Raw genomic sequence first — 72,089 nt, forward strand, 5'->3', positions numbered from 1 at the left:
AAATGATTAATGTGTGATGTTGAACTCAACATGATAACCTGCGATCATCTGGTGGAATATTGGTTTAGCATTGCTAAATACCGACTGCATCAATTGTTATCATTGTTATCATCCTCTTCCATCATCATCCATCATTCATCATCATTGTCATCATCTTCATTTTTATCTTCACCTTCATCTCTATTGTTCTTCATATGTGACACGATTTGATCCATTCATTGTTTTTATTGTTATTATTATTGCCATTGCCAATCATGATTTTTAATGAACAGGGTCAGAATTTCGGCGAGAATCCGAGAATCAGTTCTATAGCAAAGATCAAATTTGATTCTGGCAAACTTTTGTAGTTTACACTGAAGTTGATTTTCAAGAATCAAATGATTCCTGCAAATTTATTTTGCAAGAATCAATCTCGCACTCTGAAACGAAATTCTGACCCTGGTGAATTGTGATAAAACTCAACCAATTTTGTACATTTTACCAGGTAACGTTTCAGAAAACTCATTGGACAGCGCATACATGTCCAGTTACACATGTATCAATGTAGATGATGCACAATATTACTTCCCAAATAAACTACAAGTGGTGCTAACTTTGCAGTGGTAAGTAAATGTTTCACTCAGATAATGATATGTGACATGATCAAGGGGAATGAGTCACATGTTGACCGTGGTTGAAAATGAGTTTTACATTTGTGACTAAAGAGGACATTTAGAGCTTTCCGAAACTGAAAACCACATTTTGATATAGCTTTTCTTTGTGAAGTTACGTCAGTTTATCAATCGCTGAAAACAATATATAAAACAAAAGAATTTTAACACTTTCTTTGCCAATATCTCAAAATCAATATTAGCAACATCCGACTCATTTCCCTTGATCGTGTCACATATATGGAGACTGAAGGTGATATGTAGTGAGCAGGACCTGAGTAGTCTTTAAAATGTAATAAATATATATTATATTAAATAATAGTTAATATGTACAAGTAAACTTACACCAAGTCTTGCTACTCATCATATTGCTATATCATGTAAGTCAGATTGTACTTTTATTCTGTTGAAGGTTGACATCAAACTATGAGCCAGTGGAGGGGGTGTCTATTCCTCGATGTAGCATCTACAAACACTATACAGAGTTTTGTAAGAAGCAAGATTTCCAACCAGTTAATGCTGCCAGCTTTGGAAAGGTATAAAATAAGAAGTTGCTATAGTTTCTGCTCATTTTTTTTCATAACAAAAACACTAAAAATATGGATTGAAAGTTGTTTCAATTGCATCAGAACCACCAAATAACTGTTAAATTTTCCAGTCATACTAGTTGCAACTCTATGAGTTTAGATTTTGTTGTCATTGAATTCTGTTACCAATGTGACATTTGAATCGTTGCAACAATGTTGTTTGTATGCTCATGAGATTCTGTTGCTTAGCTTGTCAAAACACCAAACATTTGTACATAATTTTGTTATTATTTATGGAAAATATTTATTCAAATGTCTATAACATATTTCCTTTCCTGCTGAGAGTGAGAATACTAATATTTTGATAATATCCATTTTCTGCTATAACTTGCTATCTACTGAAGATAGCATGATAAGCTGTAATCCAAGACACTGGTATTGCAGAGCAAGTAGCTATGTTAATGATTGGTTTAAAAAAATGGCAGTATGATTTATTTGTAATTCAGTGGCTCTTGCATCATTCCTTCTTCTGGAGACTGCCCTTTTATTTCTTCAACGTGATACCACTGGTAACTGCATGGTTACCAAAGAGGTATTATCCTGGGTCTTTATTATTGTTGTAGAATCGAGATCCTGCCACTCCCTTAATTTTTGTTCCCCCTGCAAGCAAAATACAACTGTCTGTGTGTTTCCACAGGTTATCAAGCAACTATACCCAGAACTGAAGCCACGTCGTCTTGGCACTCGTGGGCAATCTAAGTATCACTACCATGGTATTCGCGTCAAGGCATCTTCACCATACTACAAAGAACTGTCAGCTTCTCAACGTGAATCGACACCATTCATGCCTTTGTCACCATTCAAATCTCCTGGTGGTGCAGGTGCTGCGGCTTCCTATACTATGTATGATAGAGCAGCTAGCACACCTAACAGCAAACAAACCCAGGTAAATTGTGGTAATTTATTGTAACTTCTCATAAACAGGTTATTGAGCTAATGCTGACTTGAATAGTTTGTTTTTCCATTCTCACATTCATCTCCAGAAGGATTTTGGAAAGCAGTCTTTGATGTAGATTTTTTTTATAATGTCCTTGCAGTTTTACTATACAAGCTGTATCAAAATGATGGTACTCATCAATTGAAAAGCCTGCATCTACCAAATGCAACATTGGATACTCTCAAAATATCCATAATATATGATTTATGACTTGTTAATGTTATACAATTAATCTGCAAATTATTTGAATTTTGATATGTCAGACTCATCCAATATCAATGAAAACTAATGGGTACCAATCATTTTGATACAGCTTGTATATTGACATACCATCTTGGAAGAGTATTCATAACCTCATTAATATACGCGAAGCCTGTAATCCAATCAAAAGAAATTGATTGCCTGACCGCGCACTAATTGCGAGGTCATTAATAACTCACAATGACTCGGACGCGCAACAATGACTTCCTGCGGCGCCGGCGTATGTATAAGCTACAGCGTTATGGCAACGCACTGCGCCACGTGATGCCGTCGGCGCTTCTGTGATTGGTAGCTCTTGTTGTCGGCGCAAATGTTATATTCGCCTGGTTGATTTTTTTGTAGGGTAGGTTACAACAATGATTAAAACTGGTTATATTTAACAGCGTTTTATGGCATAAAATAACATAAAATGCCATTTTGATTTGTTCAAAATATTAGATACGAATGTAATGAATGACAATAATAACTTTGCACCATCTATTTTGAGGTCATTGTGAGAAATTGTCGGGTTTTGTTTTTTGGCCTCGGTATTTTTCCTCGGGAGCTACCGCTCCCTCGGAAAAAAATCTCAAAAAAAAAACAAAACCCTCCGATTTCACACAATGACCTCAAAATAGATGGTGCGCAGTTATTATTGTCTAATTAAGAACTCAAATTAATTGTACATGTGCAATTAAAAAACAAACATGCCAATAAATTTGCTATGTGTTCAAAGAACTTTGCACATAACAGTGCCTGACTCTAATTAACATAGATACATAATACTGTTTTTATTGTCTTCTAATACGTTCAAGGCTAAAATTACCAAGCCGCAACTTCCAGAAGATCGGGTCAGTGATTTTTTGTTGCCTGAATTTCCAGATGCAGAAAAGATTCAGCTCGGTGACAGCACTCTCATTGGCAAGGTTTGTGTCATCATTTTGATCTTCATATTTGCCATATGCTGACAAATCACTTCACTATTATAAATGTGTTGATCAGGCAGTAATGTGAAAGAGTGCCCTCTTTCTGTCTTTTTTTACCAGATTTATTCAGATTTATAGGAACCGTTGGGGGCCTAAGCTACATTTAGGCATGATATGCCTCCTTGGTTTGTGAAGAGTAAATAAAATGGAGAAAGAAAGAGAAAAACATGTTATACAGACCTGCTGACACCAATGAAAAAATTGTGATTTTTCAAAAGCCCCAGTTGATTTTTTCTTATACCACAATCTTTTGATTATAGATATTTGACATGTTGAAACATTGTCACTAGTGGGCATGCATTGTTTTAAATAACTGATCTCAAAATTGTTAGCACCTGGGGTCTGTAAGGACATTCATTTTTAATTTTGTTTAGGATGTATTACAGATTTTAGCAATGTATGTTCTATGGGAATTGGTCACAAAATGCTTTGGACCAAGAATTGGCTCAGATAAGGGAATGAACCAAAAGTCATCCTATAAATGAAAGTGCTTTCAATAGGAGGCTGACCCCTTCCTGTATTGTAAGCGTGAAATATTGAAAATTCCAACCCCAAAAGATCAATTTTTTTAGATATTTTAATTAGTGTTTTACAAATGTAATCAGATTTTTTGACCCCTCCTCCCACCTAACAAAAGGAATTTCATTTGTAGGATGTCAGACTTTTGGTTTGTTACTTTGTTCCCTAATTGAATCATGGGAGAATAATAATAAATTAAAGGCACATTTTGTGAACAATAAGTCTTACAAAACTGGAGCATGCTGAACAGGGAGGGGCATGCCAATTTTCCCTGAGTTAATGTAATTAATTTCATTTGATCTTTATTGTTAAGGTTGACTCATTCCTTGAAACCTATCGAACCCATTGCCAAAAACTGCTAAACACTGTCTTGAATAGCAAGCTGGAAGAGGTGAGTATAATTATTATGCATATATATGATATGTACTTTGCTATCTGCTCATTTGAAACGTAAACATAATGATGCTCTTAGTTACACTGATCAGTTTTGGTTTAACACATAGTTAGGCAATAACTCCTCCGGTTTTATATTCCAAAAGTCAAAGTTGCTCCTGCCCATGTATTTTGGGGACTGAGCCATCGACCTGTTGTTGTTGTTATTGTGCATTATAAATTGTTTGTACAGGGAGAGTCACATTTTAAATTTAGTGGGCATTTCTAAAACCATCGGTGATCCAATCAGATACGCATACTCAAACGTAAGAACAGTGTAGGGTGATATTGGATTATTATATTAGTTATTTACATTTGAGGACAAAGTCAAAATATTTGATGTCATGCAGAAGGCTGTGTAATCTACTTCTGCATTACTTTCCCTGAGTACACTAATGTGATTATAGTCCGCAGTACTCCGCACCAAATAGGCATGTGATGGATTCTTTTCCCGGGTTCTTTTCATGCTCATTACCTGTGCAGAAACAGCTTTGAGCACATGAAATAGGGAAATGTTTTAGCAAAGAACAAGCCCCAAAATCTCAGTGTAAAAGTGTAAACTGTCTCCTTTGCACAACAAGGAATAATTTTAATAAGAGCCAATGCCCTTTATATCAGTTTAGTTGATACTTGGTTTCTCATGGTGTAGTAATGTGTCTCTAATTTCAAATAGAAGGGATCTATAGGAATTTGTAAAGAGAGGCAAATATTCCTGTAGAGAGACATATTTCTGAGGTGCTCTTATACCTCTTTACTCACATACTCTGCTTTTTAGAATTTACAAGTAGGTTTCATTATAATCTGCAACAGCATCCTGAAATAATTTTAGATCTAATATAAAGCTGTGATTACTTGCAGACAATCTGCATATAAATTTTCTATACCATGGCTACAATTTGTGTGAAGTATCACCATCATAGACATGTTTTCTACAATTTATATTCCTTTGTCATGTTTTGCTATGAAACATGCAGCACATTCTTATTTTTTATTGAAACTGATTTATATGAGTTACTGAGTTATAATGGATAATTTGCGCATAAAAGTAGCCATCCTCAACCACTTTGTAAAATTATTCTTGTTTTTCTAGGTTCACTTCCACATTGAGAGATTTTGGCATGAGTTATCTGGTACATCCCAACAGCTCCTTGAAATTGAGAGTGTTGCATTGACAATTGCTGTATGTGATAAACTGTTATACCAAACCATAATCAGCATTCTGATGCCAGGTATCATACAGCATCTTTTACCAAGGTACAATAGTGCACACATACAAGCTATTTCTTGTACAACTCTAAAAGCTGCTTGCTCAATAAGGCTAATGAAAATTGATATTAAGTTTCTTGTCATATATTTTTTGTTGAGCGATCCGTTCATTTTCATTATTACCTATATTGTTAATGTAAGACTGTGTCAAAACAGAGATTAATGCTTAGATCATCTTTACAGACATTTTGCAACATGTTAAGAAAAGACTTGAGTTTGTTTTATTAAAATGAAAAGAAATTTGCAATTTCTGTAATCAGCAGGAACATGATGAGGGAATCCTTAAATTGTCATTGTTGATTACATCATACCTTTTTTTCTTGAATTGAATTTGTGAAACTTTTGCTGTGAAAAGCTAATGTTTGCTTTTCGTTTAAGGATTTTGACATTAATATTTATTTGCTGGCAAAATGAACCCGTACGATATATTTTTATTGAAAAGTTAATACAGTAATATTATAGCTATTGATTTTGGGAATTTGAAAGGGATTTTACCTGAGAGCAATGTTTTAAGGTTTATCCAAGAAGAAGCCCTCAATTTTGTTCTTCAAAATTCTGATTTTGACTCTATTGTAATGTACTTTGATGAACTATAATAACTGAGAAAATCAGGCTTAAGGTGATGTATTTGTGACACAATCTGGGCTTTCGAACAAAGCCCAGGATTTCATCAGCCAATCAGATTTGCTGATACACATCTAGGTGCTGTAATGAAGAAGCTGCTTTCTTTCATATTACCTCATTTGTCCGGCTCAAAATGAAATTGAACATATCTAGTAATGAATACTAATATTATTTGTGAAGAAAAAACTAAATTTAGAAATTTTGCAATATTGAATGTGGAAAATAAATTGGAAAAAGCTCCAAAATCGTATCAATTTGGGATATATCCTGTCATGAGCCAAGAATCTTATCTTCTTTTCATAATTGAAATTTTGACATGATTACATGATTAGTGTCTGTTGGTGTCAAAGGTATTATTGTCTTATTGTCTCTAGTTCGCCATCCATCTCCATTCTTGAGACAAGTTGTTTTGACTGTTTGTTGCTATATTTTATATCTATGTTGTTGTTTTCTAGTCTGCCATACATCTCCATTCATGAGCCAAGAATCTTATCTTCTTTTCATAATGCAGTTTAATTTGTACATATCAAATGAAACACAAAATTATCCCTGCAGCTGAAATGGGATCGCCCTCGTGAGGTCACAATTGGGTGCCTTGTTTGGTCGGTGGCCATTTTGTTTGCTAATGCCATTCTCTGTCAGTTTTTCAGCAAGAACGGACGAGAAAATTTTTTATTCAACTATAAGACAATGAATAGGCCGTCACAGCTTACAAAAAAGTGGGTAGTGGTGAATCCAACGGATGTGGATACCAAACACATCAAGGATACCTCGAATATGAACAACTGGAAAGAAAAAAAGCAAGTAAGCTTACAGGTTACAGCACATCACACCACATGAAATGAATTGTGACGGTACAATGAACAGTCCGGAGTTGTTTGTATAACTCGATAAAACTTTCGTGGTCGATTGTCTAAACAGTGATCCGAGGAAGTCAGGCATGTATGAGTACTATTGATTGGGATTGCGGACTGGTGGTATGGAATAATTCTAATGTGTTGAAATGTTGGAGGCGAGATCTTAGCGCTATTACATTTGTCAGAAGAGAGACTACATTTATCCTATGCTTGTAAGCGGTGGCAACAGCCGATGGCCAAATAGAGTATTTGTATTTTGCGTCAACAGTGAATAAACACGGTGAGAAATTTGCTTTCAAAATTGTCAAGCGTGGTCGTCTACATGTATACATGTATGTACATTATTAATGGTAACATAGACCACTGAATCACGGTAGTATATAGCCGGGGGTCACTGGGTTATCAGGGGTTTTGAACTCATAAATATTTATAAATCATGCAGGTAGTGGAATGGAAAATGCGTGAAATTAAGGGAAAGCAAAGTTTTGAACCATTTCTATGTTCATCATAATTATATTAGGCAGTCTGAAGGAACACAATCTGTTTCTGTTCTGGTTTGAAATTGAAAGTGGTTCAAAATTTTTGTTCTGAATTGGAAAATCTCTCTTGGTATTTAATAGCCATATGAGTGAAGTTAGCACATGTTATCATCATGGGGTGGACACGTGATGCTTTGTCTTGGTAAAATTATAATAGGCCTAGTCATATGAGGGAATTTAATCGTCATTTTCAAAATTTGCATCGCAATCATCATGGCATTGGACACGTGATGCTCACTCTTGGTATATAAAAGCCATAATTTATGAGTGAATTTAATTGTCAATTTCAATCTTTTGGCAACATGGTTCAAACATTTTGTTCTGAATTGGAAAATCTGTCTTTGTATATAATAACCATATGAGTGATTTTAATTTCAATCCGTTTAAGCGCTTAATCATGATGGGCGTGAGACACGTGATGCTCTCTCTGGGTAAAGTTATAATAATAGTCATAATATGAGTGAATTTCATGGTCAATTTATCGCAATCATCATCATGGCCGAAAACGCGTGCTTCTCTCTCTTGGTATATAAAACCATATGAGTGAATTTAATTGTCAAATTCAATTTTTTTTTTTTTTTTAATTATCATTACGTTGACACAGTATTTTCTATTTTTGGAAGCCATCCGGGTTTCCATTAAAACGAATCACAAAAAAAAAAGAAGTAACTTCAACGCTGTCGTCTATGTAGTCTATGAAAAACAAAACGGCCTTTAAAAATAAATAGATAAATAAATAAATTTTTAAAAAAAAAAAAAAAAATGGATTTAATTATGTGTTTTTTACATTTATTACAAGTTCAATCCAAGGTTGTCGGAGTTCAAATAGATTAATAAAGGAGTTGAATTGTCGAATATATTGGATGTCATTTATAGACAGGCATGAATTATACACAAAGTAAAATGGCTTTGCTGGCAGAATTTGCTTCTCTTTTTTCTGTCTTTTAATTCACTGCAGGTCATGTGGTTACTTGAGACAGGTGGTAGAAGGAGGACATCTTGCGGGATCTGCAACAGAAAGTCGTAATTACCATGCCTATGACAGTGGATGGAGTATATTTTGAATCGTAACCTGGCTCTATGGGGAGGAACGATATTTGTTAGAGCACAAGTATGATGGAAACGGTAACTTCTCTAATGGTGAAATTTTATTGTGTATAACAGCTAACTACATTTAGAGCATGTACAGATAACGAAGAATCTTCATCTGCATTAGATACAGTGTATCCTTGAAAGAGAGTATTGTTGCACCTTAATATGGCGAGGAAGCGAACCAAAATGCAAGTGGTGAACGGGAAGATTATATATTATACAGTTCTTCATGCGAGTAAAAATAGCATAAGCAAAGCTCTGTATGCTAACAAGTCCATGTCAAAAATGCTTCTACGAATGGAGCTGCAATAAAGGATAGAGGAAGATCATTCCATAGTTTGATGGAAATGCTAAAATTTATTTTGTACCACTGATTGGGCTTATATTATTCTTGGGCAATATGTCCATGTCAAATAATACAAGAAACAGATGAAGGAAGCGGTGGATGTCAAAAATGCTTCTCTGAATGGAGCTGCAATAAAGGATAGAGGAAGATCATTCCATAGCTTGATGGAAATGCCAAAATTTATTTTGTACCACTGATTGGGCTTATATTATTCTTGGGCAATATGTCCATGTCAAATAATACAAGAAACAGATGAAGGAAGCGGTGGATGTCAAAAATGCTTCTACGAATGGAGCTGCAATAAAGGATAGAGGAAGATCATTCCATAGCTTGATGGAAATGCCAAAATTTATTTTGTACCACTGATTGGGCTTATATTATTCTTGGGCAATATGTCCATGTCAAATAATACAAGAAACATATGAAGGAAGCGGTTGCAGGAAACTGCAGAATTATCTTGGTGTCATCAATGGATCATTTTAGTGATAAAATGTCATACATTAAATGCTGAAGCGATCTGAAGGCAATTGAAGTAAGTGGATTTATCTCGGAGTAGCTAATTAACCAAACTCGTTGCTGCATGAATTATCTTTTAGGTGTCATAGCACATCAGACAACTTGACTTTTGCTAGTTGGAGAAATAACGGCAAACTTTTGCTAGTTGGAAAAAGAACCCCAAATTCTATGGGGTAGAATTCAAATTGAAGTGAAATATTGCTCATCATATCAAACTTTTATAGATGTTCATATTAATAAAACAAGGGAAATGTGTGTATTTGCAGATAGGGTGCGCAGGTGCAGAGTCCGAATAAAACTTATTTACTAGGGAAAAATTATTCATCAAGTAAATTATTGCAAATTGGCAATGCTTTCAATCAAATTACCTTTTACACTATACTTTTTGTCACCTAACTATTCTCCGCCACAGGTTGGGGGTAGTCTGTTAACATAGGCAGAAGGAAATGCATATAATATATTACCTATTGTTAATGGCTAGTCGAGCGGTTATTACCAAATTTTTCTGTATCTATCAAACAAAGACTGGATCTTCATTATCATCAAGTTAAGCATGTGTGTGATTAAATGTGGTAATAATTGTATCAAACAAAGAGAATAATTTGTCATTAATTGAATTACAGTTTCATCTATTATGGCATACTTATAATTTCACCGCCTCGTAAGTTTCGCTTATAGACTGTAGGTAGTTACTATCAGAGGCATAAGGATATGCATATAACATATTACATATAGTTAATGGCTACATTGAGTAGAGGATTATTATGAAATTATCAAAACAAATTCATGGTAAATGATTTCTTATTCAGTATCTATCAAACGAAGTCCAGAACTCTTGTACATTATTATTATGTTTTCATGGTTTTAGTATAGTAAGGTGTGTATATGAGTTCTATCATGCGTAATTTTTATGTATACTATTTTGTTCAGCATGTAGGCCCTATTTTTTATTTTTTATTTAGTGGGTGTATTTTAATATTCTGTGCAGCGCTTGGCGCTTTGAGGATGTTTTTTACATGGGTAGGCGCTTTATAAATCCCATGTATTATTATTAAATTGCAGTTAAATTAATTCACGGATAGACCAGGGTAGTCATTTAAAGAAGCAAAAAGAATTTCATATAACATAATTAATGTACATTGCTATAAGAGTGTTATCAAGTTTGGTAAAACAAATGGTTTTCTTTTTGTACCTATCAAACAGAGAACAATTCTTCATTATTATTAACTTTGGTAAATCAGAGTTATGATTTTAAAAGCGTACTGTAGGACAGATTAGTTCACCATGTATGGCAAATTGACCTTATAGTTTCATTTATCGGTAAATTGGTCGCTAAAACATTTGTCCTAGTTGGTATGTACAAATAGGCTATGTGTAGTCCGAAACAGACGGAAATTCATAGATTATAGTAATGTTTTTCGGTATGTCAGTGTTTTAAATAGGTTATCACCTAGTTGTTACTCCTGAAGCAGAAGGAAATTCACAATTTTTACAATGGTAACTCGTTAATAAGTAATAGTAGGCCTATTAAGCTACTATAACACTCATTCATGATAATTGACAGTGGTCAAAAGATGAGAAGTAGACACTCACTCGACAGTAGCATAATTATCTCATCGCACATGTTCAGAAGGAAGGAAATTCAAATAATTCAAAACAATCCTTGTGAAGTTATAATAGTCAGTGGGTTTTGTTGTTTTCTTTTCGGGGTTTTCACAAATGCGTGGATGTACCAGATGGCCAAAACAAAGCATTGGCAGGCATTCTTTTCCACTAGTACTGCATAAGAATGCTCACTAGGTAGCACTGTTGATCCAATCAGTCAAGTTAAATCCTAAACTTTTTAGCACCAGCATTCGTCACCACCAACAATGGCAGGTTTATAAGTTGGGACAAACTATTTTAAGAACACTATAAGGGAGATCATAAACAAGGAAGGGAAAGACAGCCAAGAGCTCGCCTTATTGGTAAAGCATAAAAATCTCGGGGGGGTGGTTTGGCAATTTCCTTGCATGTGATGACAAGGAACTTGGGTGGCAGTTTTTGGATCATTTTTCTAAAATGATCGATTTAATGTACAGAATTATACATGTACTACATTAATAAATTCGATTTAGTAGTTCCAATATCCGGAGGTATCTATCTACTGGGTATTTGGCATGGGTATATTTACCGATGTCCACTATGTAATCTGAATATGAATATAATAGGAAAATGAGAAAGGGATCAGCCATTTAATTTCTTCTGACGCGCTAGATGACTGCCTAGCGAATTCATGTAAGTCCCCGGCATTTTACATTCTGTCCATTGGTATTATGGAGCTTTTTATTTCCTCCTCCGAGGAGATGATCGTGTAGAGGATTGCCTAGCGAAATATTTGTCCATTGGTATATGGAGCTTTTCCTCCTCGATAAGGAGTTGATCGCTAGATGAGTGCCTAGCAAAATAGTTCCCAGTGTGTTAAGGGGAACTCTTGGGTTATAGGCGCAACAAGCTTCCCAGTAATTGTTGGGAGGCTCGGTCGGGTATTTACTCCGTTCGAAAAAGTTGTCCAGAAATCATTATTATTTGGCTGATTCAGGGAATTTTCTAAAAACATTGCTTGAATAAATTATGCGTTCTTTCTGAATGGCTGACCAGAGGCCCAAATTTTGGTGTAAGTGTTTTCGTCATTTCAGTGTCTGGGGATAATGCAGTTTAATTTGTACATATCAAATGAAACACAAAATTATCCCTGCAGCTGAAATGGGATCGCCCTCGTGAGGTCACAATTGGGTGCCTTGTTTGGTCGGTGGCCATTTTGTTTGCTAATGCCATTCTCTGTCAGTTTTTCAGCAAGAACGGACGCAGAAATTTTTTATCCCACCCACCACTCCCCATATGTAATATTTGATATCTGTTTAAAATTGATTTCAAGAGTTTGATAGTGGGTCATAAAATTTGAGTCTCGCAGTAGTGAGACAAGTACATATAAAGTGTCGGTCTTCAAATTAAAAGGTAATTAGGAATGAGATGAAATACGAAGGAGAAATGTAAATATATTAGATTGATAGTTCTCCGAATTTGAATAATATTCTAATTACATTGAGGTTTGTTGAGTTACATAGTATTACGACTATTGTATACGGTGTGAGAGTGTGCGTGAGTATATCACTTTAGGTTCAGTTTCTATCTCAGCACTCAGCAACACATTCTATTCTGTTGCGCAGTTGTATTTTTTTTTAAATTCTATTTTGTATAATGGGTTCACTCTAATGTGTCTTCAGAAGCATTAACAAAATCGATACAATTGGTACCACTTTCAGTCTTAGGTGGTAATACACTTCAGTCTTAGGTCGAGTAATTTTAATTATAGCAGGACGGGAGGAATGAACACCAGGTTGGCATGGGATAGCTAGACAGGGGCCAAGTACTATGCCCTCAGATTTTCTTGTTCATCAAAGTATAAATAAAAAATGAAATATTGGGTTCAAGTTTTTATGAGGTTGCGCAGCTCGGCTGGTTATCGTGTTAATTTCTGTTAAAGGCTGCCTTTTGTGTTAGACATGGTATCCTAGTTATGTATTCGAAAAAAAAATCATAAATGTGCAGAGCATGGCACTGTGTTTGCTTGGCGTTGGCAGCGAAAAATAACGGGTTTTGCAATTAACTCCTTCAACATGTTCAAATCGGGTTAATGGTCCACTGTGGTGAAGAGGCCTCAATCGTAAAATTCAGAGGCTCTTCAAATAATCATAAGTGTGGATCTTTGCGGTATTTACTAGCAAAGGGAATGAGGGGATCAGAAATAGCTTATTCCATGGTACAGGTACGGATGTTAACAAGTAGTCCTTGTGGCAGTTTTTGGATCATTTTTCTAAAATGATCGATTTAATGTACAGAATTATACATGTACTACATTAATAAATTCGATTTAGTAGTTCCAATATCCGGAGGTATCTATCTACTGGGTATTTGGCATGGGTATATTTACCGATGTCCACTATGTAATCTGAATATGAATATAATAGGAAAATGAGAAAGGTATCAGCCATTTAATTTCTTTTGACGCGCTAGATGACTGCCTAGCGAATTCATGTAAGTCCATGACATTTATATTCTCTCCATTGGTATTATGGAGCTTTTTATTTCCTCCTCCGAGGAGATGATCGTGTAGAGGATTGCCTAGCGAAATATTTGTCCATTGGTATATGGAGCTTTTCCTCCTCGATAAGGAGTTGATCGCTAGATGAGTGCCTAGCAAAATAGTTCCCAGTGTGTTAAGGGGAACTCTTGGGTTATAGGCGCAACAAGCTTCCCAGTAATTGTTGGGAGGCTCGGTCGGGTATTTACTCCGTTCGAAAAAGTTGTCCAGAAATCATTATTATTTGGCTGATTCCAGGGAATTTTCTAAAAACATTGCTTGAATAAATTATCGTTCTTTCTGAATGGCTGACCAGAGGCCCAAATTTTGGTGTAAGTGTTTTCGTCATTTCAGTGTCTGGGGATAATTGAAATTTTGACATGATTACATGATTAGTGTCTGTTGGTGTCAAAGGTATTATTGTCTTATTGTCTCTAGTCTGCCATAAATCTCCATTCTTGAGACAAGTTGTTTAACTGTGTGCTGCTATATTTTATATCTAGTCTAAATGTAAAGTTAAAGTTCCCCTTTCTCTCATATTCAAAATGCTATCTTATTTTAATATCTCTTAATATGTCTTTCTTTGAACAAGTTCATTAGGAATGTTGATTTCAACTGTGAATTTTGTTCATTTTGAACAATTCCAACTAAAAACGAAGGTGATTTACTCATTAGTGACGTTTCACCACTACACTAGTGGTTTCTTCAGACTGGCAACTCATCACATCTGACTGCTTCCTTTTATAGGCAACAGGATCTCTTAATATGACCCGAAATGAGGAGACTATGATAACTGTCTTAGAAGAATTTGAAAAAATTAAAGAAAATAATAACATAAGTTTACATGTTTTTCAATAATTTGGTCCCTGTGCCAAAATCCTCTTGACATTGCACAATTGGCCCACATACAAACTCCTTACAAAGAATACTGCTTCAAACTCAAGTAATTGTAGGAATAAGTTTCTACTTTTGTTATGATTAATTTGTTTTTATTTTCAGTTTGTTACATGCAATACGTCACTTTTGCTGCAGTTTTCTGAAACACCTGGAAGGAGCTTTACTTCACCAACCCCAAATTCTGGTAGATAAGAAGCTTGAAGGTATTGAGTGGCATTTATTTGTTTCTTTCATTTGTTTATCTTTTTGCATTTATTTTGCCAAAATAATATTTTTGGACAAATTTCATTAAATTCATTTTAAACTAACCAAGCTTTCAACAAACTGTCACAAGTTTTTGCTTCAAAATGTAATTTTTTCTGGATGTAGCAAATAAAAAAACACACCTAAAATGCAGTACATATTGTTCCCAAAGATGAAATGAATGTGGCCTACTCTTTGTTTTTAGCCATAAGCAGGAGTGTATATTATTGCAATGTTTTCAAACTTGAGATTGGTTTACTTTTTATTGGTGACACATTGTTTTCTTTCAGTTGCCAAAGATTTTGCTAACTTGCTGAAGAGAAAGACCTCTCTCTCACATCTTGCTCAGGTGGGTTTCAGGTTGATATTTTGTTTCTCTTGTTTGTTTCTAATGTCCAAAGTATGCAATAAATGATTTGATTTTCATTTGATTTATTGTTAATCAGGTAAGTACACATACAAAAAGCCGGAAAAACATTGGTCAACTGTGTCCCTGGCAGATTCCCTAGTAATAGTGAACTAAATCACATTAAAAAAAGAAAAATCACAGAAGCTCATACGCAACAATTATTGATAAAGGTACTTGTACATGCATCTATACAATTTGTGCAAAAAAAAACTAAAGAAAGGTGGATTATAACCTAGGGAATGTGACAAAAAGGGAATATCAATTATGGATTTAAAATTTGAAGGCACCAGTTCTACTGCGATTGGAAAGGCGGAAATCTATGTTGACTGCTTGCCTGGAGAAGTACTAAGCTTGATATAATCAGTCCAGCCAGGCACGTCGCAAGGTGACAAAAATGCCCAAAGGAGCGAAACACATGACAATTGGTAAGATTTAAGCTAAAAATTCAAAAAATGGGGTTAATTTGCCCCATTAGCCTGAGCCCTGCTGATGTAGTATTTACTCCACAGACACCCAACTGCAAAATGTTGTGGCTGAAAAAATGTTTTCAGCATTACCAAGTTACCAAAGGTCGATTTCCAAAACCCATTATAAGTGCCAAACCCATTATAATTCTTCCATAGGACATATCGCCAGGTGAATGTAATATAATCATATCAACCATTTTATTTTGTGTTTGAATTAGTGTACTTATTTATTGTTTTTTAATTAAAATTTTAATTAATTGCTTCTAAGACATGTAAAAAAGCTTAAGAGATATGCATTTATCTATATTTACCTACACTCACCCCTCAAAATGTGTTACAGTTGGGATGTGTCCTAACTTATATCATTCTAATCTAAATCTAAATCTAAATAAAAATTCCCTTTAAAAGGGAAGGCCAGCCTCAATGCAGAAGAGATCTTGTAAATAGTTTGGGTCACCGTGAAAGGCATTTTTAGGATCACGCTTACATCCATGTTACATGACAGTCCACCAAACCATGAATGGTGAGAACATGCACACTGAAACAGCAAAAACATTAACTCCTATAACTCCTGTCAACTCTTTAATTCATTACTCCAAATTGTTCTGTATTTTTGTCTTTACTGCTTTTTACCCATGCTTATTATTAAAATCAATTAAAAGATAGCAATAATATCATCAATAACATTTTGAGTCATTTTTTATCCATAAAACGATACAGGATTTGACTTCAATGTGGTCCATATAATGAAGATTTTGATTCTACAACATTATTAGATCTGTTATCAACATACGGTATCAATTATGCACTCACAGGCAACCAAACATCATGCTATGCTCAGTAGTCCACTGATATGACCTCGTTCAGTGATCATTCCCGCTAATTACTAATTGTTGATCATGTCATTTTTTGATATGCTGATTGCTGAACAAGTTTATGTTTATATGTGTAGGCCTAACCTATGATAACTTTTTAAGTCATAATTAATTCAAACATAACTTTGGCAATACTCAATCGTTTTAGTTCGTTGAAACGGCAAAACATACTTTCTTTTCCTTGCAAATCGAATTAGCAGACATCAAAAACATTTCCACCACAAAAAATAAAAAAAAATAATTCATACCAATAGAAGAAGGCTATAATCTTAGCTAATCTTTAGTGTACACAAATCCCATCTAAGAATTAGATACCAGCCCTATGGGCTGGCGACAAATACTCAATAAAATCACAAAAGCGACATCTAATTGAGAAGAAAATGGCTTACGATGAAAACACAAATATTTATACGTGATTATAGAGGCGCCCTATAATTTAGCTAAAGCTATTTGATTATTTTATTTATTTCCCCCCCCTGACTTTCCCATGTGAAAATCCAATTAAATATCTGAAGCTAATATTAAATTAAATAGGGCGCCTCCCCCTAATGTTTATGGCACTGGGTGCAATGCACACAGGCAATCTTCTATGGCAATTACATTGTTGTAAGAATGGGCATATTATACTGGGTACCCTGCACCCTGTGTTTTAGGGTTATAGTTTAGTAATGTGAGGGTATCTATAGTTATTGTGCTGGATGACTTTGTAATTTCAAAGTCAGTCATTCAAACAGGATGATGAAACAATTTGTGTAAGTATGGACCATTAATACAGAAAGGGTTTGTGTTGAATAAAAGATCAATTTAACATTCTTGGAAAACTTTGTTTTGTAAGTGTAATATTAGTTACTGTAGGATACAACAGACCTGGCTCTTATAATTGACCTCTGTAATCATTTAGCAAGTACCATATTAAGGTTCCATTTCAACAAATTGTTTTTACTCTGGTTCAGAGAAATTTCAATCTTGAAATTAGAATCTCTCATCTGTAGTGAAGTCAATATTTATCCTTTCAACAAGTTGTTTTCTCCTGGTTAAATCTTGAAAGCAAAGGAAACAACAAAGGAAATTAGAATATCTTATCCACAGTTGAAGTGTTCCCATTTGTCATTTCAACAAGTTGTTTTTATTCTGATTCAGAGAAATTGAAATTGTGAAAGCAAAGAAAACAGTAAATTAGAATCTCTCATCCGCAGTTGAAGTCAATTTGCAGAGACAGATCAAAAACAAACTTCAATATTGTATTGAATAAAAATGAGTGTCAGGGAAATGGGAATAGAATTATTGCAAAACATGATATGAGAGTGTTTTTTTTGGGACAGAGGGAGTTGTTTGTTCTATTGATCACACTTACAAGCGATATGTAGGCTATCACAAATTTCGTATAATGCTATGGGTTTGGAGCACTTACAAGCGATATGTAGGCTATCACAAATTTCGTATAATGCTATGGGTTTGGAGCACTTACAAGCGATATGTAGGCTATCACAAATTTCGTATAATGCTATGGGTTTGGAGCAGTTACACCACTTCAAAAATTTAAGTCCATACTTTTATCCTACTTTCATGTTGAGTGTCAAATCTTGTCTTTATTTGATTGCTTTCTTCACATTTTTCATTTGTCAAGTTATTTGCACATGTATGCATCTTCCAAAATTTAAAATATTTGATTTTGGATAAGTTTGTGTTTTAGGTTTAGCAAACAGCAGCAACTTTTCCAACTTATCAGTTAGGACTTTTTGAAGAAGCAGGAAATATCATTTTAAAATCTCATTGCTTTTTTCATTTTGTGAGTGATGCAAGTCACTGCCCTTGCAAATTTCTTCACTTGGGACTATGCTCTTCTTTATTAGCTAGAGCCGTGAATGCAGTAATATAATCAATCACACAAGCTGGCAGACTTAGAGAATCACATTGTGACGGTAGAAATGTGACTGCAATCACTATAAGTATATCAGCTTCCATGATCAAATCTTTTACTAAGTCATAAATTATTCTGGATAAGGTTTCAGGCAAAATTTAATGAAAGTTGAAAAACAAGGTCTTATCTCTACTCATTCATTGTTATCACCTTTTACATAATTCACATTTCACAAAATTAGCTCTAATCTTGCTCATCAATTTGAGATGAAATAGTGTTTGCGTCAACCAAGTGTAATCATCTCGCTGCTGAGTCGTCACGCACGATGCAAGAAGCCTGTGTTGATTCCCTAAGCAATAAGACAGCTTATTGAGGAAGTCTGACTTGGTAATTAGGGAAACATACTCAAAACATGTCCACTGATTTAAAGGTCATTTGTCACCTGGGAAATTTTGCATCAGTAAACTTTGTTGACAATGTACACTTTGATATTGTATGTTTCATTCTCTTGAATATTTTATTCAATTTTATTTCCAGGAATGTGTTTTGTAACTATTCAAAAATGAAAGTTTTGATTATTTATTACACTTTGTAAACTTGATTGTACCTCGGATACATCTCGGAATTGGCTCAGTTTGTAATGCCCCTCAAATATCGCCAGCGAGCTCTGTTTTAGCAGCTCAGAGGGCACCAGTAGCATTGAGTCAGCGCTAACCAACATCTGACATGTAATCGGGACAATGAACAGTCCAGTGATATACCTGCAGGCTATGATGTGTTTTTGCCTAGTGATCAACCAGATATATCAAATTGGATTGGAAACTTGATCTACCATCATGATGATCATGACCATGGCATAGTGTTGTTCTTGTATACATCTTTGTACTTGGAATGTGGAATATCATAAACATTCATCTTGTCGAGTAGAATATGAATTTATTAAAGTTTTATTCTGATTTCCTTTGACAGCTTTACCATTGCATATACGTGCGCGACGTCAAGCGTGTGCATTGGACCTTGTGCAAATAATACGCGCTGGATTGCTAGCAGTACGCTTAATTTGTAAAAGGATATCTGAATATTACTTCAGAGATTGATACCATTGCCTATTCAATCTCATGGGGCAAAATTGACCAATTCATACAATATATTCCCTGAAGGATTATAACATTGCAAAATAGTAAGAACCCACTCCCGGGCCCACTCCGTATTATGAAAAAAAAAGAGAAAAAAAAGCATACCACTTTGCTATTTTGCAAAATGTTTGTGAGACAAACTTTTTTGTTGACCTAAGCACAACACAGCAACAACGTTAATTTTTCAGTTACTAGAAAACATTTTACAGGCTTTTTTTTAGTTATCAGGAAAAAAATGGCACATCGCTATTTTGCAAAATGTTTGAGAGACAAAGCCTTTATTTTTTTTCTTAGCCTAAGCAAAACATTGAAACATAGTAAATTTTTCAGTTACTAGAAAACCTGATACTTTATTTAAGTATGTTAAAATTTCAGATTTGACAGGTGGTTTAATAATACAATAGGTCAATGTTATTTATCAAAATTTTACCTACAAATTGCACTTGTTGCATATATGGAAGCAGACAAAATGCTTTTACTGATGTGATTGAGCTTTCAAGGCACGTTGAAAATTTTATGGGAGAATGTGCTGTAAGAAAGAATGATTTTAAATTTAAATTGGAAGCTAGAAAATACAGAAATGAAGAGAAAAAGGAAGAAAATGTGGAGGATATAATTATGTAAAAAGCTTTAACTGATGATGGCTACCCCTTTGAGACATTGATGGAAGAATGCTCTGTAAGAGAAAATGCTCCCTGTCAAATTAGACTACCTACTTGACAGCTAGAAACAGCCAGAAACATGTTTGAAAAAAAAAAAGTGGATCAAGAAACTGAACTACATGAAAATCTTTTTGGTGAAATATATTGAAAGTAGCGGGTCGTTGAAGAGAAATGGCACCTGTTCAAATATTTTAAACCTGAAAAATGAAATTATATGGATATGATGATTGTGGATCAGCCTGGAAAATAGATGAATACAGACATGGTTTAGTAGCCTAAACAAAACTGATACTTTATGAAATCTATAGTAATAGCTGTTATATAAAGACTAAACTGTGCACTAGTTTGCTGCTGTCTAAACTCTCTACTGCTTGAGGACTGACACCCAGGACTGACATTTGTTGATATACGAGGGTCAGTCAGTATGTAATAAGAGTTGACTTGTGACGTCATATGTGGATTGTTTTCATGGCATTTCTCAATGATTACATAAACACTGTACCTTTGTCTTTCAAACAACACATGTAAAAATTATATCACACACATGATTACGTAACATCATTAGCATAAAATCAATAGACTAGGGACACTGCCAAATCACGCAAAAAGGCAGGCCTTTTAAATTACAGCAAAGACACATGTATAAAATGTCCGAGAACAGCTCCTCAGTTTGCTTTTGGTAAAATATGAGACTTGCCATTAAACTTGGGTGGAAATGGGACGTCTGGAAACTGCAACAACTTTAGGGCTTGAATGGAAGCAAAATTATTCTGCAAAAATGGCGAAAATGAAAAAGCAGTTATTACAAATGACATTAATTATCTCCAAAATGAAACAGATTAAAATATAATGACTGGTCACGTGTGAGAGCTGGTACTCAGTGGGATGATAACTGGTGCAAATCAAACAACAATCTGCGCATGTGTAGGTAGGATGACCGATACAACAGGCTGGAATTGCACGAAAATGGCAAAATTCCATGTAAATAGGGCCTAAAATATTACAAAATGCTATGAAAATTTTAATTTTAATATTCATATGAATTTTTATGGATGATCTCAACCTGAAATGAACAGAAAAGTTTTGAAAATAAATTTTTCATTCAAACGATGGCCTCTCTCTCTGTTCCACTACTTTTTGTATTTATAAATGTAACAATAGTAGAATAACAGTTATATTTTAATCATGGATTCAAATATTTTCTAGGGAGTTTGGAGATTAGTCAACAGAACTGGCAAAAAAACTTAAATTTCCATGTTTGCTATTTTTGGCAATATCAAGATTTTTATAGAAAGAAAAGCCTTGTTTTTGTCAAAAATAAGACATATTTGACCACACATTTTAAATAAACTAAAACCTTTACAGCCCAACAAACATGGTTTAATGAATTTGTAGTTTGTGTTCTATTACTGTTCCAAAAGGCAGCATTCTCCATACTTTAATACCTGAGAAAATATAAAAAATACAACAATACCTCATTTCAGCCTCTTATTTCCCTTAACAAAAATGACTCAATTTCAGCAGGTGGCTCGAGACCATTGATTTTATGCTAATGCTGTTACGTAATCATGTGTGTGATATGATTTTTACGTGTGTGTTGTTTGAAAGACAAAGGTATAGTGTTTATGTAATCATTGAGAACTGCCATGAAAACAATCCACATATGACGTCACAAGTCAACTCTTATTACATACTGACTGCCCCTCGTACTTCACCATCAAGCCTCATCAAAGGCTTAACTTTGATATAATATGGACAAATCTAGTTGGAAAGTACTGTAAATAGTGTAAGGTAAAGCAAACATGAGAAGCAAGCATGGGGAATTACTCCTATTCATAACACTTGCCTCATATTTAGACTGAGTAAAGTCCAGAGGCATAAGAGATTTGTCACCATCTTGATGCACCCAATTTGTCAATATAACTAGAGTATAGCAAATTGATAATAATATGACCAGGCTCTATAAGACTCACTCCAATATAAAGTGAAACAAGTGAAAGACCTGTAAAAACATGATAATTGCGGGACAAAAAGTCAATTTAGAAGTCAAATTTCCCAGTTAAGATATACTCCCAGCAGCTGACAGGGAGTCTGAAAATTTGCCCGAAGTAGCAATTTTTGGACCCAAAGTGGACATTTCCCCCCAATTCTTCTTTTTTTCTGAATATTGCTGTGAGGAATAGGTGGGTTTGGCACCCGGTCCCCGCACTCCGTGCATCCGCGGGTATTCATGCTTGTCGGTGAACTTTAAAAACACCCCCTTTTGCATCTCATTTCGCGAAGTTTTTAGTGGAAAAACACCCTTTTTATAGCGATTTCGCGAATTATTTGCCCTTCGACAATACCCTATTTTCGCTAAAACGCGACGATATTTCTAATAGGCCTATACCCTTTTCTGGCAGAAAGCGCGTATAGGCTGCTCGATGAAAATACCCTTTTTTTTCAATTTCGCGAACACGTGGTTTGAAAAAACACCCCTTTTTTGTGTGTTTCGCGAATCGCGTTTCTTCATCTGAAAACACCCCTTATTTCGCGAAATTTTCGACGAGCATGAATACCAGCGGATGCACGGAGTGCGGGGACCGGGGTTTGGCATGGTCAGGCCAGCATTTGGGCATGAAATGTGCTGGACCGCATGGAAAACATTGCGTAGCCTTGAACATCAAATCATGTCATGCATCTAGTCTTTGTTGATATTAATCATGTTGTTAATAAATGTTGCAAAACATTAGCTGTCTGAAGATGAAATATTTAATAGCTTTGACAGACTCTGGTCTAATGGCCCTAAAAGACCTGAGTCTGTAACACCCATAAATTGTATGCACAGGAACAATGACAATATAGAGGCCCTGCATGCCTTTATCGATTGGCTCCAAACAAAGGATTTGAACCGTAATCATGGCGCAGTGCAGTCCATTAAATCAATTACAATATGGATGCTTTTGGCAGCCATGTTGCAAAAGAGGGTCATCGGTTCCTTGTATAGTTTTTTAATTTGCTTAGTTGTATTTCTCATGCAAGAAAACATATAATTAGCCACCAAAATCACCAAAATCGGACGTTGTTTACTATGGTCAGAATTCAAAAAGGGTTGTTGACCTATGAACATTTTTTCGTCATAGCGCCCTCTTGAAAGGTCTGACACATAACAAACTATGCATTTTGGAATCCTCATGACCACACAAGTAATTTGATATATTACTTGACATAATTGGAGCATTCTAAAAATTTGACCCCCATGTAACCTTGATTGACCCCTCCCCGGAATGCCCGGAAGTTTCAGGAGGTGAGCCCAAGCTAAATTGATTCAGAATCAATCAAAGATCCCAAAATAACTTTCAAATCTTTGTTCTATGAGTTGGTCACAAACTCTACAGGCTGGTCTTCTACTAAATGCATTTGAGAAGTCTGTCATATTTACGGGATGATACGTCATATGCACAACCTCTTCTCAGATGACAGTTCCCGGAATGCTTTACAGATATGAGGGTCGGTCAGTATGTAATGAGAGTTGACTTGTAACCCCATGGATTATTTTTATGGCATTTCTCTATGATCATATAAAACACTGAATGTTAGTCTTTCAGAGAACACATGTAAACATTATATCACCTGCTGAGGTAGTTTTTGTTGTAATAATAATGATTCTTGAATGCATCATTTTTTCCAAAGGCTATGTGTACTGTGTTGAGGACAGCTGGTTCTGTGAAGCAGATGCTCCATGATTGGAAGAAAAGAACTGAGCTTTCAACGGTTCGATCTCAGCTTCTGTGGCTAGTGGATAGTGATGATGGACCAGATAAAGATACAATCAACAAATGTAAGACTTGAATAGTATTGGTGGTTTGGTTGTGGTGGGGGTGGGGGTATTCAAAACATCATGCATCCTGTAGACTGCTATTCATAAAAAGCAGTCTGATGGTGCAGCTCCAAATTAGAAGACTGGTTAGTACAAAATCAGATTATTGAAATTGTCACTGAAGTATGTATACCTACTTGGTTTACATTACAGGGTATATTTCTAGATATTCCGATAATGCACACAAATAAATGATCTTGAAAGTTAAGTTTAAAGACGAGTCATATGCCTATTTAATTATGTTATTTGTATATTCAGCCATTTTCTTTTCCTGTCTTTTTTTTAAAGATCTATGTGAATTTGTGTGTCTCTTGGACAAGCACATTACTGTTGAAGATCACCTGAAGTGGTTAGATTCGGTCAGGAAGAGGTGCATGGCAAAGGTAAATTGGCTGTATCCAGCCTCAGGCAGGCAAAAAATGTAATGCTCAGAGTACTCAAGATTTTAAAGTAAACACCTTACTCACTAATGGCTACTCCAAGGGGCATGGGAACAGGTAAGGGTAGCGATATCGGTTGAGCGGACACACCATGTGTCTAAAATGCTGTTTCAGCTGAACCCCCATACAGCCAGGAATCATGAATGAAGCCACAAATTTTTTGGATAATAAAGATCTGCAATGGTCAATTAATTGTCATGGGTAATGTATTTAGCAAATATACAGCAATAAAAACAAACAGAAAGACACAAATGACAGCTTTTGGATGAATATTATAATTAATTCTAATGACACTTTGATAAATGCAATCACTATAGTTGCTTTCTAAGATGAATGGCACTCTTTTGCTTTGATCAATGTGCATGTCCTTTAGTGAGCAAAATAAGTGAGGCTTTGCATTCCCTTCATGAGTACTAGATCTGCTTTGATGCATATTCGGCCAGTCAGATTACCAGTCTGTTTTATGATTGTAGAATGATTGAATTAGCTAATCAGAACCCCACTTCCATGTTTATGCTGTTTACATGCTAAAAAGTAAACAAGTTTGATTCTTCTCAGCAAGCAAGTATACACATTTTCAAATGAAAAGATTGCAAGAGATTCAGTTGTTTTAGGAACATACATGTTTTTCTTTCAAGACATTGTGCATTAAGATTCCCATTCTCATTTAATGATCAGTATTGCCATGCTTACATTGTATAAATATCAATCCACTTTGTGATACATTTTTGTACAGTATGACCACCTGGATCCAGAAGAAAGAAGTCCCCATGAGCGAAGATTTATGCTTCAGTTCTGTTACCTCAGCAACCTGATAATCAGGGATCAGACTCTCCGAAGTGCAACAAGTTTTGGTAATAAAACACTGTGTACATGTGCAGCGTGGGGTGCAGGTGTGGGGGTGTGTTTGTATAGGTCCTAGAGAGATGCTGTTATGTCACTCATTGTCCCAATGTCATTTTTACATACCCAGTGGCAAATTGGTCCATTTCAAGTGACTAATGACAAGGATTAGATTGCATAAGGGTGTGTGGATGTTTTGGAGGGGGAGGGTGAGTAACAATGTGTGTGTGCATGCATAGGTGCGAGAGAGATGCAGCAGCATAGCCAAACTAGGCAAGGGGGAGCTGTGCCCCCTGTAGGACCCCAGCAAACACAAAACGTTTTCGACATCATTCGCAAAAGGTTATAAAAGGTTGTCAGAAAACGTTTAAATGTCGGGTTATATAAAGGGTATATTAAGAGTATAAAACGTTTTCATAACCTTAATAAACATTTTTTGATAATCTACTGCTCAGCAAACAAAAATGTTATACAGAAAACGTTTAAATGTCGGGTTATATAAAGGGTATAAAAACGTTTTAATAACATTCCAAAAACATTCTTGAAAACTTGATACAAAACATTCTAAACAGAATGTTATTTTGGGGTTGAAAAAATATTTTGCGAAAAATGTTTGCCCAAAATATTTTCAATAACGTTTTAAAAACGTTTTCATGACCTTTATATAACCCGACATTTAAATTTTTTTAAAAGGTTTTGAAAAAACATTTTAAGAACATTTCTGTGTTTGCTGGGTTCAAATATTTTAACATAATGTTATTTAAGTATTGACACAATATTTGGCAAAAATGTTTGCAAAAATAGTTTACAATAACATTTTTGAAAACATTTAAAAATATTGTTGTTGTGTGTTTTCATACAAAAGCGTTTTAAAAGCGTTATCATGACCTTTATATAACCCGACATTTTAATGTTATTAAAACGTTTTTACCTAAACCAAAAGCCAAAATATAACTTATTAAAAACGTTTTTGTGTTTGCTGGGTGTGTGGGGGATGTGTGTGACAATTATGGGTATACATAGGTCATATGCAGTGGCATAGCTAGGGGTTAAGGAGGACCTTCCCGCTTTAGGAAATCTTTCTCCCTTCTTGCCCTCTTCCTGTAGGGTGTTGGGACCATGACATTTTAGATTTTTTCATACACTATTGGCAAATTGGTCCAAATCAATGTGACACTTACATTCCGTCATGTAGTTTGTCAGTTGCTATAGTTTGTAACAATACTAACATACATCAACCAGTAGATTGTACATGCTTTGTAATATCCTAAGTTACAGTAAATCAAAAATGGCCAAATTAAAAGCCCCACACGATTCCCTGGCCATTTGTCTGAGTAATATCCAGACATGATCCAGGATGAATTTTGTAAGATATTTTTGAAAATGTATCACTTTCAAATCCAATGAAAATTTAAACCTATAATGTATGATTTCTGTCAAATTTGAACTTTAATTTTGTCATTTTTTCCCAGAAATGATGAAATGATATTAGTAAGAACTGTCAGGAATACATTTAAAGCCAAAATAATGAGGTAAAATGAAAGAAACCCCACTGAATAGATTGACCATTTAACATGGTGCCCTGAGGGATTACTAGCTTGTCCAGGTAAATTATAGAGACTCGGTTTTTATTATTTATTTGAAAAAATTAAAGTTGGGACATGTGCAAAAATATTAACCAACTTCATTAAAAAGATTATACATTATTGCTTTAACATGAGATGAACTTCTGATTAAAACATATTCTTATACACATTCTGAGCCTCATAATTTTATTGGTGATCCCAGTATTATACAATTTGAATTATTGCTAGAAGGATGATTAACATTATGATTAACTAATTAACTAATAGGATTATTAACTAATTAATTAAAGGGGCATTTCGTGATCCACAGCCTCATCCCCCCACTTTTCCCAAAAAAGTTACGATTTTTACACCACTGGATACCTCTGGCTACATAATGTTTATGTACCAAATATTTCTTGCAGATTAATTCGTTTAGCAAAAATATTGCCAAATTTGAATTTCGTTCTGGTGCACCAGAACGAAATTACAACACATTGTCTATGGAGCAGTGTAATACACATAATCATGCATAACTCGCAAACGCACAATGGGAATCAACTGAAATTTTGGAAATAAGCTTTTTTCGTGGATATCTACTGAAAAATGTCATAAAAAGAGGATGCTAGGATCACGAAATCCTCCTTTAACTAATCTGATTATTAACTAATATAATTAACTGATATAATTTACTAATATAATTAACTAATTAACTAATACGATTATACTAATATTATTATTACTAATATGATTATAATTGTACTAATATTAACATGATTAACTAATTTGCTTAAATATACATGTTGTAGGGTCGTTCCATCTGCTACATCTTATGTATGAGGAATATCTTTTGTATGTCTTGGATGTGAACAGCATCCAGCAGCATGAGAAAGCCATGTGGAAACAGCTTCATGGACCTGATATTGAAGGTATGTGACTTTAATATCTTGTACTGATACTAAAGTGTAATTATTCACAAACACACAGAAGTACCCTAGCCAAGTTTCCATGCCTGAATCGAGGGGTATGGTACCCCACTGTACATGCAACACACTTTAAATATACAGTATTGGAGATTAACAACTGGAAAACAAAATTATTTTTGGTTATGTCTCAAACTCAGGAACTAAATGGAACTGTGTGAACTTTACAAGAATTGTTAAAGAATGTCTCACACAAGAATATTCATCTAATCTTATTTTACTGAACATCATTAATCCACAGTTCCTGAGAGTTTCATCACATCAATGGGTGTGGCAAGTTTGAACAGGATGTATGGCCCAGTCTACCAGTACCAAAACTACCTGCGATCCTCATATCATGGATACTCTACCGTGACTGCAGCTGGCAATCCTAAAATCTACTCACAGCCTTTGTACCAAACCTATCCACAAAGTACTCTACATCCTCAAGGTATGCCAAGAGGAATTTCAAGGGGCGGGTAGCCCGGGTACTACCAGGGGGAGGTTAACAAATTTCCCTGCTGTGTATTACTTTCACCAGCATGCTCTGCTTCTTGCTGCTGCTGCTTCATAAAATGCAAACACCACCAGGTGCACAGATAAAGCACATTGGTCAATGTTGCGGCAGGCGAATATGGGAGCTTTTTTCTCCGCTTTTTTTCACCTGCAGTTCATCTAAATTGATTTGGTTCAACCTTCATTTCAAAGTGTTTGTTGATGTCTGTAACCACAAAAGTATTTTGTACTTCCATGCTTTAATACTGGAGTTCTGGAGGCAGGAAGTTCCATTCCCTTGTTGATCTTGGCATGATCTTGGGCAGTGAAAGGATTGTCATTTTGTTATTCTTCAAAACCTGATGGTAATATAAATGCCAAAGAAGTTTGATTTTACACTTGGGTTTTTATGCAGTTTTATAGGCCTCATTCATATGTGTATCAGTTTTTATTAAGTCACTTTTCAATATTTTAACACTATGGACCACAAGAGCCTCATCCCAATGGCATAGTTCAATAACCTCAATTAAACAATCATAGTGCAAAATTTGACCTCAAGTTGCAGAGTATGAGTTTTAGTACCCAAATTTTCAAAGGTCATTCAATGAATGTACAAATGTATCGGGGTTAAAGAAATTTGCCCTGATAGATGAGCATGTCGTGGATCCTAGTGTAAGAAGCTTTCATGCCATAACAGAAAATTGCATGTTCTTCAGTAATTTAAACTGTTTGACATTCAACCCCAAAACATTTAAAATTACTGATAAAGTCTTATGGATATGAAATCAAATTCAGTCATGTTTTAGCGATATCAAATTGCCTAACACTTTTGTCGTACAAGGCTTTGTTTAAGAAAATTGTTATCAGATTAAGCTCATATTTTCTGAAATTTGAGTATATCTATGTGGCTAAAAATAAAATAAACTTAATTTAAATGTCAGCATTGCTGAGTGTTATGTTCCGTCACAACTGGACAAAATTTGTATACTAAGTAACTGCAAACTACAGTTTTAACCATGTTATAATAGCACTCCTACTAAAAAGACAGCAAGCAGTGGCAACACCAGATATTTTGCCTGTGAGTGCATTGGCAGGTAAAATTTCAGGGGAGGGGCACAAACTAATCTGAAAAGTGCTTTAAGAAAATTTAAATGATTTCCTGGGGGAGGCACCCATCCTCCTTAGCAGCACTGCCAGGTAGCCAATCAGGAAAGGAGGTTGGAAAAAAAATATGCTGAGCATAAAATCTCACACCACCAAATAAATCCCCATAGAGATGTGTACTAAATTTGCCCGAATTACCTAAATACTTGATCACTCCTGTCTGTGGTACACTTGCAGGATTTGATATTACTAATCATGACCAATCCAAATTTAGCAAAAATTATGCAAATTTTTGCTCATTTGAATGCTTACTTTGGTGTCTATGAGTTTGTCTGAAAATGCATTAAAGGGCACACTACCATATAATACTATTTGGTGGTACGAAATCATGACTGATAATGTTCATGGTGTATGCAATAGGCAGTGTTTTTAAACTGTGTTGGGTAGGATTGGTTCATTTGCCTTGGGGATGGATGGATGCATTATACTCTATATTCTGTACAATATAGCAAGAATTGTGTTTATTTGCTTAATATTGAGGAAACTGGAATGGCAGGAGCCATATTTTTCCAGTTTTAGCTATTTAACTAAAAAACTGCAATGTACGATAGTGTATTTAGTATACACTTTAGTGTATCCAACAATACACTTTAGTGTATCAATATTTGAGTGCAAACACCGCTTGCTCATATCCCTCCAACTCAACTTCTAGGTTAACTGTGTTTTCTGTGTTGCTCCAGAAATGAAACAAATAAATTCACTTGCCCTGAACATCACAGTTTGTCCAATGAACTCACCCTTGCTTGTGGGGCTAATACATGTTACATATCAACATCTCATCTTATTGATTTGTCCAACTTCTCCCACAAACAAGTAGTACAAACCAACAGTTTATAACGAAGTATTAGTTATGATATACAGAAAAAGTTACAACATTCAGAATCAGCAAAGGAATCAGTGTACTAATAAAAATGAAAAATGTTGCACTTCCTGAACTGATATTTTGTCTCTCCCATGATATTCAGAATAATATAATAATAACATGGCTAATGGAAAGTTTAACACATGGGAAAAAGTGAGATGGTTAGGAGTACCCACTCAACTTTCCTTTAACCGAGGTGAATGTTCGAGGTGAATGCACGCACAGTGTCTCAATTCTCAATACACACTGCTGACTGCACACTTTAGATTTCACAATAATATATATATTTTTTATTTTTTATTTGAAACTTAATATGTGTGGGTGGGGACAGATCCAGATTTTGCAAGGGGGGGGGGCACTCAAGAATATTGTTAGGCAAATATGACTGTATTGACCATTCTGAGGGAAGCCTGTGGGAGGTACCCCCTTCGGAGGAGAAAAATTGTGCACAAATTTTGTGAAAATTGCTTAAAAATGTGTCCAATGTGACACGATCTGGTCCATGGGGACCAAAGGCAGCAAATTTGAAATTGAGATAAAGGCAAAAATGGAGTAAAAAACATTAAAATACACACGAAAAATACACATCACAAACTTCAGAATTTTAGAACCAAGTATGCTAGAACTTTGGTGTTTTCAGTATATGCTTGACAAATGTTTGTATAAAGTAATAATTAGAATAACTCAATTTTCAAAAATGCCTCTGTTGGCCCCCATGGAGCAGATTGTGTCACAATAATAGGCAAAGCTAACTGTTAGTACAAGACCTTTGATTAGGATAAAACGAAATTTTAATGTGAAAAATGATTTTGAATTTTGACAGATTATATATATCTATTCATTCATGTTTTTTCTTGCTTTTTTGAAGGCTTTTGGAACGGTGCCGTACCCACTTGTACTAGCATATTTGTGCTGAATTTCATCTGATTGCTTCATTCTATTAAAATTCATCAAATATTAGATAGCATATTTCCCCAATGTAAAGTCAGAGCTGTTTGTTCAAAGAAGATTGAAATTGATTTGTTTGACAAAGATCTAGATGTTTTTTGATTAAGTATTTTCTTAATTCAACGTAGTGACCTACTGGCCATGTATTTGTGATTGGAGTACCTCGTCGCTAGGGAATCGCACATACGCGCTTCTTGCAATCTTTGTTAATTTCCGTTTAATATTAATCGAATCATATCTCTGTTCGATCTACGTTTAGTAAATTGTACATAACTTAATAATATTTACTAACAAAGATTACCAAATCTTTGTGGAACAATGTGAATAGGGTCTAATCTTGTGTGTCTCTGCTCTAAATTCCATTAGATTTTACAATTTTACTCCAATTACCTTTTTATGTGTCAGTGATTTTTTATGGTTATTGATCTATCCAACAAAAACACTTTCAATTCAAATGATTCCACGTCATGTCCATCACCATTCACCAACTCTACCAATCTTCAGGTGTTAGCGAATGTTACTTTTTTAAGTTTGTGATTTTTTGATTAAAATGTGACATGCCCTCACACAAAATGAGCATACCAAACATGTAAGAGTTGCTCCTGGAAATCTTCAAAAATCAATATATTCTCCAGAATTTTTTGTTTTCTACTAAATTTTGCCATGGTTAATGGACTAGGTATCTTTTACAGTGCCCTAGTATCTTTATGCTCATTTTGAGGAGCAGGTCGCAAGTGATCTTAAAATAGGTTTACAGTTAAATATCATTCTTTCTCATAGTTACCATCATCCTGTACTCATTTCATTCTCTCCTTCATATTCCTCCTCTTAGCATGTTGATCCTTTCACCCTTCATTCACATTTCTTATCCATTCTAGCATACCCAAGCCATCATACTAACAACAGTGCACAGCAGCTTTCATCTGTCCCAGACTGGACCACATCACCTCTTCTGCACAATGTTAACCCTACATTGGGGTCCATTAATACACCACCCCCACCAATCCTACACACACAGTCTCTCCCGTCTGCACAAAGCCCTGGTGGTTTTACTAGTAATGAGTTTGCACCCATCCAATACAGTCCACAGATGACCACCATACCAGGGTCATCACCAAATCTCATCTCATCTCCTGGAGTCTTTTTACCATCATCACCTCTTAGTACCCAATCATCGGAATCTCTCTTTACTTCAATGATGTCTCCACGTTTTGCTGTATCGCCACTTGCTGCCTCGTCACCAAGACAACCACATCCTCCTCCTTATACGCCACATATTAGCATTGAAGTGCCACCTGCATATACTCCTACTATGAGGCAAATATCTGGAAACTCTGGTGCCTTTGGAATGCGTGCTGCAGGCAACCAAGGGACAGCCACACAGCCTCTCAATCTGACCAATGATTTGCCTTCAAAGGTATGTTGATTTGACTTCACATACTTCATGTTCTTTTGAATTTAATCAAACATAAGTGCACTAGGGTTGACAGTTGTTACTAATATTATGTAATAATTTTTGGCAAAGAATATCAAAATTAAAATTTGACAGAATTCATACATTATTGCTTTAATGTAAACTTACATTTAGTTATATTTTCCACAAGCCTATTTACCACAAATTAACATGAATATCTGATCTTTAACCTCTACAGCCAGTGACGTCAACAACCACCTCTGCAGGCATTGCCAAGCCCATTGCAACCCAGGTTTTGAAAGTAAGCCTCATAGAAGGCCCTGAACAATGTGATAAAGAAAACAGAGGTAAAAGCAAGATTACTCTCTCAGTGCCACTTGCTCATGGTTTCAACTTCTCCAAAGGCCAGGTAAGTCATTTGTGACGGATTCTGATCCAATCAGGCCAGAGGCAGCAAGGGTGAAATTGAGATACAAGCATTAATTAGGGAGCAAAAAACTATGAAATACATGAGATAATTGACATTATACCTTTGCAACCAAATTTGTTAGAGGTGCAGGGATTTCAGTACCAGCACACTTTGTTACTGGGCAAGTTGATGATAATTACGATGATAATAACTCAATTGCCAAATTGCCTCCTTTGGCCTTATTGGACGTCTTCAGAAATTTAATATTACTGAACACTTGAGTCATTGAATGGATCAATGAGCATAACAAAATATAGCCATACATTTAGATTCCCCTAAAAATCTTGATGTTTCAATATTGTAATGTGAATAAATGTAAGAGAGCAATGTTAACCAGTTAAAATCAGGATACTCAAGGAGTATTGCTGAGTGTGGCCATGGAGATCATGAGTTACCTATAGTGCTATTTAAAACAGCCTCTGAGCGATGAAGATGGATAGATGTTTTCACCGACAAGCTGGAAGTATGGTTATTTCAAAGCTACGAAACTGGACCAAAGTAAGACATAGGGTCTACTGCGGATTGACACAGACTTTATGAAAAATGTTACAATTATTATCATCTGGATACAGATCTGACAGGCTGCAATAGCCTTTATTATGGCAGAATGTCATGGGAGATTGTAAAACTCCACATGTGTGTGTTGGTCTTCGTGCTTCAAAACAGAAGTACATTTTAACCAGTATACATAGCCAATAATTGAGCTATTTTAATACAGCAACGAAGGATATTTATGAGTACGCAAATGTGCACCTCCTCATCAAAGGATTAAAGTTCTTCTGTCAACTTGCTGGAGTCTGGTATTTTAAAATAACACATCTGTCAAATACAGTGGAGCAGTGTTAAAGAAGCCTATTCCCTGGAGAAAGAGTGATTGATGAAAGAAGCACAATTTTGGAGAAAGCAGCGCAAGGAGATAAGCGTTTGGATAAAGCAGCGCAAGGGGATAAGCGTTTGGAGAAAGCAGCGCCAGGGGATAAGCGTTTGGAGAAAGCAGCGCAAGGAAATAACTATTTGGAGAAAGCAACATGTGAGGATTTTATTCACAAGGATATTTATAAACACAAGTGTACAATGGACTTAGCTGATTTTCGCAGGACAAGTGAATAAGGATACATCAGCCGTCCAGAACATTCATGCAAGAACTTTATGATCACCAACAAGAAGACTGCTGGCTAAGTACTGAATAATTTAAAACTGCAATTGTGTGATTATATCGTGTATGCAATTGTTGTTATATGTACCAATCATATTTAACTTTAAATTAAAGACTTAGATTTTGTTAGCTTAATCAAACAGTGTATTTGTGTTTTGCATTCGTGTGAATTTGGGTAAAAGGTACGACTCGTAACACATTGATATATATGTCTATGAAAGATGCTGTGAGCATTTCTCCCAGCTATGACACTGTAAATATCAATGAAATTAGACCGTTCATATCGCTAACACAAATAATTTATTCCCAATTCCAGATACTGAAATTGTCTGATGGAAAGGCGTACAATATTGATGAAGTTCAGGCAGTTATGAAAGAGACCATTCCATTAAACCCTGAGGTGAACCGGCCTGTGACAGGTTTTACACCTACAAGATTGCAGAGCACCTCCCATCCAAGTGTCACTAAATAAATATAGTAAGAATAAAGTACAAGGGAAATGCAAGTTATGATATACAGCTAGGATATATTAATATGTGCATAATGCATTAACATCACCTTCATTAATATAAGAGCACAGGGTGTACAAATGAAGGTAGACCAAGCAAATGATTTACTACACTCGGTTTCAGAGAAGAACAGCAGACCCTTGCTCAGATTTATGCGAGCGGCCTGCTAATGAGTGACATTCCCGGAACTTTGTTTGCGCCAACCAACGTTTTGATGCGTAATTGGCCCATCAGATTACCGCATCTGTTGTTATGATTGTCAGACGATTGAATCAGCCAATCAGAACCCCACTTCCATGTTTACGCTGTGCATGCTCTCAAAATGTAAACAACTGCTGTTCTTCTCTGGCAGAAACTCTAAATGTTGTTATAGGGCCCTTATCCTGGGTGCTATCCAAGCCGTCCTGAAAATACCAATTCAATAAAACTGAATTATATCCTTCTAACATGGCAAGATCTGCAGTTAACAATCATTTTTGCTGCATTAAAGCAGCCATGTCTGTGGGAGGGGGTTCTTAGTGGAAAGACGAGTATACAAACTTATAGAAAACTGGTTTAGAGGAGTACTTCCAATTTTCCTCTTAAAATCAGGAAAGAGAGCTCATTTTCATTGTAGCAAAATATTTCATTTTTGTTTTACAAATGTTGCTTTCAATTTGATACATATTTGGGTCGCTGAGTAATTCTAGGAATAAATATCCACACCTAAACCAATATCTAGAATCCAACCCTGTGCACTTTTACCTTAGAAAGCATGTAGTCAATTAAGCCCTTCATTTGTTTGATAAATGGCACATTTGCACATGTCTCAGCCATATGGCATTGTTCTTGATTAAGTTCATCAGGACTGTAGTATTCCATTAATTAAACATTTCTTCTATGCAAGTCAAATTGAAACACTTACTGTATGGGACGTTTCAAGAGCTAAGGTCTGTTCTTTTCATCAGCCAGATGATTCACTCCAAGGTGGCTTAATTTGAATGTGCCATCAACTCTGTTCTTAGATTGGGTGCCCAGCCTCCAGATCCAAATTAAGCCAACTTTATGATATATTGATCTCTGGTGATGAGAGTGTTACTTCAATCAATACCAATAGGAAGTTCGTGTCAACTAGCAACAACTCTAGCAGATGAGTGCATCATCTGGCTGATGAAAAGAACAGGCCTCAGCTCTTGAAACGTCCCATACAGTAAGTGTTTCAATTCGATTTGCATAGAAGAAATGTTGAACTATGTGGCATTGTTCTGAATAATTTAATTACTTTTAAGAGATCAAAAAAGCTTCAGCCTTCAAAGCATCAAAGTTTGGACTTTTCTTTTTACACAATAAAAGTTTGATTACAAGTTCAAATCAGTTCATTCTTGAGGTAAATTTGCTGAAAGAGCAGTATTCATGTTGGCCTGACCAAAACCCTGATGGTCTAATTATGAGGGTCTTTCAACTCAACTGTGGATGAAACCAGTTTTGTTTTTAAATCTGTAGGGGTAACATATGTAACCATAGCTTATGGACATAGCTAGATAATGACTCTGAATAAGTATATTTTGCTGCTAGCTTCATGATGCAAGCGAGCCCAAGGTAATTATTCTTCATGCATCATCTAGTGTGTACAAATGAAGCAGAATTGTTTTGAACCAAGCCAATCTCTTAAAAATCTGAAGCCATGCTGGGAGCTTAGAAATGTCTTGGGAATTGCTTAATTTTGCAAATCTTTATTTTCTGTTCAAATGAGGGCAAAATAATCGGAAGGTCAATCCAATCTGTCTGGGTCCTCTATAATGACTATCTATGAAATCCCACGGTATTGCCCTGACAAGCACAGTCGTAAATAAGTAAGTGGATGTATCTCTACTAAATCCTGATTTTCTCAGCCCTCTGGAAATGATCTTTATATTAAAACCGTGCTGTGAATGTTGTAAGTTTTTCTGTAAATGGTAATTGTTTTGTTCTTGGCTTCAACAAGTAAGGTTCAGTTTTAATCAATTTTACAAAGAAACAATTTAAAAAAAAAATCTCCATTTAAGCTCAAAACAAAGCTTTAAAATATGGCCAAACAATTGTTTGGTTGCCCTTCCAAGACAAAAATATGGAGGGTCAGTAGGTCGATCCTTTTTTTCATGGGCTATTCCTTCATTATTCCTCCATAATTTGCATTTAATAAATAAAATAAGTGTCCTTGATACTGTTCAAATTGAACGTTTCTTCTAAAAAAGTGATTGAAAAAAAAACCCAACCCAAGATTTCAAATTTTTTCGGTCGGTCGCTGAGGGCAACCAAACATTTTTTGACCTAACTACAATCAAATTTTGTTGTCTGTGTGACAGGGTTATTGTAAAATAGGGTTCGAATGTCTAATCTCTCTATTAGTGATGTATAATTCACTTGGTTCCTAGTAGTAAGGTTTGTTTGAATTAAAATTAAATGAAGTTTTGAGGCTTTGTGTTAACATTGTTATTTAGCATAGCTTTGAAAATGTAAATATGTTTACCCTTATTAGAGTAGTGTTTATTTTTATTTACACATTTAATCAGTCTTTATCTTTTATCTTTAATCACATTTTATTGAATCTTTTTTTTTTTAATCTGAGGGTATTTTTTGTGGCACTAAGCACTGTTGATTAATTGATAATAAATGAAAATAGATAATACATCGATTAAGCGCTCCACAGACTCCGAGTATTGTAAGTACAATATTGTATGTACAATATGTACATTATTTAATCTATTGCCATTCTATTTCCAGTGATGTTTAAGTTCTAACGAATGTTTGATGACGTAAAATCGATAATATGTTACATGTAATATCTAGTAGAAATATATTATCGATTTTACGTCATCAAACATTCGTTAGAACTTAAACATTACTGGAAATAGAATGGCAATAGATTAAATAACGTATATATTGTACATACAATATTTACGATATAATAAAAAAGTCTGTATACTGCTTTATCCAATGATATTGATTATCGATATATATTGTACCTGCCGCTATTCCAATGGCATCATCTTATGTCCCGCCATTCCTGATGCACCCTTATTAATATCTGATTATCTTATCAAATTTGTTTTGCAAATTTCGGAGAATATGTGATTTTTCTTCCATTTCATGAGTTATTTTGTGGATTTAAAACCCTTGGACATCTTTTCAGGAGTGATTTGACAACCCACTTTTATACCGACACTTGCACAATTATTTGCTGCTTTTATGTAGAAATAACAGATTCTTTTAAGATTTCACATCACCAAATAATGTCTCAAAAGTCCTTCCGTCCCGATCTGCAGTGTTTATACATTTCGGAAAAGGTTGCACAATCATAAATCAATATTAAAAATCAAAGAAATTATGCAGATTTTGTGAAAAAATTGTGTCAGGTATTAAATGTAGGCTTGATTCCAAGCATCTGGCCAAGATTGAGAAAAATTCAGTGGTTTTATCCAGATTTTTAATGTATTTCTCAAGCCGCCAGTTTCTACGTAAAATCACAAGTGTCCCTATTCTGAAAATGGGATGAAAAAGCTTAGTCTTCACGGTCCAGTAGTTCGAAAATTCAATGGTCACCAATATTTTTTGTTTGTTTACTTGCTTGTTTGTTTGTCTTTCAGAAAAATATTACTTCAAACAATTTAGTCGCTTCATAGCCATTTGAACAGAGGCCATTTTGTACACAAAGTATAGGGAAATTTATTGGTATTGTGCACCCTTAAGGGGGCACTACACCCCTGGCCAATTTTGTGCCTATTTTTGCATTTTTCTCACATTTAGCACATTGGTAAGATATGTATATTATAGGGGCAAGGACTACAACTTCTGTACTGCATATTCAGCAACTCAAAGCAAGTAGTTATTGATTTATTGATCAAATATTGGTTTTCCCTCATTTTTTACTGTTACTCCATAACTGTTGTCTGTGCTGAAATAAAATTTCCAGTGCAGTAATTGTAGTCCTTGCCCCTATAATATACATATCTTACTTGTCCTCAATGCGCTATAATTTTTGAGAAAAATGGATATTACTACAAGATACTCACAGATGAGATCTAATTTCAAATTGTCTCTGTATGTCATCTAACACCTGTCCCCAAGGGGAAAATGCCTCTACTTGATGAAAATATTTTGATAAATAAATGTATATTTCATAATTTGAAATGTGCTATTCACACTTTTATAAACGTTTCTTCTGAATGTTACATATGAAAATTTGACATGATACATTTAATTAATGAAACGTTTGGTTTTGAAAGTGTCACATGTGCAAACATGATAAATGTGATGAAATTTGTTTTACAAGATACGTTTAATTAATAAAATGTTTGGGTTAAAAGTGTAGCATGTTAAAATATGGTAAATGTGTTGTTATACAGGTTATCAATCAAAAGCTTGTGTTTTGTTGATACTGAAAGAAATTAAAATTTATCATAGTAGTTTTCCTGCCTGATTTATTGCTTTATTTTGCTACCTTGAAGCTTCTTGAATTATTAATATTAAAGTGTCTTGAAATTAAACGAATCTTTGGTTAGTGCCAACATTGTTAATAATCATGATAATGATTATAAAGGCAAACTTAATATAGCGCTAATGCAAAAGCCTCTAGGCACTTTACACAATAGAGAAATAAGCTAAAACAAATCAAAACAATTCAGTAGTAGATTTAAAACAACAGTCACAATACTTACTATTTGCAGAGCTATGGCAGCTTGATGCAACTAACAAAATGATTTAAATTATCATGATTACAGCTAACATTATACATGTACAATATAAACAGAGATTTAAAAAAGGGGAGTACACGCCACTCCCGGTGCGTTTTCTAACATAATGCGCAGGGGCGTAGTAAGAGCATCAGGGGCCCATTGACAAGAAATAGTACGGGCCCCTTTTAGCAGGGCCGGATTTACCATTGGGTCAGAGGGGCCCCAAAATTGCCCTGTGCATGTTCCTCTTAGCCCAACAACACCATGTTTTGGACCAAAATATGTTAAAATTGCACAATTTTGCGTACTTCGCGCATATCATACTAGCCCTTCACATAGCAAAAATTCACCTTCATTTTTGGCTAAAATGGTCTGAAATTGACAATTTATTTTGCGCAAAAAATATGCTTATCTCCCTCTAATTTGCAATGCTTCTGCCACCACTGTCGATCTTATAGTAGCCCCACCCCAAATTGTAAACCAACATTGCCTCTTGAGTACATCATCACGGTGAATCGGGCCATCCAAATTTTGGCCTGGCCAAGGTAAATTCGGCCCTGCCTTTTAGCGTCTCCTTAATGAGCGCTTATTTCATTTTTTCTATTGTTTGGGGCCCCTGGACCCTCGGGGCCCATGGACTTCGTCCACACTGTCCCCGCTTTTTGCTACGCCCCTGATAATGCTATACTTTGGCGATCATTTAATAGGTAAATGGCAAGAAAAGAGGAAAACAGCAATATTGGCAATGTTGAAGCCCCATGTATCTAATTTCTCTACTTAAGGCAACTATTTTAAACTTGCGATTTGGTAGTTCACAGCATCTTGTGAATGGTAGTGAGCAAAATTGCATTGATCATTTCATAGCGAGTGTGTAGAAGAATTCAAATATCACAGATATCGTTTTGTAGGTCCTGTGGTTCTTGAGTTATATTGTAAAGAGGGCTGAAACAACAATTTTGTAAAACGCACACAACTCACAACAATAAATCAAGCAAGTTTTCAAAGTATATGATTTGTAGAATGAACTTTTGCAAAACATCAAAGTGTTATTTTTCACTAATATATTGATTTAGATAATGAAAACCAATTGTTTGGCTGTTTCGACCAACAATACCCTTATGTAGAGTACTGAATGACTATAGATTTCTGTAAAATGTGTTATTTTGTCTCTAATACATGGCTTTTGGCTTAACCACTAGCAGGCTACTCTCTAAATTTCTAAGATTAAAAAGTTAATCTATTCGATTTCGATACGGGACAATCCTAGATTAGATTAAAATTTCCTAATCTAATCGATTAGAATTGAACTAACCTAAATTAGATTACCATTTTAAATCTTATAGATCCATAAGATTGATTTTTTAATCTTTGAATGGATTAATCTTGGATTAAAATAGACACTAATCCAAAACTAATTCAAATTAAGGGGGTACTACACCCCTCGATAAAATTGTGTCTATTTTTGCATTTTTTCTCAAAAACTAATAAACACAGCGGTAACAAAAGTTATGTATATTATAGGGGCAAGGAATCCAATTACTACACTGGAATTTCAGTGACTCAAGACAAGCAGTTCGTTATTTATGATAAGAAATAAGGTACCACTAGGATGTACCTTATTTACTATCATATATTCTGAACCGCTTGTCTTGAGTCACTGAAATTTCTGAGTGTAGTAATTGGATTCCTTGCCCAATAATATACATAACTTATGTTACCAGTGTGTTATTATTTTTTGGGAACAATGCAAAAATAGTCACAAATTTACCACAGGATTGTAGTACCCGCTTAAGATTAAATATTCCATCATTGAGTAGAACATTGCCACATCGAAATGAAAAATAGGATCCACCTAACTTGCTTGACCTTGATGTAAACAACTGAAAATAATTGGGAAACTAAGTGGCATTTGCACTTTAAATCAAACTATTTTTGCGTAAAAGAATAGAAATAAACACATTATCCTTTACGCCCAAATAATATGTCCTCTGCAGTAAAAACGTTGCCTTTGAAAGAAGCAGGTTTTTCAATAACATAAAACCTGATGGGTAACAATCATTTTCATAAAGTGCGCGCCCATTCTTTCTTTTATTGGACATGTATCATGTTCATAGATCATTGCCCAAGAAAGATACAGACGTACTTATAGTGTTTAATTTGTTTCAGAATCCTTTTAGTTCTGTGTGGAAAAAATGACATATAAGACAAACTGTTTTTTGATGAATAATTGATTGACATGACCGCAAGACGAAATTTGAACAACCTATTTTGTTACATGAGAGAATATTACAACAGAAAAAACACTAACATGCAATGAGAGCGGGCGAGAGATAACATGTTTGTTCATGTTAGGAAAACTGGATACTTCATCTTTCGCAGCTATAAGGCATTGACACACCTATGCAGACGTTTGTCTTGAAGCTACATTAGTATTTTCTTGGATGGCAATGTACTATAATGTTCCTGGGCGTCAATCATGATACTTATTGCTGACGACAGATCGTCATATAGAGCCCATTAACACATCATTTCTTCATTTTACCAAACCAAACGTATACTGCCTATCCCTGGAGTAATAATCGTTTTCCAATTGCTTCATTTCTTTTGAATATGAAAGGAAGAAAAAAAAGAGCAATTATTATTGATGCCTATCTACTCTCCTCAGACAGAAAAGAGGACATAACAACCAAAATTATTTGGAGCATGAGTAAGAGTATTTTTTTCATTATTCTTTTGCTTACCTTGATGTTTTAAACATTTTCAACTGTAATTTTGCATAATACCATATACGCCTACAAATTGACTTTAGTGAGCATCAAAACAGTCCCCTTTCGTGGTAAATAATCGGTAAAGGTACCAAAATGGAATCCCGATAGGATTCTGGCTAGAAATATGACTCTAGTAAGCAACCAATAGTGCCACTTTTCGGTAGATAACCAGTAAAAGGTATCAGAATGTAATTCGCATTGTATTATGCCAAGAATTGTGAGTCTATATACTTTGATCAGCTCGTAATCGGCGGGCCTTATAACATCGCGGATTAATATTTTGAGAATTTTCTTATCATATTTCTCCAGAAGTATCACGAATTATTAATGCAAGTCCTACACTTTGTCTGTTTTCTTTAACACAAAAATAAAGACAGGTCAACTAGTAATACTTTAACGTGGATCTAATTTTGAGCGTAATGGTAAACGCCTAACATTTCCCGTCTATTACGAGCTTTTCAAACAAAGTATAGTGAGCATCCAGTAGTTCTTCCTTCCTGGTAGATAACCAGTATATCGTGTCATAATGGATAGGCTGGCCAATATTTTTATCGTAGTGGATACCGGCTCAAAATATTGGCCAGCCCATCCATTATGACACGATATTGGATAGGCAAAAGACAAAATCCTATCATTTATTCTCTAATTAACAGCAATAAATGAAGCAAGTTTTCAAAGTGTATGATTCGTAAAATGAACTTTTGCAAAACATCAAAGTGCTATCTTTCAATAATATGTTGATTTAGATAATGAAGATCAATTTTTGGCTGTTTGGACCAACAATACCCTTATATAGAGTACTGAATGACTATAGATTTCTGTAAAATGTGTTACTTAGAGAATAAATGATAGGATTTTGTCTTTTGCCTATCAATATCGTGTCATAATGGATGGGCTGGCCAATATTTTGAGTAGTGGATGCCGGCGTAGCCGGTATCCACTACGATAAAAATATTGGCCAGTCCATCCATTATGACACGATATTGATAGGCAAAAGACAAAATCCTATCTTTATTCTCATTCTTATTCAGTTTTAATGTAATTTTGCTAGAAAAACTGCCTTTTTCAGAAAAACATAAAGTTACTTTTGTGAGGACATCCTGTTGTTTTAAATGAACAAAACCATCACGAACATCTAAGCCGCCGAATCGCGTTCTTAGTTCTCGCACGTGTCTTACGCGAACGCATTATCGCGCGATCATTGAGGAGCAACAATCGTGCCGCCGTTGCGTGGCGGCGCGCGCCCTGACTAATATCACTATCAACTATTGTTAGATATTAATATTATACACCAGAAAACCAATCAAATTACGTGAATTCTTATTCAATTCGGCGGCTTAGATGTAATCGTGATGGTTTCGTTCATTTAAAACAGCGGGATGTCCTCACAAAAGTAACTTTATTTTTTCTGAAAAAGTACAGTTTTTTTCGCAAAAATTATATTAAAAACTGAATAAGAATGAGAATAAAGATAGGATTTTGTCTTTTGCCTATCAATATCGTGTCATAATGGATGGGCTGGCCAATATTTTATCGTAGTGGATACCGGCTGCGCCGGCATCCACTACTCAAAATATTGGCCAGCCCATCCATTATGACACGATATTGATAGGCAAAAGACAAAATCTATCATTTATTCTCTAATTCTTTACAAGACGCACCCATTGAATAAGAATTTGTCTTAATACATGGCTTTTGGCTTAACCACTAGCAGGCTACTCTCTAAATTTCTAAGATGAAAAAGTTAATCTATTCGATTGCGATACGGGACAATCCAAGCTAAGATTAAAATTTCCTAATCTAATAGATTAGAATTGAACTAACCTAAATTAGATTGCCATTTTAAATCTTAAAAATTAAAATCCATAAGATTGATTTTTAAATCTTTGAATGGATTAATTTTGGATTAAAATGACACTAATCCAAAACTAATTCAAATTAAGGGGTACTACACTCCTCGATAAATTTTGTATATTTTTGCATTTTCTCAAAACTAATAACACAGCGGTAACAAAAGTTATGTATATTATAGGGGCAAGGAATCCAATTTCTACACTGGAATTTCAGTGACTCAAGACAAGCAGTTCGTTATTTGTGATAAGAAATAAGGTACCACTAGGATGTACCTCATTTACTATCATACTGAACCGCTTGTCTTGAGTGACTGAAATTTCTGAGTGTAGTAATTGGATTCCTTGCCCAATAATATACATAACCTTTGTTACCAGTGTGTTATTATTTTTTGAGAACAATGCAAAAATAATCTAAATTACCACAGGATTGTAGTACCCGCTTGAGATTAAATATTCAATCATTGAGAAGAACATTGCCACATCGAAATGAAAAATAGGATCCACCTAACTTGCTTGACATTGATATAAACAACTGAAAATAATTGGGAAAATAAGTGACATTTGCACTTTAAATCAAACTATTTTTGCGTAAAAGAATAGAAATAACCACATTATCCTTTACGTCCAAATAATATGTCCTCTGCAGTAAAAACGTTGCCTTTGAAAGAAGCAGGTTTTTCAATAACATCAAACCTGATGGGTAACAATCATTTTCATAAAGTGCGCGCCCATTCTTTCTTTTATTGGACATGTATCATGTTCATAGATCATTGCCCAAGAAAGATACAGACGTACTTATGAGTATAGTGTTTGATTTGTTTCAGGATCCTTTTAGTTCTGTGTGGAAAAAATGACATAAAGACAAACTGTATTTTTTGCTGAAATTTCCAGAGCGATACGATGAATAATTTATTGACATGACCGCAAGACGAAATTTGAACAACCTATTTTGTTACATGAGAGAATATTACAACAGAAAAACACTAACATGTATTGAGGTATTAGAGCGGGCGAGAGATAACATGTTTGTTCATGTTAGGAAAACTGGATACTTCAGCTAAAGGCATTGACACACACCTATGCAGACGTTTTTCTTGAAGCTACATTAGTATTTTCTTGGATGGCAATGTACTATAAATGTTACTGGGCGTCAATCATGATACTTATTGCTGACGACAGATCGTCATATAGAACCCCGGTATAGAACCCATCCCTGGAGTAATAATCGTTTTCCAATTGCTTCATTTCTATTGAATATGAAAGGAAGAAAAAAAAAGAGAGCAATTATTATTGATGCCTATCTACTCTCCTCAGACAGAAAAGAGGACATAACAACCAAAATTATTTGGAGCATGAGTAAGAGTATTTTTTGCATAATTCATTTGCTTACCTTGATGTTTTAAACATTTTCAACTGTAATTCAACGTAATTTTGCATAATACCATATACGCCTACAAATTGACTTTAGTGAGCATCAAAACAGTCCCCTTTCATGGTAAATAATCGGTAAAGGTACCAAAATGGAATCCTGATAGGATTCTGGCTAGAAATATGACTCTAGTAAGCAACCAATAGTGCCACTTTTCGGTAGATAACCAGTAAAAGGTATCACAATGTAATTCGCATTGTATTATGCCAAGAATTGTGAGTCTATATACTTTGATCAGTTCGTAATCGGCGGGCCTTATAACATCGCGGATTAATATTTTGAGAATTTTCTTATCATATTTCTCCAGAAGTATCACGAATTATTAATGCAAGTCTTACACTTTGTCTGTTTTCTTTAACACAAAAATAAAGACCGGACAGGTCAACTAGTAATACTTTAATGTGGATCTAATTTTGAGCGTAATGGTAAACGCCTAACATTTCCCGTCTATTACGAGCTTTTCAAACAAAGTATAGTGAGCATCCAGTAGTTCTTCCTTTTCGGTAGATAACCAGTTAAGGGCTGGGGTATGAACGTTTGGACAGTATTTATTTTGGGACATTAGAGCACATCAGACATATCGAATTGCATTTTGAATACGAAGAATGTCATTCTGATATCAAATAATTTTGATTTTTTTGAAATTCGCAATTTAATACACATTTTATGGCAAATCATTAAAAATTGATATTTTTAATATTTAACAGTACTTGAAATAAACTTTATAAATCTGATGATTTATACTTATTAAAGTGTATGTAGGTGGGATGAAAAGCCGACGATCAATTGAAAATTTTGACCTTTCGTATTGAAGATATGGATTTTTTTTCCCAAAACACCAAAAAAAAAATTAGGTCTTTTTGGGAAAGAATCCATATCTTCAATATGAAAGGTCAAAATTTTCAATTGACTGTCGGCTTTTCCTTCCTGCTACATACACTTTAAGAATATATCATTAGATTTATATAATTTACTTCGAAGACTGTTATTTATCAAAAATTTGAAAAATATCAAATTTTTATAATTTGTCATAAAATTTGTATTATATTGTAATTTTCAAAAATGAAAATTATTTGATATCAGAAAGACATGCTTCGTATTCAGAATGCAATTCGATAGGTCTGAGGTGCTCTCATGTCCCACAAAAATACTGTCGAAACGCAATAAACGCTCATTTTAGATCCCTTAAGGTATCACAATGCAATTCACATTGCGTGATATGCCAAGATTTATAGTCTAGTGAGCAACCAATAGTCCCCCCTTTCCTTCCTGGTAGATAACCAGCAAAGGTACCAAAATGTAATCCCGATTGGATTCTGCCTAGAAATATGACTCTAAACAACCAATAGCCACACTTTTCGGTAGATAACCAGTTAAGGTATCACAATGCAATTCACATTGCGTGATATGCCAAGATTTATAGTCTAGTGAGCAACCAATAGTCCCCCCTTTCCTTCCTGGTAGATAACCAGCAAAGGTACCAAAATGTAATCCCGATTGGATTCTGCCTAGAAATATGACTCTAAACAACGAATAGCCACACTTTTCGGTAGATAACCAGTTTATAATCCAATAGTTCTCCCTAATTCCTGTTAGATAAGCAATGATTTAATCCCCATAAGATTCTGCCTAGAAATATATGCCTAGAATTGTGAATCTAGCGAGCAACCAATAGTTCCCCTTCCTGGTAGATAACCAGCAAAAGTACCAAAATGTAATCCCCATTGGATTATACCTAGAAATTGGAAGCAACTAATAGGCCCCCTTCGCGGTAGATAACCAGTAAAGGTATTTAATGTAATTCACATTGGATTATGCATGGAACTTTGAGTCTAGAAAGCATCCAATAATTCCCCCTTCCTGGTAGATAAGAAATAAAGATAGCAAACTGTAATCGCCATAGGATTCTGCTTAGATATATGACTCTATCGATATTCCCTCCTTATCAGCAGATAAAGGTATCAAAATGCAATTCCCATTGAAGTGTGCCTAGAACTATGAATCTAGTAGGCATCCATGATAGTCCCCGTCCTGGTAGATAACCAGCAAAAGTACCAAAAACAGTGGCATAACCAGTTGGGGAGGAGCAAGCTTCCCTCCGGACACACACACACAAAAAAATGGGAAGAAGAGCAAAAAATAGGGAAGGGGAAAGAGGGGAAGGAGAGAAAAGAGGGAAGGGAGAAGAAGAAAAAAAAGCGGAAGAAGAGAAAGGGGAAGGGAGAAGGAAAGGGAAAGGAAGAAGAGAAAAGGAAAGAAAAAGAGAGAAGAAGAGAAAGGGCAATTTGTACTCTGACACAATGATTTTTTAGCTTCTAATTTGCCAAAAACCAGGAGCGTCCGGGGGCTCTGCCCCTGGGCCCCACCAGGGCCTGCACCTGTTTAACACTTCGCGGAAAGCCGCTCGCGGTGCGAGCGAAATACTACAACTATTTCTCAGATAAATTTGGATCTGGAGGCACCCAATACGGAGGTGGGCACCCAATCTATGAACGAAGTTGATGGCACATTCACATTAAGCCACCTTTATGATATATTATTGATCTCTGGTGATGAGAGTGTTACTTCAATCAATACCAATAGGAAGTTCGTGTCAACTAGCAACAACTTAAGCAGATGAGTGCATCATTTGGCTGATGAAAAGAACAGACCTCAGCTCTTGAAACGTCCCATACAGTGTTTCAATTCGACTTGCATAGAAGAAAATGTTAATTAATTATATGGCATTGTTCTGAATAGTTTAATTACTTTTAAGAGATCAAAAGCTTCAGCCTTCAAAGCATCAAAGTTTGGACCTTTCTTTTTACACAATAAAAGTTTTATTACAAGTTCAAATCAGTTCATTCTTGAGGTAAATTTGCTGAAAGAGCAGTATTCATGTTGGCCTGACCAAAAGCCTGATGGTCTAAATTATGAGGGTTTTTCAACTCAACTGTGGATGACACCAGTTTTGTTTTTAAATCTGCAGGGGTAATGTATGCAACCATAGCTTATGGACATAGCTAGGTGATGACACTGAATAAGTATATTTTTTTGTTGCTAGCTTCATGATGCAAGTAAGCCCAAGGTAATTATTCTTCATGCATCATCTAGTGCATACAAATTGAGCTGAATTGTTTTCAACCAAGCCAATCTCTTAAAAATCTGAAGCCATTGCTAAGAGCTTAGAATTGCCGTGGGAATTGCTTAATTTTGCAAATCTTCATTTTCTGTTAAAATGAGGGCAAAATAATGGTAAGTCAATCCAATCTGTCTGCCCGCTATAATGACTGTCTATGAAATCCCACGATATTGCACTGACAAGCATAGTCGTAAATAAGTAAGTGGATGTATCTCTACTAAATCCTGATTTTCACAGCCCTCTGGAAATGATCTTTATATTAAAACCGTGCTGTGAATGTTTTTCTGTAAAAGGTATTACTTAGAAGTGTTCTGTTGGTGGCAAGTAAGGTTCAGTATTTTTTGTCTGTATAGTGTTTGACTGCTATGTACACAGTGATTTTCATCACTTCCAGTGTACTGTTTTCCTGACACTTTTGTGGGCTCTGGAATTGGCAATTTTTGGCCATCGAACTTTGCCTGTTTTGTGCCTACTCTGGATGTTTGGTTTAGCGTGTCTGTTTATATGCACAGTGATTTCTAGTGCAGTTTTGTATTACCATTGATCCTTGTTGTTTTTGCAGGTTCAGCACTTACTTCTGTGGGCCTTGGAACTGGTAATTTTTGGCTATCGAACTTTGCCTACTTCTTCTGCCTACGTTTGCTGTTTTTGTCCCCCTGCATACTGTCTAGTCTGCATTTTACTTGTTTCCCCACATCAAGTTGGTGTACCTTGCTTCTTCTTTTTTTTTCCCGTTCAGTATTAATCAATTTTGCAAAGAAACTCCAATTAAGCTTAAAACAACAAAGCTTTAAAATAACTATTATCATATTTTGTTGTCTGTGTGACAGGGTTGATTGTAAAATAGGGTTCGAATGTCTAATCTCTCTTAGTGATGTTTGTTTCACTTGGTTCCTGGCAGTAAAGTTTGTTTGAAATTTGATTTATTTATATTTACACATTTATCTTTATCTTTATTCACATTTAATTGACTCTTTTTTTTAATCTGAGACTTTTTGTGGCACTTTATATAAGCACTGTGAATAAATTGATTATAATAATATTGAAAATAGATAATACACCGACTATCAATGATATTGATTATCGATATATTGAAGTTGCTAATGAAAAAGAAGTATAAAAGATTGGGCATACGCAGTGTGTTACCCGCCACTATTCCAATGGAATCATCACATGTCCTGTCATTCCTGATGCACCCTTACTTATATCTGACTATCAAATTTGTATTTGCAAGTTATGTGGAGAACATGTAATTTATCTTACATTACTTTGTGGTTTTACTTTTAAAACCCTTGGACATCTTTTCACAAGTGATTTGGCAACCCACTTTTACGCTGGCACCTCAAGTGGCACCTTAAATCCTGACATTGACAGTGCTTAAAGGTAATGTAGGTGTTAAGGTTTACCATGTTTATTGCCATTATTGCATACATGTAATGCCTAGCACAATTATTTGCTGCTTTTATGTAGAAATACAGATTCCTTTAAAGCCATAACGTATGATTTTGGTTAATGTTAATTTTGTTATTCTTTGCCAAAATATTATTACATAATATTAGTTACAACTGTGAAGGAGGTTTTTTGATCATTTTTATCTGAAAACATGAGGTAAAATGAAAGAAACCCACTTCACCACTTCAGGCTATAATATGTGATTTGCTCCGTAGTAACGCCCTTATTTTGTCTTGAATTTCTACTTTTTACACGTTTGTAATGCCCAAAGATGTTCTAATATTACATATGAAAGACTATGCCTAAAGTGCTTTAGTAATATATTTCGAGGTTTTTTTTTTTATAATAAAACCAGAAATCCAATTCAGATAAGCGGCTAAGTGGTTTTCTTTCATTTTACCTCATTATTTTGGTTTAAAATGATCAGTGAATCTCCTTGATAGTTGTTACTAATAGTATGTAATAAGTTCTGGCAAAGAATAACAAAATTAAAATTCGACCGAAGTATTTAGAAAAAAAAGTAGAATTTTGAGGGCATCCTTGTGAGCAAATCACACATTGCTTTAATTAAATGTGCAAAGTTGCTGTTTTTTCACGTAGGGAATTTTTTTGGGGGGGATCTGAAATTTGCTGAATATTTGGCAATTTGTGCCCAAATGATAATGATAGAATTTTCAATGATTTGTTGGTTTAATGAGGAGAGGGTAATATGGGGAAAACCCCTTGTTGTTGATGAAATTTCCTCATGGTTATTGATTTTTAAAAGTTACCTTGTGCCTTTTTTAAAATCTTAAAAGTAAACTAAGAATTAAATTGTGAAGGACCTTATATGAATTTTAAGAAGTAGTCAAATCAAGTAATATAATGGCAAACAATTTATTGACTTGTATTTGTTCAGTTTTTTTTAAAGCACTCAATGGGGGAGTCAAGTATGGATATTTTAAGAATAAAGAATAATAGACTTTCATATAAATCTTCAGGTAACTGACTTTGCATATTTCAATAATTCTGTGGACTGCTAAGTCATTCTACAAACACAATGCATGTATTCTGTAATAGGGAATATAAATTGGCATGGTCCCTTTTACCCAACAAACATAAAATATGTTACAAAAGTTATTAAAAGATTAGGAAACTTTATGTATTAGAAATAAGTGTTTAAATTATTGTCAACTGTTATTGTAAAATATTTGTTTGCAAAAATGTTTTGTGACAACTTGTAAAAATGTTTATAAAATAGTCAACCTTTATGTGACTCAACATTTATTTAAAAGTTTTTCGGCAACATTTGTGCACCCAATTGAAATTGTTACAGAGAGGTTTTGTGTTTGCTTGGTAAGTGAGATTAATTCGAGTAATTTGTATTGACTGATATGTGCGTAAAGTAAGTGAAATATTTTTGAGAAAATGTCGTCTAACAAATTTCCGGTTGTAGCATCAATACCCGCGTTGGGCCCATTGGGTTTAGACACTTCTATAAAACATGAATACATATAATATACATCCTATTAAAAAAAATAAGACTTCACCAAAGGGGAATGTGCAAATGCTAGACTAAAGATATTGGGATATGTATTTGATCAAATAAATTGATATGTCATAAGCTGAAGCACATTTAACAAATCAGTTTTGAAACATCAATACACTTGTTCACAGGGCTGTTGGTTTTGAGACAACTTGTAAAAAGATGAATACTTTAGTACTACAATATACTCACAGATGAGATCTAATTTCAAATTGTCTCAATATGACGTCTAACACCTGTCCCCAAGGGGAAAATGCCTGTACTTGATGAAAATATTTTGATAAATAAATGTATATTTCATAATTTGAAATGTGCTATTCACACTTTTATAAACGTTGCTTCTGAATGTTACATATGAAAATTTTACATGATACATTTAATTAATGAAATGTTTGGTTTTGAAAGTGTCACATGTGCAAACATGATAAATGTGATGAAATGTGTTTTACATGATACGTTTAATTAATAAAAATGTTTGGGTTAAAAGTGTCGCATGTTAAAATATGGTGAACGTGTTGTTATACAGAAATAAATATATAATTACTTCTAAACAAAACCAAATTTACTCACTAGTTTGACGGTTTCGCTTTTCATGGTCGAAAAGCATCATCAGAATATTGATTGTTGATCACTTCTTCCGGTTGGACGATTCCTGACCACAGAGGGTGTAGAACTGTCACTCAGTAGAGGATCATATACGTGACTTAGATAGTGTGCCCCGTCGTCCCTATTCATGACGTTGGGTCCTCTTCTACGAATCCAGATTGATTCCTTGATGCGTCTTATATTTGCATTACACTCCTTGCTAAGGATTTTTGATTTGTCCCAATCTATTACGTGGTACGGTTGAACTGCATGGTCTGCAATTACACCACATTTCGCCATAATATATTCTAGAAACGCTTGCTGTTAGAATAAGAAAAATTTTAATTGTAATTATTGCACAGGTCACGGCGACCCTGTGACCTTTCCGGAAAAAGCCGAGTGGCAGGTTTTTCAAATAAATATTTTCTGTGTAAAAACTGTACCATCAGATAGGTAATGGAATATATGAATATTAACTGTACATCTATCACAACAATTTTTGATAACAACTTGCGTCACAATTGATCTAGTATAGAAGGTAGATAATTTATTTCAATCTTATATATACGCCATTTTTTTGGAATTAAGTGAAAATTAATTCTGTAAAAACTGTATTTTTTAATGTAATTTTCACATTAGACCCGACAAAAGATTACCGTTTTGTTGTTATGATAATCTAATCTTTTGATTTTGTAAATAAAATTAGGGTCTAATGTGGATTTAGGATGCAAACTGGAACAATCCAATGCCTTGTCAAAATCATTTGCTTCAAAATGGAGTTCGGATGCACTTCGTAATACAACTTCCGCCACTGCGGGAAACCACATGCACAGCAGAGCACATGGCCGATATCAAAATCGATTTTATGTATTGTGTATGTAGGCCTATTCATAGGACCCTCGTATTAATTGTCTCTATGCGCTTGAGAATTCAACAATATAAATAATGGTAGCTTTATTATAATACACATTAATGTTTTAAGCAGATAAAATTCCAAAATATGATGCAGTAATGAAGTTGCGATTTATTAATATTATATGTATAAATTTTCACGATGGCACTATCAAGTTCTTCGTGGTCGAGCGGTCTAAGGCGCTGGACGTATGGTATACGTGATACTAGCCAAAGCGGTGAGCCGTGAGTTCGAACCCCGCCTCTGCCAAACTTTAAAAGAATTAAAATTAAAATTTTACTTTTTAAAAATTTCATATTGGGGAAATGTGACTGGGAGAATTTATGTATGGCGTGGAGTGGTGTGGTCTGCAATAGCCGATTTTGATTGTTCAGTTTCTGACTGTTTGCGAGTTTGACGCGTGTAGTTTTGTTTTGTCTGTTGCACCCTCATAGTTTCTTTTTGATGTTCTTTGAGTCGCGTTGCAAACTTCCTTCCGGTCTCACCAACATAAGTGTTGTTACAATTGGTACAAGGTATCTCATAGACGCAATCCGTGCTGTTAATGGGGTCAACCTTGTCCTTAGGGTGGACTAGAAGTTTGCGGAGGTTAGTGTTAGGCTTCATGGCTGTGGCTATGCCATGCTTTCTGAATATCCTATTGGCTTTTTCCGCAAGCCCTTCTACGTAAGGAATGACAACTAGTCCTTTAGTTTGGATGTCAGTGTCCTTTTTCTTTTTAGGTTTCTTTGCCTGTTTTTTATCCATTTTGTCTTTAACTTGCTTAAAAGTCCAATTTGGGTACCCACAGCGGCCGAGGGCCTCTTTGATTTTTGTTTCCTCCAGTTTCTTACCCGCGTCCTCAGTTATGATGGAATTCATTCTATCAAAAAGAGTCCTGATCACCCCAAGTTTTTGGTGGATAGGGTGGTGCGAATTAAAATTGAGGTACTGGTCAGTGTGTGTGACCTTTCTATATACAAGTAACTTCACTGACCCATCTGGCTTACGAACAATTAATGTGTCCAAAAATGGTATGGTACCCTCGTGCTCTTTCTCATAGGTAAATTTGATGTTCTCAGTGGGGTCACTCTGATTAAGGTGCTCAGTAAGATTGTCTACTTGATCTTTTGCACTATTTCCAATATATCGTCCACGTATCTCTTCCACAACCGTGGCTTACATGTGAGAGGGGCAGATGCTATGACTTTTGTTCTAAAAACTCCATGTAGAGATTGGCTACAACCGGGGATACGGGACTACTCATCGCAGCACCAAATCGTTGTTTATACAATAGTGCCGCGGAAAAGGAAATATGTGGTAGTGAGTACAAACTGTAGTAACTCCAACACTTCGTCAACCGAGAGTAGGGTTCTTTCTTTCAGCGTAGTGTCATTCTCCAAGCGTGATTTTATAACTTGTAAGGATTGCTCAATTGGGGTGTTCGTAAACAGAGATACTACGTCATGAGAATTAAATATCTCCTCCTCTTCAATCATGACTTCGGCTAAACCCTCGGCTAAATGTTTTGAGTTTTGCACGTGATGATCTGTACCTCCAACCAAAGGTGACAGAATGTCTGCTAACGCACGGGAAGTCTGATATGCGATGGTACCCGTGTAGTCAACTATGGGTCTGACTTTATTTCCAGGCTTGTGGATCTTGGGTGTTCCATAAATCCTCGGGATGTTTTCCGCCGTAGGAAAAAGGAGGTCATACTGAGATCTATTAATTTTACCATCTTTCTTTAAAATACTCAATATAGCCACTAGCTCTCTTTTATAGCGTTGCGTAGGATCAGAAGGGAGGGTTTCATATGTTCTTTTATCATTAAGCATCAGATAATTTCTCCTCATATTCATGAACATCCATAATGACACTAGCTTTACCTTTGTCAGCTGGAAGAACAAGCACTGATTTTTCATTTTTGAGCTCATTGATTACCTGTCTTTCTTGATGTTGGATTTGGGGGGTTTAGAACTTCGTAACGCACCGGCCATTTCTGATCTAAGTACTGTAGCTTCATTATTATTATTTAACTTACGGCATGCTAATTCCGTGGCAATGATGTAATCCTCGTAAGGAAGCTTACTCGGTGACGGTGCGAAATTGAGTCCTTTGGCCAGTCAGTGTCCTTTTTCTTTTTAGGTTTCTTTGCCTGTTTTTTATCCATTTTGTCTTTAACTTGCTTAAAAGTCCAATTTGGGTGTCCACAGCGGCCGAGGGCCTCTTTGATTTTTGTTTCCTCCAGTTTCTTATCCGCGTCCTCAGTTATGATGGAATTCATTCTATCAAAAAGAGTCCTGATCACCCCAAGTTTTTGGTGGATAGGGTGGTGCGAATTAAAATTGAGGTACTGGTCAGTGTGTGTGACCTTTCTATATACAAGTAACTTCACTGACCCATCTGGCTTACGAACAATTAATGTGTCCAAAAATGGTATGGTACCCTCGTGCTCTTTCTCATAGGTAAATTTGACGTTCTCAGTGGGGTCACTCTGATTAAGGTGCTCAGTAAGATTGTCTACTTGATCTTTTTGCACTATTTCCAATATATCGTCCACGTATCTCTTCCACAACCGTGGCTTACATGTGAGAGGGGCAGATGCTATGGCCTTTTGTTCTAAAAACTCCATGTAGAGATTGGCTACAACCGGGGATACGGGACTACTCATCGCAGCACCAAATCGTTGTTTATACAATAGTGCCGCGGAAAAGGAAATATGTGGTAGTGAGTACAAACTGTAGTAACTCCAACACTTCGTCAACCGAGAGTAGGGTTCTTTCTTTCAGCGTAGTGTCATTCTCCAAGCGTGATTTTATAACTTGTAAGGATTGCTCAATTGGGGTGTTCGTAAACAGAGATACTACGTCATGAGAATTAAATATCTCCTCCTCTTCAATCATGACTTCGGCTAAACCCTCGGCTAAATGTTTTGAGTTTTGCACGTGATGATCTGTACCTCCAACCAAAGGTGACAGAATGTCTGCTAACGCACGGGAAGTCTGATATGCGATGGTACCCGTGTAGTCAACTATGGGTCTGACTTTATTTCCAGGCTTGTGGATCTTGGGTGTTCCATAAATCCTCGGGATGTTTTCCGCCGTAGGAAAAAGGAGGTCATACTGAGATCTATTAATTTTACCATCTTTCTTTAAAATACTCAATATAGCCACTAGCTCTCTTTTATAGCGTTGCGTAGGATCAGAAGGGAGGGTTTCATATGTTCTTTTATCATTAAGCATCAGATAATTTCTCCTCATATTCATGAACATCCATAATGACACTAGCTTTACCTTTGTCAGCTGGAAGAACAAGCACTGATTTTTCATTTTTGAGCTCATTGATTGCCTGTCTTTCTTGATGTTGGATTTGGGGGGTTTAGAACTTCGTAACGCACCGGCCATTTCTGATCTAAGTACTGTAGCTTCATTATTATTATTTAACTTACGGCATGCTAATTCCGTGGCAATGATGTAATCCTCGTAAGGAAGCTTACTCGGTGACGGTGCGAAATTGAGTCCTTTGGCCAGAATGCTCTCTTGTGGTTTCGTGAGTTTGTGTTTGGAAAGATTAATCACCCATTTCTTCAACTGCTCGCCTCCTAATTCCACATTATCGGGTGTATTTCTCCTTTGAATTGGAACATAATGTTGTTGTAACCGGTCCAATTTTCGTGCATGCCGGCATTTTGTTTTGCAGAATTCACTTTCCGATTTTTTGGTCACATGATCGGTCACGTGTTTCGCTATATCCGAATCCTGGGGCAACCGCGTAAACAATTCATTCTCCGTTCGCGATTTTTCCTCCTTGTAAGAATCTAATTTGTTGTTGATGACACGGATACGCTCGCGAACTAGTTGTTGTCTCGCTTTTTCCACAATATTCCTGGCTTTTGTTGTGTTGATGGGGCATTTTAGTTGTAAACTACGAGGTGTGATATGTAAATCCTTGCAACGGAGTGTAAACACAAGGTGATTCCTATGTCTGGCGATCTTCTTGCCTAAACTCTCTAAATCTCGTACTTTCTTGACAGTTTCTTGTCCATAAGTTGTTCTTAAGTCACCGAATAGATTCATCAGGTTTGAAGATAAATAAATATATAATTTCTTCTAAACAAAACCAAATTTACTCACTAGTTTGACGGTTTCGCTTTTCATGGTCTACTAAGTGACAGTTCTACACCCTCTGTGGTCAGGAATCGTCTAACCGGAAGAAGTGATCAACAATCAATATTCTGATGATGCTTTTCGACCATGAAAAGCGAAACCGTCAAACTAGTGAGTAAATTTGGTTTTGTTTAGAAGAAATTATATATTAATTTATCTTCAAACCTGATGAATCTATTCAGTGACTGTTGTTATACAGGTTATCAATCAAAAGCTTGTGTTTTGTTGATACTGAAAGAAATTAAATTTTATCATAGTAGTTTTTCTGCTTGATTTGTCGCTTTATTTTGCTACCTTGAAGCTTCTTGAATTATTAATATGAAAGTGTTTTAAACTTAAACGAATCTTTGGTTGGTGCCAACATTGTTAATAATCATGATAATGATAATAAAGACAAACTTAATATAGTGCTAATGCAAAAGCCTCTAGGCACTTTACACAATACAGAAATAAGCTAAAAAATCAAAACAATTCAGTAGTAGATTTAAAACAACAGTCACAAGACTTACTATTTGCAGAGCTATGGTAGCTTGATGCAACTAAGATTACTTTATCTGACAGGACAGCTAACATTATATCCTACATGTACAATATAATCAAAGATTAAAAATGGTTAGTACATGCCACTCCCAGTGCGTTTTCTAATAGTAAATGCTATACTTTGGTGATCATTAGGTACTTTTGACAATGTTTGAAATTTAAAAAAAAATGGCAAGAAAAGAGGAAAACAGCAATATTCCCAATGTCGAAGCCACATGTATCTAATTTCTCTACTTAGGTTGGCAACTATTTTAAACTGTTGCGATTTGGTAGTTCACAGCATCTTGTGAATGGTAGTGAGCAAAAAGTGCATTGATAATTTCATAGCGAGTGTGTAGAAGAATTCAAATATCACAGATATAATTTTACAGGTCCTGTGGTTCTTGAGTTATATTGTAAAGAGGGCTGAAACAACCATAATTTTGTAAAACGTACATAACTCATTAACAACAATAAATCAAGCAAGTTTTCAAAGTATATGATTTGTAGAATGAACTTTTGCAAAACATGAATAATATATTAATTTAAATTTTTTGGCTGTTTCGACCAACAATATCTAGTCTACCCTTAAGTAGAGTACTGAATGACTACAGATTCATGTAAAATGTGTTATTTTGTCTCTAATACATGGCTTTTGGCTTAACCACTAGCAGGCTACTCTCTAAATTTCTAAGATTAAAAAGTTAATCTATTCGATTGCGATAAGGGACAATCCAAGCTTAGATTAAAAGTTCCTAATCTAATAGATTAGAATTGAACTAACCTAAATTAGATTGCTATTTTAAATCTTAGAGATTAAAATCCATAAGATTGATTTTTTAATCTTTGAATGGTTTAATCTTGGATTAAAATGACACTAATCCAAAACTAATTCAAATTAAGGGGGTACTACACTCCTCGATAAATTTGTGTATATTTTGCATTTTTCTCAAAACTAATAACACAGTGGTAACAAAAGTTATGTATATTATAGGGCAAGGAATCAAATTACTACACTGGAATTTCAGTGACTCAAGACAAGCAGTTCGTTATTTGTGATAAGAAATAAGGTACCACTAGGATGTACCTCATTTACTATCATATATACTGAACCGCTTGTCTTGAGTGACTGAACTTTCTGAGTGTAGTAATTGGATTCCTTGCCCAATAATATACATAACTTTTGTTACCAGTGTGTTATTATTTTTTGAGAACAATGCAAAAATAGTCACAAATTTACCACATGATTGTAGTACCCGCTTAAGATTAAATATTCAATCATTGAGAAGAACATTGCCACATCGAAATGAAAAATAGGATCCACCTAACTTGCTTGACATCTATACTAATAAAATAATAAGCGGTCTCTATCTGTCTATCTGTCTATCTATCTATCTGTCTGTCTGTCTGTCCGGCTATGCGTTTCGCTGCACTTCGACGCACCGTGCTGAAAGTTGGGATATAGATAGGTCTTGGGAAAAGCATGTTGGCCATGTGGTTTTGAAGGTCATCGGAGGTCAAGGTCAAAGGTCAAAATTTCAAACTTTGTCCGATCAGGCCCAAACTTGGTGGGTGGAATCCTTGATACGAGGGGAATATATGTGCGAAATAAAATCGAGGTCAACCGAGGTCAAAGGTCATTACGGAGGGTCAAATTTCAAACTTGGTCTCATCGGGCTCAAACTTGGTGGGTGGAATCCTTCGTATGAGGGGAGCATCAAAAAACATAATATGGAGTTGAGCCGAGGTCAAAGGTCAAAGATTTCAAACTTTGTCCTATCGGGCTCAAACTTAGTGGGTGGAATCCTTAATACGAGGGGGATATATGCGCGAAACAAAATTGAGGTCAACCGAGGTCAAAGGTCATCTAGGGGCTAAATTGAAACTTTGCCCTATTGGGCTTAAACTTGATAGGTGGAATCCTTCGTATGAGGGGAGCATGAACAAAATTACACCGAGGTCAAAGGTCATCTGGGTTCAAACAGTATCGCTATCATGCCAGTGCTCTCACAGCATCAGGGCTCTCACAGCTGCAGGTGCACTAGTTGATATAAACAACTGAAAACTAGAGTCAACAGACGCTGAATACAAGCCGCAATTTGACCCCTATAACTTGACCCCTGGGTTACGGATGGGGTCAACTGCTCTTGCACTGTGCTTAGGATGTCATAAGAAATATTCCTGGTGAATTTCAGCTTAATCGGAACTTATACATGGATTTTGATTTTTGAAAATTTTTGATTGACCTTTTGACCCCTTTAATGACCTTTGACCTCAATGTAAAAAAACCTTATCTACACCGACAAAATGTATTGTTCCAATTTTAATTAAAAAATTCTAACATGTTCAGTTCTTGAGATAAAAATTCTTGAAGTTATTCAGCTAAAAACAGGAAGTGACCCCTTAATGACCTTTGACCCCCAAAATAAAAATACCATGCATACATCAGGGAACACTAATTCATGTATGTTGGTTATATTATTCTGGTCTGTTTACATTTTGAGATAAAATTTTTTTGAACATTTTTGGTTTTTGACCGGAAGTAACCCCTTAATGACCTTTGACCCCAAACCTGTAGGCATCCTAAAGACCCTGGCTAGTAGCAATGCATGTGTGCTAATGGCGACTCTCTGCTATATATTTTGTAAAGACAGTGATTTTTTGAATATTTTTAGCTTTCAGACCGGAAATGACCCCCTTAATGACCTTTGACCTCAATTCTTTTTAGGAAGTTTTAAGCAGTGCCACATGTTGATTCATATGCATGAGTCACATGATCATTGCATGAAATTTGTGGAAGGAGTAGCATTTTTTGTGAAATCACACTTTTGACCATTATAGCTAGGTCAAAGGTCACAGCAAGGTCAAAGTCAAATGGAAGGTTTGGCCTAGTCCAGTGGTCATTTGGCTCAAGTATGGTTGAAATCTGTCGAAGCATAAGAGAGCTAGGGCGAAACGTGGCAATTCACGCAAAATGTCACGAGGTTGCCAGAAGAAAGAAGAAGAAGAAGAATTGAGAAGAGACAGAACAAGCCGACATCCGTCGTCGGCTTGTAATAATTGGGAAAATAAGTGACATTTGCACTTTAAATCAAACTATTTTTGCGTAAAAGAATAGAAATAAACACATTATCCTTTACGCCCAAATACTATGTCCTCTGCAGTAAAAACGTTGTCTTTGAAAGAAGCAGGTTTTTCAATAACATCAAACCTGATGGGTAACAATCATTTTCATAAAGTGAGCGCCCATTCTTTCCTTTATTGGACATGTATCATGTTCATAGATCATTGCCCAAGAAAGATACAGACGTACTTATGAGTATAGTGTTTGATTTGTTTCAGGATCCTTTTAGTTCTGTGTGGAAAAATGACATAAAGACAAACTGTATTTTTGCTGAAATTTCCAGAGCGATACGATGAATAATTTATTGACATGACCGCAAGACGAAATTTGAACAACCTATTTTGTTACATGAGAGAATATTACAACAGAAAAACACTAACATGTAATGAGGTATTAGAGCGGGCGAGAGATAACATGTTTGTTCATGTTAGGAAAACTGGATACTTCAGCTAAAGGCATTGACACACACCTATGCAGACGTTTTTCTTGAAGCTACATTAGTATTTTCTTGGATGGCAATGTACTATAAATGTTCCTGGGCGTCAATCATGATACTTATTGCTGACGACAGATCGTCATAGAACCCCGGTATAGAACCCATCCCTGGAGTAATAATCGTTTTCCAATTGCTTCATTTCTTTTGAATATGAAAGGAAGTAGAAAAAAAAGCAATTATTATTGATGCCTATCTACTCTCCTCAGACAGAAAAGAGGACATAACAACCAAAATTATTTGGAGCATGAGTAAGAGTATTTTTTGCATAATATTCATTTGCTTACCTTGATGTTTTAAACATTTTCAACTGTAATTCAACGTAATTTTGCATAATACCATATACGCCTACAAATTGACTTTAGTGAGCATCAAAACAGTCCCCTTTCGTGGTAAATAATCGGTAAAGGTACCAAAATGGAATCCCGATAGGATTCTGGCTAGAAATATGACTCTAGTAAGCAACCAATAGTGCCACTTTTCGGTAGATAACCAGTAAAAGGTATCACAATGTAATTCGCATTGTATTATGCCGAGAATTGTGAGTCTATATACTTTGATCAGCTCGTAATCGGCGGGCCTTATAACATCGCGGATTAATATTTTGAGAATTTTCTTATCATATTTCTCCAGAAGTATGCAAGTCCTACACTTTGTCTGTTTTCTTTAACACAAAAATAAAGACCGGACAGGTCAACTAGTAATACTTTAACGTGGATCTCATTTTGAGCGTAATGGTAAACGCCTAACATTTCCCGTCTATTACGAGCTTTTCAAACAAAGTATAGTGAGCATCCAGTAGTTCTTCCTTCCTGGTAGATAACCAGTAAAGATACCACAATGTACTCCCGATTGGATTCTGCCTAGAAATATGACTCTAAACAACCAATAGCCACACTTTTCGGTAGATAACCAGTTAAGGTATCACAATGCAATTCACATTGCGTGATATGCCAAGATTTATAGTCTAGTGAGCAACCAATAGTCCCCCCTTTCCTTCCTGGTAGATAACCAGCAAAGGTACCAAAATGTAATCCCGATTGGATTCTGCCTAGAAATATGACTCTAAACAACGAATAGCCACACTTTTCGGTAGATAACCAGTTTATAATCCAATAGTTCTCTCTAATTCCTGTTAGATAAGCAATGATTTAATCCCCATAAGATTCTGCCTAGAAATATATGCCTAGAATTGTGAATCTAGCGAGCAACCAATAGTTCCCCTTCCTGATAGATAACCAGCAAAAGTACCAAAATGTAATCCCCATTGGATTATGCATAGATATTGGAAGCAACTAATAGGCCCCCTTCGCGGTAGACAACCAGTAATGGTATTTAATGTAATTCACATTGGATTATGCATGGAACTTTGAGTCTAGAAAGCATCCAATAATTCCCCCTTCCTGGTAGATAAGAAATAAAGATAGCAAACTGTAATCGCCATAGGATTCTGCTTAGATATATGACTCTATCGATATTCCCTCCTTATCAGCAGATAAAGGTATCAAAATGCAATTCCCATTGAAGTGTGCCTAGAACTATGAATCTAGTAGGCATCAATGATAGTCCCCGTCCTGGTAGATAACCAGCAAAAGTACCAAAAACAGCGGCGTAACCAGTTGGGGAGGAGCAAGCTTCCCTCCGGACACACACACAAAAAAAAAAAATGGGAAGAAGAGCAAAAAATAGGGAAGAGGGAAAGGGGAAGGAGAGAAAAGAGGAAGGGAGAAGAAAAAAGCGGGAGAAGAAAAAAGCGGAAGAAGAGAAAGGGAAGGGAGAAGGAAAGGGAAGGAAGAAGAGAAAAGGAAAAAAAGAGAGAAGAAGAGAAAGGGCAATTTGTACTCTGACACAATGATTTTTTAGCTTCTAATTTGCCAAAAACCAGGAGCGTCCGGGGTTTCTGCCCTGGGCCCCCACCAGGCCTGCACCTGTTTAACACTTCGCGGAAAGCCGCTCGCGGTGCGAGCGAAATACTACAACTATTTCTCAGATAAATTTGGATCTGGAGGCACCCAATACGGAGGTGGGCACCCAATCTATGAACGAAGTTGATGGCACATTCACATTAAGCCACCTTTATGATATATTGATCTCTGGTGATGAGAGTGTTACTTCAATCAATACCAATAGGAAGTTCGTGTCAACTAGCAACAACTTAAGCAGATGAGTGCATCATTTGGCTGATGAAAAGAACAGACCTCAGCTCTTGAAACGTCCCATACAGTGTTTCAATTCGACTTGCATAGAAGAAAATGTTAATTAATTATATGTCATTGTTCTGAATAGTTTAATAACTTTTAAGAGATCAAAAAGCTTCAGCCTTCAAAGCATCAAAGTTTGGACCTTTCTTTTTACACAATAAAAGTTTGATTACAAGTTCAAATCAGTTCATTCTTGAGGTAAATTTGCTGAAAGAGCAGTATTCATGTTGGCCTGACCAAAAGCCTGATGGTCTAAATTATGAGGGTTTTTCAACTCAACTGTGGATGACACCAGTTTTGTTTTTAAATCTGCAGGGGTAATGTATGCAACCATAGCTTATGGACATAGCTAGGTGATGACACTGAATAAGTATATTTTTGTTGCTAGCTTCATGATGCAAGTAAGCCCAAGGTAATTATTCTTCATGTATCATCTAGTGCATACAAATTGAGCTGAATTGTTTTCAACCAAGCCAATCTCTTAAAAATCAGAAGCCATTGCTAAGAGCTTAGAATTGTCGTGGGAATTGCTTAATTTTGCAAATAATGGTAAGTCAATCCAATCTGTCTGTGCCCGCTATAATGACTATCTATGAAATCCCACGGTATTGCCCTGACAAGCACAGTCGTAAATAAGTAAGTGGATGTATCTCTACTAAATCCTGATTTTCTTAGCCCTCTGGAAATGATCTTTATATTAAAACCGTGCTATGAATGTTTTTCTGTAAAAGGTATTACTTAGAAGTGTTCTGTTGGTGGCAAGTAAGGTTCAGTATTTTTTGTCTGTTTAGTGTTTGACTGCTATGTACACAGTGTACTGTTTTCCTGACACTTTTGTGGGCTCTGGAATTGGCAATTTTTGGCCATCGAACTTTGCCTGTGTTGTGCCTACTCTGGATGTTTGGTTTAGCGTGTCTGTTTATATGCACAGTGATTTTCATCACTTGTTCTAGTGCAGTTTTGTATTACCATTGATCCTTGTTGTTTTTGCAGGTTCAGCACTTACTTCTGTGGGCCTTGGAACTGGTAATTTTTGGCTATCGAACTTTGCCTACTTCTTCTGCCTACGTTTGCTGTTTTTGTCCCCCTGCATACTGTCTAGTCTGCATTTTACTTGTTTCCCCACATCAAGTTGGTGTACCTTGCTTCTTCTTTTTTTTTCCCCGTTCAGTATTAATCAATTTTACAAAGAAACTCCAATTAAGCTTAAAACAACAAAGCTTTAAAATAACTATTATCATATTTTGTTGTCTGTGTGACAGGGTTGATTGTAAAATAGGGTTCGAATGTCTAATCTCTCTTAGTGATGTTTGTTTCACTTGGTTCCTGGCAGTAAAGTTTGTTTGAAATTTGATTTATTTATATTTACACATTTATCTTTATCTTTATTCACATTTAATTGACTCTTTTTTTTTTAATCTGAGACTTTTTTGTGGCACTTTATATAAGCACTGTGAATAAATTGATTATAATAATATTGAAAATAGATAATACACCGACTATCCAATGATATTGATTATCGATATATTGAAGTTGCTAATGAAAAAGAAGTATAAAAATTGATACGCAGTGTGTTACCCGCCACTATTCCAATGGAATCATCACATGTCCTGTCATTCCTGATGCACCCTTATATCTGAATATCAAATTTGTATTTGCAAGTTATGTGGAGAACATGTAATTTATCTTACATTTCATGAGTTACTTTGTGGTTTTACTTTTAAAACCCTTGGACATCTTTTCACAAGTGATTTGGCAACCCACTTTTACGCTGGCACCTCAATTGGCACCTTAAATCCTGACATTGACAGTGCTTAAAGGTAATGTAGGTGTTAAGGTTTACCATGTTTATTGCCATTATTGCATACATGTAGTGCCTAGCACAATTATTTGCTGCTTTTATGTAGAAATACAGATTCCTTTAAAGCCATAATGTATGATTTTGGTTAATGTTAATTTTGTTATTATTTGCCAAAATATTATTATTAGTTACAACTGTGAAGGAGGTTTTTTGATCATTTTTATCTGAAAACATGAGGTAAAATGAAAGAAACCCACTTCACCACTTAAAACTATAATATGTGATTTGCTCCGTAGTAACGCCCTTATTTTGTCTTGAATTTCTACTTTTACACGTTTGTAATGCCCAAAGATGTTCTAAAATGACATATGAAAGACTAAGCCTGAAGTGCTTTAGTAATATATTTCGAGGGTTTTTTTTTATAATAAAACCAGAAATCCAATTCAGTTAAGCGGCTAAGTGGTTTTCTTTCATTTTACCTCATTATTTTGGTTTAAAATGATCAGTGAATCTCCTTGACAGTTGTTACTAATAGTATGTAATAATTTCTGGCAAAGAATAACAAAATTAAAATTCGACCGAAATATTTAGAAAAAAAAGTAGAATTTTGAGGGCATCCTTGTGAGCAAATCACACATTGCTTTAATTAAATGTTCAAAGTTGCTGTTTTTTCACGTAGGGAATTTTTTTTTTGGGGGGGGATCTGAAATTTGCTGAATATTTGGCAATTTGTGCCCAAATGATAATGATAGAATTTTCAATGATTTGTTGGTTTAATGGGGAGAGGGTAAAATGGGGAAAACCCCTTGTTGTTGATGAAATTTCCTCATGGTTATTGATTTTTAAAAGTTACCTTGTGCCTTTTTTAAAATCTTAAAAGTAAACTAAGAATTAAATTGTGAAGGGCCTTATATGAATTTTAAGAAGTAGTCAAATCAAGTAATATAATGGCAAACAATTTATTGACTTGTATTTGTTCAGTTTTTTTTAAAGCACTCAATGGGGAGTCAAGTATGGATATTTTAAGAATAAAGAATAATAGACTTTCATATAAATCTTCAGGTACTGACTTTGCATATTTCAATAATTCTGTGGACTGCTAAGTCATGCTACAAACACAATGCATGTATTCTGTGATAGGGAATATAAATTGGCATGGTCCCTTTTACCCGACAAACATAAAATATATTACAAAAGTTATTAAAAGATTAGGAAACTTTATGTATTAGAAATAAGTTTAAATTATTGTCAACTGTTATTGTAAAATATTTGTTTGCAAAAATGTTTTGTGACAACTTGTAAAAATGTTTAATAAATAGTCAACCTTTATGTGACTCAACATTTATTTAAAAGTTTTTCGGCAACATTTGTGCACCCAGTTGAAATTATTACAGAGAGGTTTTGTGTTTGCTGGGTAAGTGAGATTAATTCGAGTAATTTGTATTGACTGATATGTTAACCTCCATGTGCGTAGTAAAGTAAGTGAAATATTTTTGAGAAAATGTCGTCTAACAAATTTCCGGTTGTAGCATCAATACCCGTGTTGGGCCCATTGGGTTTAGACACTTCTATAAAACATGAATACATATAATATACATCCTATTAAAAAAATTAAGACTTCACCAAAGGGGAATGTGCAAATGCTAGACTTAAGATATTGGGATATGTATTTGATCAAATATATTGATATGTCATAAGCTGAAGTTTAGCACATTTAACAAATCAGTTTTGAAACATCAATACACTTGTTCACAGGGCTGTTGGTTTTGAGACAACTTGTAAAAAGATGAATACTTTAGTACTACAAGATACTCACAGATGAGATCTAATTTCAAATTGTCTCAATATGACGTCTAACACCTGTCCCCAAGGGGAAAATGCCTGTACTTGATGAAAATATTTTGATAAATAAATGTATATTTCATAATTTGAAATGTGCTATTCACACTTTTATAAACGTTGCTTCTGAATGTTACATATGAAAATTTGACATGATACATTTAATTAATGAAATGTTTGGTTTTGAAAATGTCACATGTGCAAACATGATAAATGTGATGAAATGTGTTTTACATGATACGTTTAATTAATAAAATGTTTGGGTTAAAAGTGTCGCATGTTAAAATATGGTAAATGTGTTGTTATACAGGTTATCAATCAAAAGCTTGTGTTTTGTTGATACTGAAAGAAATTAAAATTTATCATAGTAGTTTTCCTGCTTGATTTATCGCTTTATTTTGCTACCTTGAAGCTTCTTGAATTATTAATATGTAAGTGTCTTAAACTTAAACGAATCTTTGGTTGGTGCCAACATTGTTAATAATCATGATAATGATAATAAAGACAAACTTAATATAGCGCTAATGCAAAAGCCTCTAGGCACTTTACACAATACAGAAATAAGCTAAAAAATCAAAACAATTCAGCAGTAGATTTAAAACAACAGTCACAAGACTTACTATTTGCAGAGCTATGGTAGCTTGATGCAACTAAGATTACTTTATCTGACAGGACAGCTAACATTATATCCTACATGTACAATATAATCAAAGATTAAAAAATGGTTAGTACATGCCACTCCCAGTGCGTTTTCTAATAGTAAATGCTATACTTTGGTGATCATTAGGTACTTTTGACAATGTTTGAAATTTAAAAAAAAATGGCAAGAAAAGAGGAAAACAGCAATATTCCCAATGTCGAAGCCACATGTATCTAATTTCTCTACTTAGGTTGGCAACTATTTTAAACTGTTGCGATTTGGTAGTTCACAGCATCTTGTGAATGGTAGTGAGTAAAAAGTGCAATGATAATTACATAGCGAGTGTGTAGAAGAATTCAAATATCACAGATATACTTTTGTAGGTTCTGTGGTTCTTAAGTTATATTGTAAAGAGGGCCAATACAACAACAATTTAAAATCTACATAACTCATTAACAACAATAAATGAAGCAAGTTTTCAAAGTGTATGATTCGTAAAATGAACTTTTGCAAAACATCCAAGTGCTATCTTTCAATAATATGTTGATTTAGATAATGAAGATCAATTTTTGGCTGTTTGGACCAACAATACCCTTATATAGAGTACTGAATGACTATAGATTTCTGTAAAATGTGTTACTTAGAGATTTTGTCTTTTGCCTATCCAATATCGTGTCATAATGGATGGGCTGGCCAATATTTTGAGTAGTGGATGCCGGCGTAGCCGGTATCCACTACGATATTTTTTATTCTCATTCTTATTCAGTTTTAATGTAATTTTTGCTAGAAAAACTGCCTTTTTCAGAAAAAAATAAAGTTACTTTTGTGAGGACATCCCTGTTGTTTTAAATGAACGAAACCATCACGAACATCTAAGCCACCGAATCGCGTTCTTAGTTCTCGCACGTGTCTTACGCGAACGCATTATCGCGCGATCATTGAGGAGCAACAATCGTGCCGCCGTTGCGTGGCGGCGCTCGCCCTGACTAATATCACTATCAACTATTGTTAGATATTATACACCAGAAAACCAATCAAATTACGTGAATTCTTTACAAGACGCACCCATTGAATAAGAATTTGTCTTAATACATGGCTTTTGGCTTAACCACTAGCAGGCTACTCTCTAAAATGTCCTAATCTAATAGATTAGAATTGAACTAACCTAAATTAGATTACCATTTTAAATCTTAAAAATTTAAATCCATAAGATTGATTTTTAAATCTTTGAATGGATTAATCTTGGATTAAAATGACACTAATCCAAAACTAATTCAAATTAAGGGGTACTACACTCCTCGATAAATTTGTGTATATTTTTGCATTTTCTCAAAACTAATAACACAGTGGTAACAAAAGTTATGTATATTATAGGGCAAGGAATCCAATTACTACACTGGAATTTCAGTGACTCAAGACAAGCAGTTCGTTATTTGTGATAAGAAATAAGGTACCACTAGGATGTACCTCATTTACTATCATATATACTGAACCGCTTGTCTTGAGTGACTGAAATTTCTGAGTGTAGTAATTGGATTCCTTGCCCAATAATATACATAACTTTTGTTACCAGTGTGTTATTATTTTTTGAGAACAATGCAAAAATAGTCACAAATTTACCACAGGATTGTAGTACCCGCTTAAGATTAAATATTCAATCATTGAGAAGAACATTGCCACATCGAAATGAAAAATAGGATCCACCTAACTTGCTTGACATTGATATAAACAACTGAAAATAATTGGGAAAATAAGTGACATTTGCACTTTAAATCAAACTATTTTTGCGTAAAAGAATAGAAATAACCACATTATCCTTTACGTCCAAATAATATGTCCTCTGCAGTAAAACCGTTGCCTTTGAAAGAAGCAGGTTTTTCAATAACATCAAACCTGATGGGTAACAATCATTTTCATAAAGTGAGCGCCCATTCATTCTTTTATTGGACATGTATCATGTTCATAGATCATTGCCCAAGAAAGATACAGACGTACTTATGAGTATAGTGTTTGATTTGTTTCAGGATCCTTTTAGTTCTGTGTGGAAAAAATTACATAAAGACAAACTGTATTTTTTGCTGAAATTTCCAGAGCGATACGATGAATAATTTATTGACATGACCGCAAGACGAAATTTGAACAACCTACCGTAAACGTTCGCCTAATGGCGCTATGGAGTGCATGGAAATGAGAGAGCGCCATCCCTGTAAAAGCCGACTATTATCACTGATCATTAAGGGTACGTGTAGTTAAAGGGTGAAACCTATCGACACATACAATTATGAACAAGATCGAACAAACTTGTTCATGATAATGCGGTAATCATTCACCTGATACGTTGTGGCCCAGTGAGCAGAGCATTAGACTATAGTGCGAGGATAAACAGAACTTGTGGAGAAGATTGATGGTTCGAATCTCATGCAGTAATTTCTGACAGATTATGATGTCTGTCAATGTGTTTTTTTCTGATTTGAGGAAATTTTATTCTCTATTTTATCTTTAACATTGTTTATATAATTTTATTATTTTATCTTGTATGTGTCTTTTTTCATGCTTTGTTTTTATCGTTTCATTTTAATCAAATGTTGTAATGAACCTATTTGATTGTATAAGCATTTGTTATGTGTGTGAGACGAACTGTCGTGAGCGACAAGTCTTTCAATTCGCGCGAGTGTCCTTACCTATGCATCAGTGGTCATAAGAGGTATATAATTTTATTCGAAAGGGGGGGGGTCCCAAATATACGGGGGTTATAAAGTCTTGGAAAGAATAATAGGAGGGGGTCATAAAATGTTTTATGACCAAAATGCAGGGAGTCACACGATGACCACAGAAAGTGTGTTACTTTATTCAAAAAGACTGATTTCAATACAATTTTGGGGTTTGGGATCATAAAATTTTTGCTGCCGAAATAGGGGGTGCGCAATTTTATTGACGCAGACTTTTGTAAATTTGGGACCCCCCCCTTCCGAAAAAAATGATAGCCCTCTAAGAGGATTCAAAAGATAACCTCTGCCCCAATAATCCCTAGCTAGTTTGAAACTGTTCCACGGAGGATGTATCATAATAGGCTCAGTCTTCAAATGATATAAATAAAATTTGAATGAGTGAACGAACAAAATCATACAACGACCAACTGAATAGAGGTTGTGCATATGACGTATCATCCCGTAAATATGGCGGACTACTCAAATGCATTCAACAAAAGCATGATTGCATCTACCGCGACAGTTTGTCTCACACACATAACAAAATGCACTACGATCAAATAGGTTGATGACAACATTTGATTGAATGGACTGCACTGCGCCATGATTACGGGGAAGAAACCGGTTCAAATCCTTTGTTTGGAGCCAATCGATAAACGCAAGGCCTCTATAGCTATCATTGAATCAGGGACCTTGTATACACGGTCCATGATTGAATACTGGCTAGGATTCCACAACATAATGAGAACATGTTATAAGGCGCTTTCCATATTATGTGCACTCAACAACTATTCAGTATCGAAGCCCGGTATCGAAGTTACGTAATGTTACTATGTCAACGGGATCACGCGCTTAAGTAATGAACCACGATCGAAACAATCAGTACAAAAAAAAGGCATACCAAAATAGCGTGATCGTAATGATCGCCATACAAACAGTGCTTGGTTCCGATACCATCACGGAGTTACGTAACTACTTCGTGGTCTGATAGAGCGTGTTTATAGTGGTGTACGGTATTTATACGGTATCCTTATACGCATATGGGATTAGGATGGAATGTGACTTATCCGTTATCTCGGCTGTTTATAGTGGCAACCAATAGCGCTATTCGGAATCCGAGGTGGTTGAACTCAACGTGTTCGAGGTCACCGCAATGCAATGTGGGAGACACGGATATGGTGCCAATTTCAAACAGTTTGCCGTCGAAACGATACCGGCCTATTTTTTAACATTTTTGCCACAGTACCGTACCATATTTTATAGGTGATATGTTATTACAGTGACAAATTTGAGCTCGGGTAGTTATATAACCCTGCTCCACTTCCT

The 72,089-nt window shown here is 35.3% G+C and overlaps 4 protein-coding genes across 4 annotated transcripts in view; 2 read left to right on the forward strand and 2 right to left on the reverse strand.

Moving 5' to 3' along the window:
• LOC140154747 (transcription factor RFX4-like) overlaps positions 1 to 25,485 on the forward strand; it is a 25,923-nt gene extending 438 nt beyond the window's left edge. Inside the window, exons 2-12 of the mRNA XM_072177313.1 lie at positions 485 to 602; positions 1,063 to 1,186; positions 1,875 to 2,123; positions 3,230 to 3,340; positions 4,233 to 4,310; positions 5,442 to 5,605; positions 14,714 to 14,814; positions 15,145 to 15,203; positions 23,937 to 24,084; positions 24,412 to 24,506; positions 25,300 to 25,485. Coding sequence (XP_072033414.1) covers positions 485 to 602; positions 1,063 to 1,186; positions 1,875 to 2,123; positions 3,230 to 3,340; positions 4,233 to 4,310; positions 5,442 to 5,605; positions 14,714 to 14,814; positions 15,145 to 15,203; positions 23,937 to 24,084; positions 24,412 to 24,506; positions 25,300 to 25,485 — 1,433 coding nt within the window. The remainder of the gene's footprint in view (positions 1 to 484; positions 603 to 1,062; positions 1,187 to 1,874; positions 2,124 to 3,229; positions 3,341 to 4,232; positions 4,311 to 5,441; positions 5,606 to 14,713; positions 14,815 to 15,144; positions 15,204 to 23,936; positions 24,085 to 24,411; positions 24,507 to 25,299) is intronic.
• Positions 25,486 to 32,199: 6,714 nt separating this feature from the next.
• Positions 32,200 to 36,134, forward strand: LOC140154327 (uncharacterized). The gene is made up of 3 exons (XM_072176899.1): positions 32,200 to 32,819; positions 33,055 to 33,225; positions 34,758 to 36,134. Exons 1-3 carry the CDS (start codon positions 32,493 to 32,495, stop codon positions 34,911 to 34,913), a joined length of 654 nt encoding a protein of 217 aa, XP_072033000.1. The 5' UTR covers positions 32,200 to 32,492; the 3' UTR covers positions 34,914 to 36,134.
• A 19,185-nt stretch (positions 36,135 to 55,319) lies between these two features.
• Positions 55,320 to 55,943, reverse strand: LOC140154748 (uncharacterized). The gene has a single exon (XM_072177314.1). The coding sequence runs from the start codon at positions 55,941 to 55,943 to the stop codon at positions 55,320 to 55,322; it is 624 nt and encodes a 207-aa protein (XP_072033415.1).
• A 19-nt stretch (positions 55,944 to 55,962) lies between these two features.
• On the reverse strand, positions 55,963 to 57,348 carry LOC140154749 (uncharacterized). Its single transcript, XM_072177315.1, has one exon. It carries the CDS (start codon positions 57,346 to 57,348, stop codon positions 55,963 to 55,965), a length of 1,386 nt encoding a protein of 461 aa, XP_072033416.1.
• Positions 57,349 to 72,089: the final 14,741 nt, after the last annotated feature.

The sequence above is a fragment of the Amphiura filiformis genome, chromosome 6 (genome assembly GCF_039555335.1).
Source record: "Amphiura filiformis chromosome 6, Afil_fr2py, whole genome shotgun sequence".
Lineage (NCBI taxonomy): Eukaryota > Metazoa > Echinodermata > Ophiuroidea > Amphilepidida > Amphiuridae > Amphiura > Amphiura filiformis.

Bases quoted from the DNA above. Each gene is read 5' to 3' on its own strand.
- LOC140154327 (XM_072176899.1), top strand. From the start codon at position 32,493: ATGACCACCATACCAGGGTCATCACCAAATCTCATCTCATCTCCTGGA. The intron at 32,820-33,054 runs GTATGTTGATTT...TAACCTCTACAG, and splicing joins CCAATGATTTGCCTTCAAAG to CCAGTGACGTCAACAACCAC. The intron at 33,226-34,757 runs GTAAGTCATTTG...TCCCAATTCCAG, and splicing joins TCAACTTCTCCAAAGGCCAG to ATACTGAAATTGTCTGATGG.
- LOC140154748 (XM_072177314.1), bottom strand. From the start codon at position 55,943: ATGAGTAGTCCCGTATCCCCGGTTGTAGCCAATCTCTACATGGAGTTT.
- LOC140154749 (XM_072177315.1), bottom strand. From the start codon at position 57,348: ATGAATCTATTCGGTGACTTAAGAACAACTTATGGACAAGAAACTGTC.